The sequence below is a fragment of the Zingiber officinale genome, chromosome 9A (genome assembly GCF_018446385.1).
Source record: "Zingiber officinale cultivar Zhangliang chromosome 9A, Zo_v1.1, whole genome shotgun sequence".
Lineage (NCBI taxonomy): Eukaryota > Viridiplantae > Streptophyta > Magnoliopsida > Zingiberales > Zingiberaceae > Zingiber > Zingiber officinale.
Window position 1 is genome coordinate 18,454,402 of NC_056002.1, and position 72,089 is coordinate 18,526,490.

General features: G+C 39.0%; 1 protein-coding gene and 1 long non-coding RNA gene across 2 annotated transcripts; one reads left to right on the forward strand and one right to left on the reverse strand.

Annotated features, from left to right (window-relative positions):
* Positions 1–8,520: 8,520 nt before the first annotated feature.
* On the reverse strand, positions 8,521–44,051 carry LOC122020626 (7-hydroxymethyl chlorophyll a reductase, chloroplastic-like). The gene is made up of 19 exons (XM_042578631.1): positions 43,832–44,051; positions 43,650–43,758; positions 43,460–43,544; positions 42,391–42,499; positions 41,634–41,718; positions 41,486–41,527; positions 41,264–41,342; positions 40,771–40,822; positions 40,609–40,671; positions 40,302–40,399; positions 40,090–40,125; positions 39,958–40,019; positions 23,652–23,679; positions 9,746–9,825; positions 9,475–9,544; positions 9,316–9,373; positions 9,112–9,173; positions 8,939–9,033; positions 8,521–8,858 (listed from the first exon to the last, which is right to left on the reverse strand). Exons 1-19 carry the CDS (start codon positions 43,914–43,916, stop codon positions 8,768–8,770), a joined length of 1,389 nt encoding a protein of 462 aa, XP_042434565.1. The 5' UTR covers positions 43,917–44,051; the 3' UTR covers positions 8,521–8,767.
* On the forward strand, positions 12,880–13,922 carry LOC122020627. The gene is made up of 3 exons (XR_006122266.1): positions 12,880–13,466; positions 13,589–13,708; positions 13,864–13,922. It is a non-coding gene; the product is annotated as an uncharacterized LOC122020627 (long non-coding RNA).
* Positions 44,052–72,089: the final 28,038 nt, after the last annotated feature.

Here is a 72,089-nt window from a genome sequence, read left to right on the forward strand (position 1 = left end):
ATATCGTTGGTCCATTTCCTATGGCGACCGGATAGCGGAAATTTCTACTAGTGGCGGTCGATTATTTTTCCAAGTGGGTGGAGGCCGAGCCGCTAGCCAGGATCACCGAGCAGATGATTAAAAAGTTCATATGGCAGCACATCATCTGTCGGTTCGGCATCCCTCGCCGACTGATATCCGACAACGGGCTGCAATTCACAGGGAAGTTGCTCGAAGATTGGTGCAAAAGCTATGGCATCGAGCAACACTTCACGTCCGTAGCTTATCCCCAAAGTAACGGTCAGGCCGAAGTAGCCAATCGGGGAATTCTTCACATTCTGCGCGCTCGGCTCGACCATTTGGGAGGAAGTTGGGTGGATGAAGTACCGGGCGTCTTATGGGCCATCCGAACGACTCCAAAGGAAGGGACGGGCGTCACGCCTTTCCACTTGGTGTATGGCGGCGAAGCGGTCATTCCTGTTGAAGTCGGCGTCGAGTCCGCTCGGATCCAAAATTACGATGAGGACAACGCCGAGCGGAGGAACATGGAGCTGGATTTGGTCGAAGAAGAAAGAGCCAAGGCGTCCGTTCGGCTGATGGCGTACCGGCAGCGGATGAAGCAAAACTACAACCACCGCGTAATCCCCAGATCATTCCAGGTCGGCGATCTTGTCTGGAAGAAAGTCAAGCCGGTCGGCGACGTTGGCAAGCTAGAAGCACCGTGGGCGGGCCCCTTCAAGGTTATTGAAAAGCAACGCTCGGGCGCTTATTATTTGGAGGACGAAGACGGACGTCAATTGGACCGGCCGTGGAGCGCGAATCACCTCCAGCCTTATCGGGCTGGGTGAAAGGTGCACTAATGTAACTTATTCTTGCATATATTTTGGTCGCCCGTACCCTTGTAATGCAGGAAGCAAAATTAATTCAAAGGATGGCCAATGGGTTTGCCGAGCGGCTGTATTGAAGTTAGCCTTAAAAAAGGTCGTCGAGCTCCGACGTTAAAAATCGAGAGACGAGCCGGCGTCTATAAACCTCCGAGCGGAAGACCGTCGAGCTCCGACGTTAAATATCGAGAGATGAGCCGGTGTCTATAAACCTCCGAGCGGAAGACCGTCGAGCTCCGACGTTAAAAATCGAGAGACGAGCCGGCGTCTATAAACCTCCGAGCGGAAGACCGTCGAGCTCCGACGTTAAATATCGAGAGACGAGGCGTCTATAAACCTCCGGCGGAAGACCGCCGAGCTCGACATTAAAATCGAGACGAGCCGGGCCTATAAACCTCCGAAGGAAGACCGCCGAGCTCCGACGTTAAAAATCGAGACGAGCCGGCGTCTATAAATCTCCGAGCGGAAGACCGTCGAGCTCCGACGTTAAATATCGAGAGACGAGCCGGCGTCTATAAACCTCCGAGCGGAAGACCGTCGAGCTCCGACGTTAAAAATCGAGAGACGAGCCGGCGTCTATAAACCTCCGAGCGGAAGACCGTCGAGCTCCGACGTTAAATATCGAGAGACGAGCCGGCGTCTATAAACCTCCGAGTGGAAGACCGTCGAGCTCTGACGTTAAAAATTGAGAGACGAGCCAGCGTCTATAAACCTCCGAGCGGAAGACCGTCGAGCTCCGACGTTAAATATCGAGAGACGAGCCGGCGTCTATAAACCTCCGAGCGGAAGACCGTTGAGCTCCGACGTTAAAAATCGAGAGACGAGCCGGCGTCTATAAACCTCCGAGCGAAAAACCGTCGAGCTCCGACGTTAAAAATCGAGAGACGAGCCGGTGTCTATAAACCTCCGAGCGGAAGACCGTTGAGCTCCGAGGTTAAAAATCGAGAGACGAGCCGGCGTCTATAAACCTCCGAGCGGAAGACCGTCGAGCTCCGACGTTAAAAATCGAGAGATGAGCCGGCGTCTATAAACCTCCGAGCGGAAGACCGTCGAGCTCCGACGTTAAAAATCAAGAGACGAGCTGGCGTCTATAAACCCTCCGAGCGGAAGGCCGTCGAGCTCTGACGTTAAATATCGAGAGACGAGCCGGCGTCTATAAACGTCCGATCAGATTATAGCAATAAAAACTACGGCAAGTGTCCCGAGGCACACGATTTCGATACCGTTCAACCGTCTCTACGCTCCGATTGGCCCAGTATCCAAAGGTACTTAAGCATCTTGTAAGCGAGCTCTAACATTTTGAAAGAGGGACATGGTATATTTCGCCGAGCGGGAGCACGAGAAGTAATAATGGGCGAGCGGATAAACACACATTTTGGTCATGTAAAGAGGCAGCAAATACAAGGAAAACATTGCATTAAAGTTAAAACTTTAGGCCGAGCGACCTAATTACAAAAAGGGATGACATCCAGTCGAATGGCCGAATTACAGGAATTATTCAATATAATCATAAAGGGTCTTTGGGATGTTATCCAGGAGCGTCACCTGATCGTCGCCCGGGATAGTAGTAGACTCCGGAAGAAGACCCTTCGACTTCAGATAGGTCATGGTGGCAGTCATGGCCAAGTCGAAGGCTATGTATATCCGCTCGCAGATTTTTTCCGAGAATTCGGGCGAGCGGATGTAGCCCTGTCTTAGAGCGGCAACCCGATTCGGCTCAGCCTCTTGGTACTCTTTGAAGGCCGATTGAGCTGCAGCGAGGGATTCTTGCAAAGTGGTTAGCTCGTCCTTATGCTTGGTGGCGTCGGCCGAGCGGCTCACTTTCTCTTGGTCAAGCTGCTCCATCAATTCCTTGACCTTCAGCTCCAGACCCCGAGCCTCCACATTCTTCTTCTCCAAGTCAGAAATGGCCGTGTTCTTCCGGGTGGTGACCAGGGTAAATTTTTGGTCGAGCGACTTGACTTGCCGCTCAAGCTCGGCCAAATGATGAGCCTGGTCGGCTGTTTTCTTCTGTTCGGCCGCCATCATATCTTGAGCCTTCTTCAGCTCCTTCTGCAGCTCGGAGTAAGACGGTCCTTGAGGGCCGGATGGACCAACCGCTGCCTTCAGTTGTCGTAGCTCTTCATCCACCAAGGCCAAGCGGTTGGAAACCGCGATTTCCTCTACCCATCTCTGACGAGAGGAATTAGAAGCTGTTATTGGCCGATCGGGAGGAATGAAGACAAAACTTGGTAGATTACAAACTTACCCCTGTGGCCTCCCGCATGTGGCTATTGGCCAAGTTTCGGAGAGGGATCAACGCTGTGCGTGCCCGAGCATCGGCCCACATCTCAGCTAGGGGACCTTTCAAGGTAATGGTGTGCTCGGGGCGCAGATGGTCGGTCGGCCTCTGGCAGCAGCTCTTCAGTCGGGAGATGAAGAGTGACCCGAATCGTGTGGCCATGACCGGGGGTCGTCCGACCGGCAGTCGGAAGGGGATCAGAAGCCGGCGCAGAAAATTGGGAATGAATGGTCGAGCGCTGGACTGAGTGACGAGCAGGCGGAAGGGTGCTGATCGGTGTTGCCTCAACTGGAGCAGCTGGCTCGTCCCAGTCAGAAGGCGTCCGGTCGGACGAAATGGTTTCGGCCTCAGGTAGCCGACTGAAGGGGAGTCTCCACTCGGCGTCTCTTTTGTAGAGGCTGCTCCTCCTCCCGAGCGGAACCTTCCTCGAGGGCAGTTGGTTCTCCAGGGGGGGTGGCTCCGCTGGCCACGTTTTGCTGAGAAGCTTGAGCGGCCGACTCAGCTTGAGTCCCGCTCTCTCCTTCGTGGGATCCGACCGGCTGGATACCCAATGCCTCCATTTCTCTAGCCGCCGCGGCTTCTAGCGCCGCCGCCTTTCTCTTCAAAACGCTGGCCATCACCGAATCCATGACGATATCCGCTGTAAGGGAAAGAAAAGAAATCAGTTAGCAATTAAAGCAAATGCCCAAGCAAAGTTCTTACCGAAGCCGGTCGGAAGAGGAGTCCGTATGGGACTCAGGCCGAAGATGTACATCACTCCTTCGTGAAGAAGCTTGTTGATGTCAAGTCGCAGACTGGCTAGTATATTTGCAGCGTGGAGATAGTCTGGTCGGGTCTTGAACTTCTTCACCTCGGGAGTGGGGGGTAGACTGACCTGCCACTGGGTCGGGAAGTTGGCCCGATCGGGCATACGGATGTAGAAAAAATAATCCTTCCAATGTTTATTGGAAGTAGGTAGCTTGTTGAAGAAGACTAAGCCGGGTCGAGCTTGGAACATGAAGGTGCCCGGCTCGGCTTGCTTAGGTAGTAGAAATAAAAGAAGACCTCCGGTCGGAGGGGGATGTTGTGAATCTTGAACAAAACAACAACACCGCAAAGGAGACGAAAGGTGTTGGGTACTAGACTGCCGAGCGGCACACCGAAATAATTACAAACATCTAGGATGAAAGGATGTACAGGGAACCGCAGACCGGCGGTAAATTGGTCGCGGAAGACACAGAAGGCTCCGCGCGGCGGCCTGTGCGGCCGAGCGGAAGGACCGGCCAAAAGAAGTTCAAAATCTTCAAGGATTTCGAAATTGTCTGTCAGGATATCAAAATCACGCTGGTCGAATCGGGACTGCATGGTGGTGTACCATGGGCCGAGGGACTGGTCTTCAGGGTGCGAAGAACTGGCCATTGGCCGAGCGAAGGAGACCAGGAAAGAGGACAGAAACAAGAAGAGATCGCCGGAACAGTATCCGGGAGCAAAAACGGGAGAAAGAAATGTAAAGAAAGCACCGGAAACAAGAAAGGCAGGGGGAGAACCTTACGAAAAAGAAGGAAGATCGAGGGGAGACACCGTAGATCGCCGGAAGAAGGAGAACGCAATCGTCGGAGCTCTAAAGCGCTGGGGGCAAGGGTCGAAATCGCAGAGACAAATGCGAGAGAGAAGGAAACGAAGAATTTATAGGGTGGAGGCCGGGCGGCCTCCACCGTCGGATCCAGGTCACGAGAATCAAAGCGTGCATCAAGCCGTCCATTTCGAATCGCTTCGATCACATCAAAGCACCATGCCACCGCCGCCGTACGATGATGGCATTACGCCACGTGGCATTCGACCATTCGAGGCATTTAATGAGTGCATGCTCAGCCTTAATGTCGAAGATTGGCGCAGAACACGAGGGGATCCAGCGAATGCCATTGAATCAAGGCCATATCTGCGACAGGCCGATCGGAGGATATTAGCACGACTGAGCCGCCCGGCCAGACTCGTAGTCCAGTCAGTCGGACTAATCGCCTCCTTCGACTAGACTTGAAGGGGAGGCAAGTGATCCGGCGGTAAGAACAGGGGACCAGGTCAACGCCACGTGGAAGTCAAAGAGCCGGGCGGTTCATCGAAGAAGGTCGGACCAACTAGGCCGACCGGAGAAAGTGGTCTGACCGACCGGGCGGCCGGTCGGTGTTTAGCCGATGGCAAAAGGCACCCCTATGGAAGTTGGGGTTCCGGCGCTCATTAAGCAAGATCATGGGGCCGAGCGGACGGCAGGCTCGGCCGAAGGCATGAAGCATATTGCTAACAGTCGCCACAAAACACATTACCGATAATTTCCCAAGTGGACCATCATATACGACCGGTCGGACGGAAGGCGGCCGTGGGCCGGTCGGATGCCCGACATATGTTCGGGGAAAAAGACAAGGAACATCTTCTGACAGCTGGCATGCTTCGTGATATGGTTATACTCCAAATCACGCGACAGGGGGTTCCGTTGTCCCATCGAGAACATGCCTGGACTGTAGCAGTATGGCGTCAGGTAAGCTTTCTGACAGACACATATCGAGGTATGGGTTGCGGACACGTATGCGTCTCGAAGAACATGCAGGAGCTCTTTCACCGCTCTATATAAAGAGTCTCATACTTCGCCGGAGGTACGCGTTCTAATATTTCGGGAGCCACTTCTTTCATTGCTTGCTTGCCTGACTTGAGCGTCGGAGGGTCGCCACCGGGAACCCCTTCCCGGCCCGACTTCTGTGCAGGTTCGCCGGAGCTTCGTACGACTAGCCGGAGGCCCACGTCATCGACTAGGAGAGCGCCACGTGTCCAGCGTCCGTTGAGTCAGCGTTCGGACAGGATCAGTAATGTTTGACGATAACCTTCTTTTTGTTCTTCTCAACAATATAGAAACTACAACTCTCTTCTTTCTTAAATACCCTTATCTTGAGGAAGTATGAATTTATAGGAGAAGATAAGAATATTGATAGTCATTTCATTAGGAGAGTTACTAACATTCACTTATATTAGTGAAGTCATTTATGTTAATAGAGTCATGAAATGGATTACTAACATTCACTTATGTTAGTGGAGTCATGAGATGGAGTTACTAACATTCACTTCTATTAGTAGAGTCATTTATATTAGTGGAGTTATGAGATAATCTCATTATCCCATTTGAATGCCCCATAGTGGGCATACGTTACTAACACCATATGAATATCCCATAGTGAACATAAGTCACTGACAGTTCCATACTCTCTGGAAGATATAAATTACAAGAGGTATTTGTCCTAGCGTAGCGACTTTTTACATGGAGGAGGTTAGACACCCAACAAACCTATCTTAGAACTATATAAGATGTTACTATGTATAATTATTTCTACCTTAGTCATTGCAACGTTGTTGCATTCACCTCTTGGGACTGGCCATGAGACATATATACTATAAAATTTTTGAATTAGCCCCACGAGTTGGAGCAATTGGTTCATACAAGGGTGTTATTGCCAATAGACCTGAAATAAATTCCCAATAGATGCAGAATACCTCATTGATTGCCTTAATCCCTCCTTACATGTGCTACTGTTGTTGGGCGAAGCTTCTATATGATTTATCTCCCTTCTAGACAGTAGAGGCCACCCTAAAGGGGCCACCAACGATTTCACCTTTTGTTGTTAATTTCTACCTTAGTCATCCACCTCCTAATTAGATGATGTTATTAGTCATAGCCCAATCAACTCTCGACAATGTCCTATATAAGATTGTTGTCAATTGTATCTTATCCATTATAACATGGGGGTAAGTGAAGGTAGCATATGGTTTTACTTTTGATATTTTAGCGCATTACCATTTTATCACCCTAACCCATTGGAAAATCATGCTCTTGGCATATTGGCATATTGATGTCCATTAAACCTTTATTTGAAAACTATGACTAAATAGGACTTAAGCAACTATATTTAATTAAACTTTACTGTGATATTAGGCACTTCATAATTGCTTCAAATTAGGATCACTAGACTTTTATAAGTCTTCTAAGTGTAATTATACCTTAAACATAGATTGCATAACCTAATTAGAGTGCTATAAGTTTATGAAATTAGCACAATTTTAAAATATTTTATCATGAGCTCATTAAAGGACTTATGTTTGTTATACTCATTCACCAATACTATCAAAGAATTTTTAGGACTTCCCTGGTTTAGATCATGTTAAAATTTTAAAATTCTAATAGCATAGGACCAACAACAAATTTTAACTCAAACTAAATAATGACCTTAAATACCTTAGAACACTTCAAAGTATACTAACTAATTGTACTCGTCTCATCCTGAGTGCAATCATGTCCTCATGGATAGATTGAGATATTAAAATTGGAATATTAAATTTATGAACTAATACATTAAAATCAATTGACTGATAATCCATATTTGTGGCCGCTCAAAGAAATTAACGGTGAGTGACACAGTCATATCTATAAATTAAGCATAATAAATTTAGAAATCAACTAGTGCGATCACCTATCTTGTAAGAGTCAACTAATAGTAAATAAACAATCCGTTGCTAATAAAGGACCATAATAAAACAAATTATGTATTTTGACAAATATAAAAATTGAGTATATATTTTGGATATTATGTGATTGAGTAAATTGTCAATCAAACTAAGATACAAGCGAAAAAGAGAAATAGGAGTCCTTTCAAGACGGTATGATAGTTGAGACATAAAATGTTATCATATAAAATCTCATGATCGAAACTTGGCATGTCCAAGTATACCCTTCCTCATGCCTTAGTCACTTATATTAATAGTCAATAATCATCCGTAATTTACCTCCTCCATATTGACCTAATAATGGATTGACTTAACTATTTGTCCCCTCGGGGCGGTGTGATGGTTAAAGCATGGGGTGTTGCCACATGAGATCTTGGGGTCGAAACTTGGCGTGACCGAGTATGACCTCCCCCATGTCTTGACCATTTGCACTAATGGCTAGTAGCCACCCATGATTTACCTCCTCCGTGTTGACCTAGAGACGGATTGACGGGGGCACTGGGGGCGAGCGAATCACCTTTTTTTTTTGCCACATAATAATGGATTGATAGGAATGCTATGAGTACCTTTTGCCATAAAAAAAAAAAATGATAGACGGAGAGATAGCAAAAGGAGAAGAGTTTAGGATGCTAAGAGTTAGAGAACATAAAAAAAAAGTTTCATCTGCATTAATTTCTTCAACTTACTCTTCATCCCATACTGGGATAATAGATTTACTGCTGAAATCACCAATAATGGCAATCCTTATTTGTCCTTTAAAACTGTCAATTTGATTTTAGATGAATCAATTTTGGGTGGAAAAGAAAAGTCAACCAATGCCTTCTTGAAATTTCTTCCAACTGCTCAATAACAGGTTCTCTCCCCTCTCCGTCCCTTTCATTTGGATAACTTTCCTCCAAAAAAACAGCACCATCAATGTAACTATGATCTAGGGATAGACTTTTCAAATGAACAAACAAAAACTCAACTAGACATTAATCCATAAATATTATCAGCCTCTCAGAAATAAAATTTAAAAAAAACCTGTACAGGATCTTCATTATGCTTTAAAACCTAATCACTATGGGCAACAACAGGTGATCATAACTCCAAACACAGGTCAATCCCCAGAAAGCATAAGATCAATACTTGCATCTTCATTATAGTTTTCTACAATTTTCTTTGCATACGAGGGGATGTGCCTTTCAGCTCTGCAAGAATTGAAGTAATGGTATATCAAGGATTTCCTTATCATTACATTCTATCAAATGATAGTCATGAGGGTTCTTACCTTTGTTTCCCCCATAGTCGATACACATACAAGTAATTCCTTATTGTGTGGTAATCCAACGAATAGCGAGCAAACTCCAAACCTTTGGGGCCGATCTGAATTACAACAAATGCATGTATCATCTTCATCTTGAACATAATAGGGCCAGCATGTGTAAAGTATGGTATACTCACCAGATTAAGCAGGAAAGCAATGATATTCCCGACAAACTTAGGAGCTGGTTGAGGACCCTTGCCTGAAAGTGTCAAAATTGAGATGGATGGTAAGTCTCTCAATCAGGTTCTACTATACATCTGAAATATGGATGCAAGTGACATTACATAGTTCATAGTTAAGCACAAGGCATGATGCACAACACACATGGACCAATAACTTACCATTTTTTGCTTTATCATCAGCCTTCACAGTCTCCATGACAAATGGTTTTCGATAACCCTGAAAATAGTTATTCATGAATGATAAAGAACTATCAGCATGAATTTTTATGGATGCGTGGGATAATTATCCTTATATTCGGAAAGAGCCATCTGACATACACTCGTGGTAGTTGGAGTGATCTCTAAAAGCTTCTCAACGAGTTCTAGCATCTCCCTCCCTTTCTCATTCCTGACACACGGAAACACCAACCAGCTGGTAAGAGATATTTGTCTAGGAACTACTTAACATAAAGCTTGTTCTGAAACTTTCAGCTTCTATTAGCAGACGACTCCAAAAGGAATTACAAGAGAAAATAAGTTAATTATATGTGCATTTTAAGGATTAAGAATGCTGCAATTCATGTAATGTGCACGGGAATTTTCACATTACCTAACAGTGATATATTGTGGATGCTCAGTCATGCTTACCCCAGAGTATTTTGGAACACCCATATAGCCCACAACTAAGTCCTGCAGTGTTCAACAAATTGTGAGAAATGGTAAATTTAATGTCCCAGTTTTCTTGGCAATAGCTGAAAGATATATCAGATCACTGCATCTTACTGGTACTTGCATAAAACGCAAGTGCACAGAAATAATTCCTCTTAGGAAAACTTAAGTCATTACAACAACATCAACAACAACAACTAAGCCTTATCCCACTAGGTGGGATCGGCTATATGAATCATTTTATGTGATTGAGCTTTGTTTCCTACTATATCATCATCTATACTTAAATAAATTTTATCTTATTTTATTGTTGCTAACCAAGTTTTTTTTTATCTTCCTCTTCCTCGTTTGATATGTGTGTTTGTCTCTCACATCGTCTAACTGGAGTATTTATTGATCGTCTAAGTACATGGTCGTACCATCTTAAACGTACTTCTTGAAGTTTTCCCTCAATTTATACAACTCCGACTTTCTCTCTAATTCTCTTATTTTTTATTATATCCATCCTTGTATGTCCATACATCCACCTTAATATCCTCATCTCTGTAACTCTCATCTTCTGCTCATGTGCTCGAGTCATAACCCAACATTACGGTCACATAAAACACTCGATGCTCTCCTCTATTTTAATCATCCTACTTGTACTCTATTTAAAACATCTCTTTTAATCCCTCCATCGTTTTGCAAAAATGATCCTAAATATTTACAGCTCTCAATTTCGGGCAACTGGTCATCTCCTATCTTAACAATTGTCTCATTATATTTAATATTGCTAAACTTAAATTTCATATATTTTATCTTTATTCTAAAGTCTAAAACCTTTCCCTTTTATTATTTTCCGTTAAAATGCTAATTTAGCATTACTTCTTCACGTGTTTCATCTACCAAAATAATATCATCTATAAACAAAATGTACCAAGGTTCTGTGTCTTGAATGTGTGTACTGAGTTCGTTCATAATTAGTGTAAAAATATAGGGACTCAGAGCTGATCCTTGATGTAACCCTATCTTTATTGGAAATGCTTCAGTTACTCCACTTGAAGTCTTTACTCTGGTTGTTATATCCTCGTATATATCCTTAATTAGTTCAATATATGTTACGCTGACACCTCTCATTTTTAGAATTCTCTATATAATTTCTTTTGGGACTCTATTATAAGTTTTTTTTAAGTCATTGAATATCATGTGTAGATCTTGTTTTTACTCCCAATATTTTCCAATTAATTGTCCAAGAAAATGTTTAGCTTCTATTGTCGACCTTCCAGGTATGAACCATAATTAATTTTCAGTCACCGCGTGATCTCTTTAATTTTTTTTATTATTTTTTCCCAAAGTTTCATGATATGACTCATTAGTTTAATATCCTATAGTTTGTACAATTTTGTACGTCTCCCTTATTTTTATATAAGAGAACTAGAGTACTTACCTTCCATTGATCAAATATTTTTTTTTTTCATTTTTTTCATTTTCTTTGATAAAAAAAGGATAGCCTGGTGCACGAAGCTCCCGCTATGCGGGGTCCCGGGGAAGGGTCTATTTGCATAGCCTTACCCTGCTTTTTACAAGAGGTTGTTTCTAGGATTCTAACCCGTGACCTTTTGGTCACAAAGCAACAATTTTATCGTTGCGCCAAGGCTCCCCTTCAGATTATATTTTGATGCCATATCAAAATTGGAAATTATATTAACTAAAAGAAATATCAAATACATGGGATGCTAACTCCTTTTATCTTCAGAAAACCCTGGAAATTCTAGTAGATTTTTTCTAAACTTCTAAACAGACTTATAAAACAAAATAAATTCTATGCAAACTATCTTACTATCACCTCTCATAATATATAGAATATTTCTGCTTATGCATAACTTATCTCTAAAAGTTATAACCAAATTTTAAAAGAGCTGATCTATCTTTAAAAACTATGATAAACTTTTAACAACTCTTAAAAACTAAAAGTATATAAAATTAAATTCTATTTTAAAAGAAATTCTAACGATTCCTAATGTTTAACCTGCAGCACTTAATCAAGTCGAGCAATTATAATATTAGCTAGTCAAAGAAATTGAGACTAAACATTTGAAGGAACCTTGAACAACCATTCATTGAGTTAAGCTCCAAATGACTTGAACCTACATTAGCCAACACTAGCGTGAAATATTCTACATGGTTATTGTTGGAAGCAGTCCGAAGATGGAACTTTGTTTTGAGCGTGAATCATTTTCCTTAAGGAAATTTTGCCCCCACTATGTTGCTACCGGGTTTTAGCGACAAATTCCCTTCAGGATACTCAAAACAATGTAGAATCTATAGACATCAATTCTATAGATTCTCCCAAGACAATTTAGAGAATGAAAAGTGATTACAGAGAAGATGTTAAAAGGATGTATATATAGTGAACAATGCAACTTTTGGGAAAGGTTGTGGAGACACCTATTCATGAATGGGCACGTTAATTGTCACATCTGTTCACCAAGAAAAATTCAAAATTAAATTAATTCCGAATTTTATATTTGTGCCCACGTGCCTAAGTGCCCATCTTTGACATATATATAAATATGCTCCACTTGGTTACCAAGGTCACCAATTAAATACAACATACTTGATGTACATCCTTTAATAAGCCTATCAAACATCTTCATTCTTTTCAATGTGGGACTAAACATATATCACTAACTATTTCAACAATCCCCCACTTAGTAATATTTGTAATCAACTGCAAAGTTATATGTATCTAGCATGTGTTTTTCAACTTAAACTTGCTATTAGTATAAATATTTCAAAATCTCATCGAAATATATGGTAGTTAATGAACTTAAACCATAATTTCTATATGATAAGATTAGAAATATCATACACATAGAACTTTTGATTTCTCTAATATGTCCACCGTGAGCTTTAACACCATATTATGGCCTTGTGCTACCCTGGATTCACAAACACTTACAAAAGTTTTTGTAAAATACCGAAAAATGGCGAATAAGAATAAGGGAATTTTTTGGAATTTTTGGAAATTTTTCGGGAATTTTTCGGAGCTCGTACGGACGAGTTAACGGGGATAAAAACGGGGCCCGGGAAAGCCTGTTTAGGCTACCTATTTAAGCGAGGAAAAGTTGAATTTGTTTATTCATTTTATTTTTCCTTTTCCTTATTTTTTTTCTTTTCCCCGTTTTCTTTTTCCCTCCTGTGAGCTATGTCGTGCCCTAAACCCTTCGACGCCGTCTCCTCCTCCTAACCGGCGCCCGACGACTTGCCCTAACCGCCACAAGCGGCGGTTTTCTCCTTCCCTTCTATTTCTCTTCTTCCTGCCCGAGCCCCTCTTCTCTTCTGGTGCCGATCAGTGTGTGTGTGCCCTAGCGTCGCGCCGGTACCGGCCGCCTCCTCCTCTTCGCCGAGACCCCCTTCTCTTCCTCCTCGCCGGGCGACGACGCCGACGCCGATCACAGCCAACGTCGCTGCCGCCACTTGAGGCCGCACCACTGTGAGTCAATCGTTGTTGTGCCCTAGATCTGCAACGCGCCGCCGTCTCTTTGCCTTAGCCGAATCCCTTCCACCGCCGGTAGCCCGAGTTCCTCCCACCAGCCGCCGAACTTGCGTGCCCTAGGTTCCTCTCCTTTGTTTCGGCCGGAATCCCCTCTGCCCTAGTTCCTTACTGCCGAGCCAACAAGGTGAGTTGGTTGTGACACTTGATTTCACTCTTGATTTCCCTTCTGACCTGGTCCGCAGGTGTAGGGTTTAGTGGATCACTGATTTTGAAGGTAATCTTGTGTTGTTGTTTGTTCTTGGGTAGTGACGGCAACAAAACTAAGACAGCAGTAACTCCGGCCACAGTTTCCAACAGTTGCCTCTATTCCGGCAGCCCTCATTCCAGCAATAAACGATCAGCAATAATCAATGGCTGTGATTTGAGGTAAAGTGTAGGATCGTGATACATTTTGTAGTGAATTTGGATTATATGGTTAGTGGGTTGGTTTAGGGTTTTCCTCTAAATAGTTCTTAAGAATTTATTTAGCTATTTATGTAAATTGTAGCTAAATAAAATATATTTATTTGTTTGTGACTTAGGGTTTTGATGCGAGACGAGTATCTCGATTACCGGATTGGACCATTTTATTGGAGGCGGGTACTTTGACTTTATGTCATTTGATATGCATAGTAATGTTTACAACACATGCAATGATTGTGTTTTGTTATCTGTTTCGGTTGATCACTACCTGACCTGTTATATGCTTGCTTGTTTATTTGTTTTGCACATCATGCTAGTGTTTACCTGATTATGCCTATTTATAGAGGTAGTGACACAACCATGCTATTTATCATGTTCAGGACCTAGGGTTTTTGATACTTTATCTGGTCTGTGTACTTTGATTGATTCACTTTCTGATGGTACACATTTTACATGTATCTGGATTATTGCTATGCTGCTCAGTAATTTTGCCATGCTTAGTGTCATGCACCATTCGCATGATTGTATGCTGTGCGATTGTCGGCTCCATTATTGTTGAGCACATCGCCAGTTACATGTATCTGCACACACGACCACTCATGGGTTAGTGGTATATTCAGGCAGGGTGTGTTGCAGCAGATGCTCTGTCAAGGGCTCCGTTGGTCCACTCATGGGTTAGTGTGACGCAACGTTGTAGCAGGACAGGGATCTCTCCCCTTCATCGTGTACCGGGAGATGAGAGCATTGAGCTCCCCCATTTATGATTTGGGGTAGGAGGATAGGTGTACTCCGACAGCATCCCGTCCACTCGGTCACTCATCAGGAGTAGTGATGACAGAGTGCACGGTTGTCACTGTTGGTTGCTACTCGGAAAACCTAATGGTTCTACTGTACAAAAATTTTGTACAAAGGTCTGAACCTTTTTCCTAGCTACCATGTGTTCTTTTAAATTAAACTTGGATCGCCGACGGAACTTAACACGTTTGATCCAAAGTTTAATTTATTTGTTCTTTTAGGTTTAGACTTGGATCTCCTGCAGAACTTAACACTTTCGATCCAAATCACCTAGGTTATTAATTCTATTAAATATTAATTTCCAAAATTGGCTTCCAGTACTGACGTGGCGAGGCATATGGCCTTCTTGGATATGAGAGCAACCACCACCGACTAGACAAAGCCTTTTAAGGAAAACTAATATTTAATTTCCTTAAATAACTTTAGGTCAACCGAAAAGAACAATCAAATCACAAGGAAAAAAAAACAAAAGAACACAACATCGAAAATAAATTCGAAATACTAGAATCGCATGCCTCTTGTATTTGGTATTATTTCTAAAAATAACTAGTATGATGCGGAAAGGAAAAATACTAGTTATACCTTTTAGAAAGACCTCTTGATCTTCTACCGTATTCTTCTTCTAACCTCGGACGTTGTGTGGGCAACGATCTTCCGAGATGAGAACCACCTTTTCACCTTCCTTCTTTCTTCTAGATTTCGGCCACAATAGATTTCTTCAAGGATGAAGAATTTCGGCCACCACCAATGCTCCAAGGGATGCTAGAGACGAGGCTTGCTTTCTCTTCTTCTTCTCCTTCCTTGATCAGGCCACAAACAAGAGCTCCACCAAGAAGATAGGTTTCGGCCAACAAGAGGAGAGGAGAGAAATAGGGCCGGCCACCAAAACCAAGGAAGAGAGGGAGGAAAAGAATAGAGGTTGTTCACCCATGAAGGCTCCTCTACCTCCTCTTTTATAATCCTTGGTCTTGGCAAATAAGGAAATTTTAATAAAAACTTCCTTAATTCCTTTACCATGAAAAAGAAAAATTTATTTAATTAAAAATAATTTTTCTTCTCATTATTATAATGGCCGGCCACACCAAATCTCCAAGCAAATAAAAATTTTAAACACAAATTAAAACTTCCTTATTTGCTTCCGAAATTTTATAAAAAAAATTTCTCCAATAATTTTTATCCCTTCATGATTGGTTAAAAGGAAATTTTATAAATTAAATCTTTCTTTAAACATGTGGATAATTTCCGGAAAGTTATCTCAAAAATTAAAATCTCCTTTCAATCTATAAATAAGGAAAGATATCAAATCTTTTCTTAATCTTTTGTAGAAACTAATAAAAGAGAATTATTAATTTTTAAACTTTCTTTTAAATCATCAACATGGTTAAAAGGAAAATTTTTACCAAAATTAAAATCAACCTTTTAATCTACAAATAAGGAAAGAGATTTAGCTCTTCTCTTAATCTTTTGTAGAATCTTATAAAAGGAAAGATTTAAATTTTTAAACTCTCTTTTAAATCATGTTATCCACATAAGAAAAATTTAAAAAAAAAATAAAAATCCTTTTATTTTAATTTGGGCCAACCACACCAAGCTTGAACCCAAGCTAGGGCCGGCCACCTTGAAGCACCCATGAACCAAACTTTGGCCGGCCCTAGCTTAGTCTCCAAGCTAGCTTGGTCGGCCCCTATGGATGGGTAAGAAGGTAGGTATAGTACTCTATAATTAAGAGGCTACGATAGGGATCGAGAGGAGGAATTAGTTTTGGTCTCCTGATAAAATTAAGCATCCCGTGTTCGCCCCGAACACACAACTTAATTTTATCAATAATAATTCATTCCACTAGAGAACTATTATTGAACTACCGCACCAATCCCAAATTACATTTTGGGCTCCTTCTTATTATGAGTGTGTTAGTCTCCCTGTGTTTAAGATAACAAATGTCCACTAATTAAGTAAGTTACTGACAACTCACTTAATTAATATCTAGCTCCAAGAGTAGTATCACTCAACTTCATCGTCATGTCGGACTAAGTCCACCTACAGGGTTTAACATGACAATCCTTATGAGCTCCTCTTGGGGACATTCTCAACCTAGATCACTAGACACGTTTCCTTCTATAATCAACACACACTATAAGTGATATCATTTCCCAACTTATCGGGCTTATTGATTTATCGAACTAAATCTCACCCATTGATAAATTAAAGAAATAAATATCAAATATATGTGCTTGTTATTATATTAGGATTAAGAGCACACACTTCCATAATAACTGAGGTCTTTGTTCCTTTATAAAGTCAGTATAAAAGAAACGACCTCAAATGGTCATACTCAATACACTCTGAGTGTACTAGTGTAATTATATAGTTAAGATAAACTAATACCTAATTACACTACGACCTTCCAATGGTTTGTTCCTTTCCATCTTGGTCGTGAGCTACTGTTTATAATTTATAAGGAACTGATAACATGATCTTCTGTATGTGACACCACACACCATGTTATCTACAATATAAATTAATTGAACAATTACATTTATCATAAATGTAGACATTTGACCAATGTGATTCTTATTTCTAGATAAATGTTTATACCAAAAGCTAGGCTTTTAGTATACATCCTAACAGTCACAGCCCTACCCACTCGGTCTCACCATCATATATGAGACGGCTGATTGGAGAGTAGGGGTGACCACGACATGTCATAGGCATCATACGCATTGATGCATTTATTTCTTGTGATTGTGTTTGCTGCATTTATTGCTGCATATTGGTTGGATGCCCATGCTTGACATGCATACAGGATTTCTATACCTCTCGGACTGTTTATCCTTGTACCAGGTCCTGGTTAGTACAATATTCTCCTGTTTATTTCAGTTTGCATTTACCTTTATTACGTCAGGAGACTGTACGCATGATTAGTGCTAGATGTTATTTCCTTACTATGTATATCAGTTGTTACCCGCTGAGGAGTTGACTCACCTCGTGGATATTTACTATTTTCAGGTTAATGCTGTCAGGAGAGTTCCAGTCGCTAGTCCCCTGCAGTCCACGAGGACGTCGTGTTGAACTTTTAGTCTTTCTTGTTTTAGACTATGTTTGGACTTGTTTGTGTTGATACATTTGGATCTTGTATGGATTCTTATTGCCTATGAGTTTTATTGGATTTGTTTTATTACACGCCTGCCTAGACGGCAGAAGAGGTAAGTTGATTTTATCGTCAGTTTTGTACTTTATGGGTGTAGTTGAGTAGGGCTGTTTTTGATTCATATTATCACCGTTACAGTTTGTTAAATTATTAACTACGTGGGTGATTGTTTATATTATTGTTATTGTTCCGGCCGTGTTGGCCGAGGTATATGTGGCCCAGAGGGCGATGTAGAAAGTTTCAGATTGTCCGTCGTACAGGGGAGATGTTGCCGAAATTTCTTCGGATAAAGACTCCTCCGGGGCATGACAGCCACTCACTTGGCTACCAGGATTCATAAACTCTAGTATTTAACCTGGAGATCTAGAGTTCAAATCCTGGGGAAGGCAAAAATCCACTAGCTAGGGGTGGGAAGTCCTTGTGAGTAACGGTACGACCCACGACATAAGGGGTCGCTAGTTGGGCCACCATTGTGGCCGCCCAAGGGACTATCAGGGGCCGCTAGTGTGGCCGCCCAAGGGGCCGTGACGTTACAGTTTTATTCTCAAACCTTTGATAGAAGTAGCACCACTTCTTGTGTTTGCATAGGTGAAGACCTTTAAATCTCGTTTGAGATTTCTTGTTTATGACCAACATACATCTTCATTAAGAATACTTTATATTCAGCCTCTTTTCCATAAGTACTTCATTGATTCTAATACTTGCTACATGTCACTAATAATTTGTTGTTACCTGTTAAACCTTTAAGATTGCCGTGCAATAAGAAAGGTAAGGTTCCCATTATTACTGGCAAATCAGAATGGTTTTAGACCCATTGCACTTGTAGTGCTTTTTATCATATCTCTCGAGAGTCCTTTTATTAATGGGTCGGCTAGGTTCTTACTAGACCTAACATAGACAACTGTTATAATACCATCAGAAATTAGTTGTCTAATATATTCATGTCTCAGGGCAATATGTCTTGATTTACCATTGTAAATCTTGCTAAATGCTCTAGAAATAGTTGCTTAACTATCACAGTGCAAAGAAATCGCTGGCATCGGTTGTGGCCACAACTCTATGTCTGTTAACATGTTTCTCAGCCATTCAACTTCTTTGCCTGCGGCTGCCAAAGAAATGAATTCTGATTCCATTGTAGAATGAGTAATGCACGTCTGTTTCTTGGAAGCCCATGAAATAGCTCCTCCACCCAAAGTGAAAATCCAACTAGACGTCGATTTATTATCAGTGATACTAGTATCTGTATAACCTTCTAGCATCGATGGGAACTTATTATAAAACAAGGAATGAGATTTGGTTTTCTTCAAATATCCAAGAACTCTTCCAATTGCTCTCCAATGTTCGGTGCTAGGATTATGTGTATACCTTGCAAGCTTGCAACTGGAAAAGGCAATGTCGGGTCTTGTACAATGCATGACATACATTAAACTGCCAATAGCATTTGCATAGTCTAATTGACTAATTGATCTACCCGAATTATCTACCAATTTATTCGAAACATCAAATGGGGTGTTGGCGTCTTTTATTCCTAGATGAGTGAACTTAGAAAGAACTTTATCAATATAGTGAGATTGACTCAGAGCAAAACCCCCACTATGTTTCATCACTTTTATTCCTAAAATTGTATCAACTTCTCCTAAATCTTTCATCTTAGACTGAGAAGATAAATAAGATTTAGTTTCATTTACTCCTTGCATATTTGTTCCTATAATTAGCATATCATCAACATAAAGACATATAATTATACCAGCAATTTTTGTGAACTTAGAATAGATACATTTGTCTGTTCCATTATGTCTAAAGCCATGTGATAAAATCACTTTGTCGAATTTTTCATGCCACTGTTTAGGGGCTTGCTTCAGTCCATACAAGGATTTAACCAATTTGTAGACTTTCTTTTCATGACCAGGAAGTTCAAAACCTTCTGGTTGTTCTATGTAAATTTCTTCATCAAGTTCACCATTTAAAAATGCTGTCTTTACGTCCATTTGATGAATATATAAATTGTAGATTGATGCTAAAGCAAACAAAACTCTTATCGAAGTAATTCTTGCTACCGGAGCATATGTGTCAAAGTAATCAACACCTTCCTTTTGCTTAAAGCCTTTGGCTGTAAGCCTTGCCTTGAAGGTTTGTAGAGAACCATCAGTGTTGTATTTTCTCCTAAACACCCATTTACAACCAATAGGTTTTAATTTAGAAGGTGGATCAACTAACACCTATGTTCCATTTGCTAGAAGAGAATCCATTTCATCGTTTAGTGCTTCCTTCTAGAAACTGGAATCTCTTGAAGTCATTGCTTCCCTATATGTTTTTGGATCATCTTCTAAATGCAAAACAATAGGTATTTTACCCAACACCTCATCTCTACTTCCTTCGACCAAAAACATTAATGATTGTGAATTTATAAAATCAGTACCAAAATATTTTTCTTTTCTTGCTCTCTGACTCCTCCTTGGTTCATTAGGAGGTTCTACTGATTTTTGTTTCTTAGTTGAACCAGAATTCATAGTAGTGCTTTGTGTTGTATTTTCAGGGATTTCTTCATTTGATTGTGGATCACCTTTTGAATCTTTTAGAAAACTTGTTTCTAAAAATTCAACATCTCTAGATTCTATAATAGTATTAGAATCTGCATCCAACAACCTGTACGCTTTTGAATTTTCAGCATATCCCACAAAAATACTCTTAAGAGCTCTAGGTCCTAACTTGGTCCTCTTAGGATCAGGAACTCTATAATAAGCTATACACCCCCACACTTTCAAATAACTTAGATTTGGCTTCCTTCCTTTCCATACTTCATATGGAGAAGTTTTAATTTTCTTTGATGGAATTCGATTGTGTACATAACAGGCTGTTAGTAATGCCTCTCCCCATAGATTTGTTGGTAGTTTAGCATGCATAAGCATAACATTGATCATATCTACCAGTGTTCTATTTTTTTTTTCAGCCAAACCATTCTGTTGTGGGGTGTAGGGTGCACTAGTTTGGTGGATTATGCCATTATCTTCACAAAAATTTGAAAATTCAATTGGAAAATATTCACCAACTCGATCACTTCACAGGATCTTAATTTTCTTTTCCAATTGATTCTCAACCAAAACCTTATAGTTCTTAAACATATCAAATGCTTGATCTTTTGTTGTCATTAAATAAACTTGCGTGAATCTAGAATGATCATCTATAAAAGTAATAAAATATCTTTTTCCACCTCTAGTTAAGTGACCATTTAATTCACATATATCAAAATGTATTAGTTCAAGCAATTCGGTTGTCCTTTCATTTTTTGGAAAATATTTTCTAGTCATTTTCACTTGTATGCAAATCTCACATTTTTCAGATTTTTCATTTGGACATGAAATTAAACCATGCTTTGACATAAATTTAATCGAACTAAAATTAACATGAGATAAGCGAGCATGCCATAAATTAAATTGAGACACAATCATATAAGCAGAATTATTATCTTTATTGATACTTAATTTAAACATTCCATCACAAGAATATCCTTGTCCTACAAATACACCATTCTTAGAAATTATAAGTTTCTTTGCTTCTATAACAGCCTTCAGTCCCCTCTTGCATAACAAACTTGCAGAAATCAGATTCTTCCTTACATCAGGAACGTGCAATACATTCATTAAGATCATCTTCTTTCCAGAAGTAAATTGCATCTCAATGGTTTCTTTTCCAAGCACTATGGCTGTATCATGATTTCCCATCAAGACTTTTTCCTCCTTTGCTGCAAGTTCATAATTTTTGAATAAATTTCTTTCATTGCAAACATGAACTGAAGCGTCGGAGTCATACCACCAATCAGCAGATTTTTCATTTGTTGCCATGTTGCATTCAGTTATCATGCCGATTTTAAGATCAACAATCATAGCAACGATATCAGGACTTGGTGGACGTTAAAAAACACTCACAATTTTTTTGTCCAACATTTCCCTCCACCTCTAGTCTCTTGAAAAATCTGCATTCATTTTTGTAGTGGCCTACAAAAGTAACAAGTCTTGGTTTTCTTTTTGTTAGCAAAGGTTTCAGTCGAAGTTTCAGCAAACTTTCTTTTCTTTCCAAAATATTTTGTTTTCTTAGACTCAATGTTATTAACCTTAGAACCAGACTCATAAGCAAATTTATTTTCACGAATTCGAGTTTCTTCCTCAATTCGAATATGCTTTATGAGTTGGTCTATGGTGAAATCCTCAAAAGTGTGTAACAATTTCTTTCTGTAGTCATTCAAGTGGTTGGCAATTTTGCAATTACAGCAGCCACTTGCAATGGATCAGACACTTCTATTTTCAGATCCTTGAGTCTAGAAACTAGGACAAGTAGTTCATCGACTTGATCCATGACAAACTTATTATCAATCATACGAAATTCAAAAAACTTCATGCTTAGAAATCTGTCTGTACCTTGTTTTTCAGATGTGTATTTGTTCTCTAAGGCATTCCAGATTTCTTATGGAGATTTGATTGAACGGAAGAGATCATATAATCTATCAGTTAAGGCATTCAGGATGTATCCTCTGCACCGAACTTCATCCTCTTCCCGTTTCTTTCGAGTTGTTTTGATCTCATTAGTATCCTTATCAGTTGGTGCAGGAATCGTAGGCAGATCATGCAACAATAGATATGCGACGCCCAATTCAGTGAGGAGGAAGAACAATTTGTCCTTCCAGCGAGTGAAGTTCGTCCCATCGAAACGGTCCAATTTGAGTGCATTGAAAACAAACTTTGAACCAGTGGCTTCCATTGTAAAAATGGATCGAAAATTTCCTTAAGAATGTTGGAAGCAATCTGAAGATGGAACTTTGTTTTGAGCGTGAATCACTTTCCTTAAGGAAATTTTGCCCCCACTATGTTGCTGCCGGGTTTTAGCGACAAATTCCCTCCAGGATACTCAAAACAATGTAGAATCTAGAGACAACAATTCTATAGATTCCCTCAAGACAATTTAGATAATGAAAAGTGATTACAGAGATGTTAAAAGGATGTATATATAGTGAATAATGCAACATTTGGGAAAGGTTGTGGAGACACCTATTCATGAATGAGCACGTTAACTCATCTGTTCACCAAGAAAAATTCAAAATTAAATTAATTCCAAATTTTATATCTGTGCCCATGTGCCCAAGTGTCCATCTTTGACATATATATAAATATGCTCCACTTGGTTACCAAGGTCACCAATTAAATACAACATACTTGATGCACACTTTAATAAGCCTATCAAACATCTTCATTCTTTTCAATGTGGGACTAAACATATATCACTAACTATTTCAACAGTTATTTCTATTTTTATATATGTGATTAATAAGTATGTCAAGTGTCAACTCGAAGTGTGGATGTTGGAGTGTTGGTGTCTGAGTATTGTTATAATTATGAAGAGTGCCAGTATCAAAGGCTTGGACTGATTAACCCATTTGTATCTATGCTTGATCTGAACCAACACCTATGATACAACAATGGTTATAGAAAATACAATAAACAAGTATGCAACAGCAACTTTTTCTAGCATACATAGAAGAATCTTTGCACAAGGATTAACTAATGAGGTGCCTCTCAACAAAGATGGGAATCTAGGAAGCAGGCTAAATGAGTACCCTTATAATATTAATGCTTGACTATTCCTAATAAGGTTGTATGAAATGACACAAGAGCAATTAGCTAGTATCAATGGAGCCTGAAGCAATTTATAAATAAAGCCCTGAAAGGAAGCTGATGACATAGTCATTCCATGCAGCACCCAAACAGCAAGAGTCACAGAACAATTACAGATAAAAAACACCTTCCAATGATTTTGTTGCCATCCTCATAACAGATAAGGATATGATTAAGCAGTCAAATTAACACACTAACAAAATTGTTTCTGAGTTTTCACATGAACAGCCATTTTAGCAATTCAAATTCAAAAATCAACAATAAAAAGACATTTCCAATCCAGAAATACAAGACTTACTGCTAATGCGTTCGTGTAATCAAAGCAGCTGCAAGGCAAACAAACCAACAATTAGAATACTATTTATACCAAACCCTTACAATCAAAATGTAGGTTATGGATTGTTATGTGCTTTGAGCGACAAGCCTCAAAATGAAATCATTCATCAATAGCTTACATGGTCAAGCAAATCACGCATAGGAGATAGCCAACTACTTGGAGCCTTAGAAGAATAAAGAATTCTTGATTAAGAATACATAATTGAGGACATGACAAGAATTTCAATGGAAATTGTTATCTAGACGGACTGTACTACTGTTCTCACTTACACGATCATGAAAGCTGGTTTTGAGTAGTATTTGCTTTTACATAAAAACCAACCTTCTAGTGCAAAAGGTGATTCGCTTGCCCCTAGTGCTTCCGCCAGCCCGTCCCCAGGTCAACGTGAAAGAGGTAAATCATGGATGGCTAATAGCTTTCGGCAGTTGAATAGTGCATGGGGGAGGGTAGACACCCGACTACTAGTCGGGATTTGACCCTAGACCTCATGGTGGTAACACCACCATGCGCTAGCCAATTGTCTGTCCCGAGGGGACAAACTTTCATTGTCAAGAATGGAAACCAACCTTCTAATAAGATAAAGCAAAGGGTAGTTAGAGCTGAAGAACATAATTAGACCATATGTTAATTTCAAAATTTTTTTTGAGATCTATGAGTTTCACATACCCGAGTTTAATGATGAAAATGAAGCAATTATAGTGCAATTATTATTTTTCAAATATTGATTTCTTTTCTCTTATCTTTCTTTATTAAAACACGATAAATCATTATTAAGTTTTTATTTATAGCAAAAAAACTATATAACTCTTTTTAATTTTGTGAATCCATCATGTATCATATATTATGTTTACATGGATGAATGAATTAATTTTATTAATAAGTTCCATTATATGAGTTTTTCTTTTTTGGTTTATGTTTTTAAATTTTTTAGGTTATTTATTTAGTCACCAAAAGGTAACTATTTAACATTCTTCCAATTGACCTAAAAATTGGATAAAACTAACACTTAAGATGTAATTATGATGCATCATAAACTGAAATGTCAAAAATTCATACTCCTAAAACATTATAATTAGTCCAATATGACAAACGTTAAATGTTGGTAATATTCATCGTTCCATATACCACAAGCACTAGTGTCTTATCATATTATACCCTATAAATGACACAATTTTATAATGGTTCTTCTAAGCAATTCATGTTATAATACATTAATGTTTACATCATATCTACAAACTAAAAATGGCACATAAAAAAGACAAGTGATTTCAAAGTGTAAACTTTATTGGTGCAATTATGCCAATATGTGATTGACATGTGGTTTTGATTTTGATGTTTAGACACTTTAAGTTTGAAAGATAATTATTGATCTCGTGTGTATGCCAAGTATGGAGGTGCAGGAAACTTAACTTGTGTAGTGGGTGCAACAAATGGAAGCCCAAGTAGATCAACAAAGATCAAATACTTGGCACGTGAAAAATGTTAGTACCTAAAGGTAGTTTTGATGTGATCAACCAAGTCAGGTTAGGTTCTGTTGGTATTTAACCTCTGTGTCTAAGTGTGCAGGAACTTATTGTTAGTGCGGTTAGCACTAACGGTCTAACTCGGGTTTTGATGAATGACAAATCAGGTTAAGTTAGGTTTGTCGTTGTCTAACACTCTGATTGAGTGTGCAGGCGAAGTCCAGACAGGTCGACGGGCTGACCGGCTAGGTCGACGGGCCGACCGGATAGCTGGCACGAAGTCCAAATGGGTCGAAGGGCTGACCGGACATTTGACACGAAGTCCAGCTAGGTTGACGGGCTGACCGGATAGCTGGCACGAAGTCCAGATGGGTCGAAGGGCTGACCGGACGTCTGGCAGGTAAGTAAAGGTAAGTCACTGGAAGGGAGTGACTGTGAGGACACGTTCCCGGGAAGGGAACTTAGGCACCGATCCGACTTAAAACCATTTCGGAACTCTAAGTCGAGATCGTGACTAGATTCCGGTCTTGGAAAAATGGAATCTAAGTCATACTCTTTTCTGTCAAATTATAAACTGTGCTAATACTTTGTTTTGCAGGATATACATTATATATTTGCCTTGGACTAATCTTGTCTTGCAGGAGAAGATGTTTTCTGGAGAAAGGTGGTCCAGGCGCCCGGAGAGAATCCGAGCGCCCGGAGGCAAGTTTTATCCTGATCGCGGCGTTGACACGTGGAGCTCACTGGTTGGGTCAGCCACGTCATGATCAAGGCGCCCTGAAGGTTCCAGGCGCCCCGAACCCTCCTATATAAGGAGGGTCAAGGCTGAAGCTTCAATACAACTCAGAACTCTCAGACTGCTCTCTTGTACTCTTGCGACGCCGCAAGGCTACTCTGACAAAGCGCTGTCTTCAGTTTATTTCCTTTCATTTTGTCGGTATTTATTTTCTTATTAGCATTCATGTAATTCATTATTGTAACATTCTTCGAATTGCTAGTGGATTGCCCAACGAAAGCACCCTTGTGTGCGGGCCTTGGAGTAGGAGTCGCCAAAGGCTCCGAACCAAGTAAAATTGGTTTATGTTAGCTTTGTCTCATTTTCATACTTTCCGCTGCATACTCGTTCGAAATTTTAGATCGATATTCACCCCCCCCTCTATCGAAATTCATGATCCAACACTTAGGAGCACAGGAAGTCGAGCGAAAGACACAACTAGCAAAAAGGATGGCACGAGAGAGAGCCGATGGGTTCAATGCGTCCGAGGGATGAGGTGTTGCGGAAGAGTACGTTGGCGGACGAGAAGGAGGCGCGCGGTATTTCCGAGGGACGAGAAGCCAGAGCGGAAGATTGCTCGAAGGGTGGAAAATTGGTTCGGGTGAGCCCTATTCCGGATGGTCGAAATCACCCAAGTAAGTGGAACCTGAGCGGAAGACCCGGACCAATGCGAGCGGAACCAGAGCGGAAGTCCGTTACAGAAAATCAACAGGAAGTTGACTTCCTTGGTCTAGGCGCCTGGACCAGGAATTTCATCCAAACGCGACGTGGTGCCTTTCGTTGCGACAAGGATAAAAGTTTATCCCCTCTAGGCACCTGGAACCCTTCCAGGCCCCCCGACAGGGCTATAAATACAACCCTAGTCCCAGTAGCTCAGAATAACACTTGTAATTGATTCCAATTGATTTTAGCTTTGTAGTTGTGAGATTTGACTACTGTAAGAGGCTTCTTCGCCCAGAGGAGATTTTAGTGAGCTTTCAACTTCCTTGGATTAACAATTCCCTGATTGCAAACCAAATAACTCTTATTGTGCCTCATCTTTCTTTAATTAACTTTTTAATCCTTTTATGCAAGTGTGAGTTTAATCAAGTCTATAAAGTTCGAGAAAGATTCAATTTTTTATTGTGCAGACTATTCACCCCCTCTAGCCAAGGGACCTACAATTGGTATAAGAACCCAACAGCTTCAAGAGGACTAACCGCCGAACAAAGTACAAGAAATGGTCGGACCGAGCATTAACCCACCAAAGTTCGAGGGGGAATTTACGAACTGGAAGAAAAAGATGGTGGAATTTTGATCTACTATTAATCATGAAATTTGATTTTGTAGCACCAGAGGGCAAAGAATAATACTAATGGACAAAGGAGCAAGCCATCTTCATGGCAAACGGCAAAGTAGAATTCTATCTGCTTAGCGTCTTACCACCTCAAGAAGTCAACCGGATTAGAGCCTACGAGTCAACAAAGGAGCTATAGAAGAAATTCCTGGAACTACACGAAGGGACCTCGAAGGCAAAACTCGTGAAACGAGATCTGATCAGGAACTAGATCAGCAACATCAAATTAGAGGAAGGTGAAACCGTTGCACACCTTCACTCAAGAATAAAGGAACTCATCACCGGACTCACGAATCTTGAAAAAAAGGTAACCAACCGAGATTTTCTAAAGTATGCGCTTAACGTATTTCCTAGGACTACTGAATGTGTATCATTAGTAGATGTTTATTATATCTCTAAGGATCTAAAAGTAAGTACTTTAGAAGAGTTATTTTCAACTTTTGAAGTTTATGAAACAAGATGCGTAAATTTGAAGAAGGCACATAAGCACAACATTGCCTTAAAGGTAAAAATGGACGAATCAAATTCTGGATCTTCTCTCGATGATGACGAAACGGCATTCATGGTAAGAAAATTTTAAAAATTATTTAAAACTAATAAATTTAATCAAGTGCAGGATAATAGAAGGAAAAGAAAGATAAGATGCTACCACTGCAATGAGGAAGGGCACGTGAAAGACAACTACCCTAAATTGAAAAGCAAGGATAAGAACAAGGACAAGGAGAAGAATAAGAAGCCAGCTCAAACCAAGTATAATCTAAAGGTGACGTGAGACGAAACGTTGTCTGAGTCAGAAATCGAGGTCATCGCTAGACTTGCGTTAGTGACAAGTCACCAGGAAGATGAAGATGAAGCAAGCTCATCCTCAATAAGCATCAACAAGGTAAGTCAGGGGGAGTTTCAGATCACAGGATCGACAAAGTAAGTTAGGTACGGTCCCTACCTTCTGATAAGTTATTTTCTCTTTATAAAAATGCTATAAAAAAGTTTCTGGCAAATTAGAAATAGAAAATAAAAAATTATTAAAAGTGTTAAGAGAAAACCGTGTATTAGACACCACGGAGTTATTGACTTATATAGAGAAGGATATACAACATAATTACAATAATACCCCTAGTTATTATGTTACAATATTCTAACACTCCCCTTAAACTGGAGAATATAGATCATATGCACCCAGCTTGTTACATATGTAGTCAATTCGGGAACCTCTCAGTGACTTAGTGAATATATCTGCTAGTTGATCATGTGAGTTGACAAAACTAGTAGATATTTCTCCTGATATGACTTTCTCTCTAACAAAGTGACAGTCAACTTCAATATGCTTTGCCCTCTCATGAAAAACTGGGTTCGAGGTAATATGCATGGCAGCCTGGTTGTCACATATAAGTGACATTTGTGTAACCTCCCCAAACCTGAGTTCCTGAAGCAACCGTTTTAGCCATATAAGCTCTTGACTAGTTATGGTCACAGCCCGATACTCTGCCTCTGCACTAGATCTTGCCACAACATTCTGCTTTTTGTTTTTCCAAGAAACAAGGTTACCTCCGACAAATATACAAAACCCAGAAATAGACCTTCTATCAGTGGGAGATCCTGCCCAATCTGCATCAGAGTACCCTATAACTCGAGTATGTCCTTTGTCTGCATACAAAAGACTCTTTCCTGGTGCACCTCTGATATATCGAATAATGCGAGTTATAGCATCCCAATGTTCTTTGCATGGAGAGTTGAGAAACTGACTTACTACACTTACCGCAAACGAGATATCCGGACGAGTAACAATAAGGTAACTTAGTTTCCCTACTAAGCGCCTGTACCGTTCAGGATCTGGAAGAGGCTCTCCGTGATTTAGTAGGAGCTTGATATTAGGATCCATAGAGCCGTCGACTGTCTTTGAGTTTAAAATTTTTGTTTCTTCCAGAATACCCATTGCATACTTCCTTTGGGATATGACGATCCCCTATTTAGACTATGCTACTTCTATCGCCAAGAAATATTTGAGTTTGTCGAGATCCTTGTTGAACCCCGTGGTTGTTTTGATGTGATCAACCAAGTTGGTTAGGTCCTGCTTTGTGTTTGATCCTTGTGTCTGAGTGTGCAGGAGCTTAGGAGCGCAGGAAGTCGAGCGGAAAATACAGCTAACGAGAAGGACGGCATGGGAAGGGAGTCGACGGACTCGGTGCGTCCGAAGGACGAGAGAGCTGCGGAAGAGTACACCGGTGGGCGAGAAGAACGTGCGTGGCGTTCGAGGGACGTTAAACCGGGGAGGAAGGCTGCTCGAGGAGAAGGCCGAAAATTGGATTCGGATGAGCCCTATTTCGGTTGGCCGCAATCACCCAAGTTTATCGGAGCTTTGGAAGCTGAAACAAAGTCAAAAGGAGCTAAAGAGCTAGCTGTAAGCGCCTTAAAGGAAGTGATGGAGGCGCCTGCGCAGTCCTCCATCTTGGAGGCGCCTTCAACAAGTGTTGAAGGCGCCTTCAACAATGGAGGCGCCTTCAACACTGTTGGAGGTGCCTCCAAGCTGGCCAAAATGACCGTTCGAGCACCGGATAGAATTCTATCCACTCACCGAGTCGGAGGCGCCTTGAACTTTATTGGAGGCGCCTTGGACCCTCGGGATAGACTTTCCAGGAGCTATATAAAGGCTCCTGGAGCTAGGAATTAAATATGAACTCTGTATTCAACTCTGTAATCAATTCCTAGCAACTAGTGAGCATTCTAAGTGTGTAAAAAGGATTCTTCGCCTACAGTGAAGGAGACTTTGCTAGTGCGATCTTCGACTGCTTTGGATTAACAACCGTCTTGGTTGTAACCAAATTAAACTTCGGTCTTCTCTTTTATTTATGTTTTAATTTTATTATTGTTGCTGTATTTTTGAGTTGAAAGCTTTGAGGAGGGTATAGTTTAATTTTGCAGGCAATTCACCCCCCTCTTGCCGACCTCCGCTGCACCAACAATCCTTTGTTTGGAAATGTTTAAAAAGATGTTATTTCACCTGTGAAATCCCAAGATGATCACTACCTGTGATGACAATATCATCAACATAAACCACTACATAGATGCAACCAGTAGATGAGTGGCGGTAAAAAATAGAATGGTCAACCTCGCTCTGAGTCATGTCAAACTGTTGAATTACCGCACTGTGGCAGCAACAGTTGTTGCTCGCGGCTGACTGGCGTGAAAGAGGGCAGCAGCCTGACTCTTTGACGACGTCGAAGCTCCCTGGCGACAACCCATAGCAGCCACTGTAGCCCCTCCGGGATGGGGAGGGATAGCAGAGGGCGGCGCAGCATCGACGGCGTTAGGAAGAGGAAGGCGTAGCGTCAACGGAGACAGGCATGACGTCGGGCGGGCTGAATCGTAAGGGGGAGAAGAGAGAGGCGGCGGAAACTAGGGCAATAGGAAGTTAGGGTTTTCTTTTAACTTGACTCTGATACTATGTTAAGAGAAAATCGTGTATTAGACACCACGGAGTTATTGACTTATATAGAAAAGGATATACAACATAATTACAATAATACCCCTAGTTATTGTGTTATAATATTCTAACAAAAAGAAAATAATGAGTTAAAAGGAACTGTAGTAACGGTTTGTCGATTAGAGGATTTTGACAAACTAAAATTAGAAAATGAAAATTTAAAGGAACAAATACAAAATTTGAAAAATTTTGTATGTTCCACTTACATTTCTTCAAAATTTAGAAATAATTCAGGACTTAAGTGACATCTTAAATATCACATGGGCCAAATTTAAAAAATATCATAGAAATATATCCCTAAGAAATTTTTAATTAACCCAATAGATAGGAACTTATATTGGGTTCCAAAAACATGTTTAGATTAAATTGTTATGTTTTAAAGTTAGACCTAGGATTTTCAGAAAGACAATTAAATGCTTATTTCTTTAAAAGGCTTTGTCTAGTAGTGGTTGTTGTTCCAATAACCAAGAAGATCTAGTGCCTCGCCACAGCCTGAAGCCAATTACTGAAATGAATATTTAATTGACTAACTGTTAAGCATGTAATTACAAATGATCTAATGCTTTCAAACAAATTGTTTGTCAAAATTTCTGTTAGAAATTATTTATAAGTTAATTTTTTAGCTCAACAAAAATTTTACAATATTTTCTATTAATTTTTTTTTGCAGAGTTGTTTTCAAATTTTATTTTTCTATGAAAAATTATCATCTTTCTGGATATTTTTTAAAAATTTTATATCTATTCAACCCTTAGTAAAAATTTTTTAAAATTCATTATAAGATTCTAGATTTTTCAAAATTTTTTTAATTTTCTGAAAATAGTGTTTCCCTTAAACTTTGTTTTAGACTTATTTTTTAAAGGATTTACAAGTACTCCATTTTTAATGTGATCAAAAGGGGAGAAGTGAAGATTAAGTCTAGGAAGAGGGTATCATTAATTTTTGCACATTATTATTTACAAAATTTACCTTGTTATTATTGGTTTATGTTTTTTTTTTCCTAACTTGGGTTGTTCACATCAAAAAGGGGGAGATTATTAGTACCCCAAGGTATTTTTGATGTGATCAACCACATTAGGTTAGACCCTGTTGGTATTTAACCTCCGTGTCTAAGTGCGTAGGAACTTAGGAGCACAGGAACTTGAGCGAAAGACACAGCTAGCGAGAAGGACGACACGGGAGAGAGCCGACGGGCTCAGTGCGTCTGAGGGACGAGGCGTTGCGGAAGAGTACGCTGACGGACGAGAAGGAGGCGCGTGATGTTTCCAAGAGATGAGAAGCCGGAGTGGAAGACTGCTCAAAGGCTGGAAAATGGGTTCAGGTGATCTCTATTCCGCATGGTCGAAATCACCCAAGCAAATGGAACCGGAACGGAAGACCCGGACCAATGCAAACGGAACCAGTGCGGAAGATCGGGATCAAAAGTCAACAGGAAGTTGACTTTCTCGTTTCGGGAGCCGGGAACCCTTCCAGGCGCCTGAACTAGGAACTTCATCCAAACGCGACGTGGCACGTTCCATTGCGACGACGATAAAAGTTTATCCCCTTCCAAGCGCCTGAAACCCTTCTACGCGCTCCGACCAGGGCTATAAATACAACCCCGGTCCTAGTAGCTCATAACAACACTTGTAATTGATTCCAATTGATTTGAGCTTTATAGTTGTGAGATTTGACTATTGTAAGAGATTTTAGTGAGCTTTCAACTTCCTTGGATTAGCAATCCCCTGATTGCAAACCAAGTAACTCTTATTGTGCCTCATCTTTCTTTAATTAGGTTTTTAATCCTTTTATGTAAGTGCTAGTTTAATCAAGTCTGTAAAGTTCGAGAAATGTTCGATTTTTTATTGTGCAGACTATTCACCCCTCTCTAGCCGGCCACCAAGGGACCTACAGAAAACACTTGGCATACAGAAAGCGCAAGTCAAAGACAAGATTAAGTTACAGTTAGTCAAGGAGACCAGATGCTAGGCATATGAAGTCTAGGCAGATGAAGTCCTGGAAGCAAGGTGTTTCTAGGCATGAAAGATGAATCAACTTTTTGGCATGATAAAGTCCTGAGGGCATAGAGAATCTCTTGTCATGAATATAAACTCCATGAGGAAGAGTTTTAGTATACATGTGATTCAGGACGAAAGGAATTAGAGTTAGGTGCAAATTCAATCTTAGAAGTGACTAGAGTCAAACTACCAATTGACAAATTTGAGAAAACAATCAATTGGTATGTCAGTCTACTTAGGACTAAAAAAAACTCCTAAGATATTTTTGTTTGACTAGAAAGTTGACCGGTCAATCAACTGCTAAGCCATTAGTTGACAGATTACAGAACTAGTTGATTGATGGTGTAACAAGCCAAAAGCAAGATGATGGTCAAGATACTTGCACCTACAAGCTAAGTAGTTGATTAATGGACACAATTAGTCAACTGATGTGACTATTGGCTATCAAATCAACTAATCAACCAACTAATGATGAAAAAGTAGTCTGTTGATTAACAAAAAATGTTTTTTTTTAAAATAGAATTCAAACTTAAAGTTGTGGCTATATATATATATATATATATATATATATATATATATATATATAGATGGACTTAAGAAGGAAAGGACCTAATCATGTATACCATGTATCATAAGGTTTAAATTGTAATTTTACCTCGATAATAATAAACATCATGATACATTCTTTTTTGATGAAATATACAATTTAGACTTTATAGTTGGATAACAAAATCCTCTCAGGTTCACAAATATAACTCAATTAAGGAAACACAGTTTGAAAATCTTATAAATCAAATTTACTCAATTTAGGGTTGGTTTATAACTTATGCTCCATAAATGCACATTAATGTTAAGCAATTAGGAGCCTAAATGTAGAGCAATGTGTTGCTGCGGGAAACATCCAACGATCGAACCTGGATTTTGATTATGTTAAAGGGTCCAAAATTAAGTTGTCTTGTGGTCTAACGAGTTTGAATAAGATTGCAGGAAAAGTCCTAAGTGTTCTTAGGCAAAAGTCCTAGCTGCGGTTAGGCAGGTGGAAAATCCTAGGGGATGGTAACCCTAGATCCTAAGGGATGGTAACCCTAAGCGAAAAGTCTTGGCGAGACAAAGACTTCGGGCAAAAATCCTAGAGTCGGGGACTCTAGGTTGAAATCCTGGTGTCACGAACCGGATGGAAGTTTGAGCGGGTCGTGGAGCGGACGTCCAGCATGAAGACTGGAAGCTTCGGACGCTGAGCAAAATTCCAGTTGGTCTGGAGGATCAATTTGGCAGCAGGTAACTTCTCCTGAGAGGAGTAGGTGAGGACGCGTTCCTCGAAGAGAGAACAGTAGACGTCCATTCGACCTAGAGTTTCGACGAAACTCAAAGTTAGAACCAGACAGTTAGAGGCTATCAAACTTCAGTTTATATATATATTGTTTTATGCCTGGACTAACTTTATTTTGCAAAAAATAAGGGGCTGGAAAAAGCTAGTCCGGGCGCCCCGAGCTAGTCCGAGCACCCGGAGTCGGTCCAGCGCTCAGAACTCAAAAGTTATCGCCAAGCTGATGTAGCGCACGCGGAGTGGCCGAGCCAAGTGGTCCAGGTGCCCGGAGGGGTTCCGGGCACCCGGAATAGCCTATAAAAGCAGCTTCAACCAGGAGCTTCAAAAAAACACAACGAACGACTTTCGCTTCTTCGAGCTGCTCAGAAAATGCTTCCATGACGTCCGAAAGCTCCGACGACGATTCTTCTAGAGATTTCCTCATACAAAGTTGTCGGTATTGTTTATTTAAAAGTTACTTGTACTACAACTGTAATAATTTTGTATTGTTTCTGATTGATTAGTGATTGTCCATCGAAAGTACTCTTATGTGCGAGCCTTGAGTAGGAGTCGCCACAGGTTCCGAACCAAGTAAAATCTTGGACTTGTTAGCATTGCTGTGTTTTCTTTTTTTTCGTTATTCCGCTGTGTATTTACTCGAAACGAACGAATTAGCCACGAGCGCTATTCACCCCCCCTTCTAGCGCTTTTTCGATCCTACAATTGGTATCAAAGCGGGGTCGCTCTGAATCAGTACAACTATAGTTCGAGCATTCTTATTCATTGTTTTTTCGTCCGTTTTTTTGTTAAAACCTTACGTCTTTCGTTTTTTCCCTCCAAAACTATTTTGAAAAATTTATTTTTATCTTTTCACTATTGGTCGGTATTAGCGAAATATCATATTTTCAAAAATTTATAATAACATTTTTAAAAATATTTTTATTAATATTTTATTATTTTTTCGAAATTAGTAAATTACTATTTTTATTTTTCTCCCGCACTACTAATCCAAGATCAAGTCTTGGAACATTTGTTATTGTATTGTTTGTGTGCGAGGTTCTTAATCAATGGCCTACCAAGAAGGCTACAACACAGCTTGTTCGCCTCTTTTCTCCAGTGAAAACTTCGGCTACTGGAAGGGCAGAATGGAGTACTACCTGAAGACAGAGGTAGAGATGTGGATCATCATTCAAACAGGCTTCTCCCTACCAGTCAACAACACCGGAGCACTTGCCCCTTCCGACAAATGGGATGCACCAACTCGCAAGAAAATTGAAGCCAATGCAAAAGCAACACAAACTCTTCAATGCGGTCTAACTAACGAAGAGCTAAACCAGATTGGTCCCTTCAACAGTGCAAAGGAGTTGTGGGAAAAATTGATTGAGCTGCACAAGGGCACCTCCGATACTAAGGTAAGTAAAAGGGATTTAATTTTAAATAAATTATATAATGTAAAAATGCAGGAAGGTGAGTCAGCGAGCCAACTACATCCTCGCATACAAGACCTTCTCAACGGCCTCCACGCAATAGGTCAAAATGTGGAGAACCGTGACGTCATAAGGTATACACTGAACGCTTTTCCAAGGAATCCATTGTGGGCATCAATGGTAGATGTTTACAAGGTATCTAAGGATCTCTCGACAATTAGGTTAGACGAATTGTTTTTAGAATTTGAATTGCACGAACAAACTAATGCACGTCCGGCCGAAAAAGGTATATCTCTAATTGCAGGAACAAGCAGAACGCGGGAACCAAAAATAAAGAGCAGAATTGAACCCGAGTCCGAAGATGAATAAGACTCAGAAGATGACGAGATTATCGCCGAGCTCGAAAAATTGGTACGAAAAATATGCAAAAAGAAGAAGGTCACTCAATCGAATACGAAGGCCAAGTCTGGGGTTACTTGCTACAGCTGCAACCAGAAGGAACACTATAAGCCTAACTGTCCAAATCAGAAGCAAGGAAAAAGGAAGTCGTTAAAGGCAATGTGGGACGAGCCATCGGAAGAGTCAGACGAAAAAGAACACAAGCAAGCAAGCTACCTTGCTCTACCGGTCCAAGCGTACGTTGCCGAAACCGAGTCCGAGTCTGATATCGAGAGCGAATCGGAAACTGAGTCCGAGAGAAGCCACGGATCCGTATCCATTTCCGAAGGGTCTAATCACATAGTAAGGTCTTTAATTTCTAGTTCTAACGTAGATGATTTACAAAATTTAATTTCATATTTATTAAAGAAATTGGTCAAATCCAAAGTCCAGGTCAAGTCACTCCAAAAGGAGGTAACAATCCTTAAGGAGGAGACTAACCTAAGTTCTTTGACTGAGCAAGTTCAGGAAGAAAATTCCAATTTGAAAACTCAAGTCAAAGAACTCAAGGACTCATTGGAACGGTTCACTTTGGGTTCCAAGAATCTTGATCTGATTCTTGGAAAACAAAGGGCCGTATACAACTGAACTGGGCTTGGATACAAGGTCAAACAAAGATTTAGATCCTACTTATCATTAGTAAATCGATCAAATAGAAACTTAGTCTAAGCATGAGACCCCAAGTCTAACTTGATTAATCAAGTTGCACTTGGTCAATATTGGATCCCAAAGGACCAGATTCATTACTTTGATAGACCTTATCAAGGCTATAATTCAGGGGGAGCTAATAAAAAGATCATTTTTATCATAAAATAGATTTGTTTGATGCTTGCTTTACTGCTTTTATTATACATGCTTAGACTAGGCTAGATAAGAACCTATGCGTGATTCACACTTGACTAGTTAGACCTAGGATTTTCAGAAAGGAAATTAAATATCCAATTTCTTTGAAAGACTTTGTCTAAAAGTGATGGATGGTTCCATACCTAAGAAGGCCTAGTGTCTCGCCACAGCCTTGAAGCCAATCATTGAAATAAATATTTAATTGATTAACTGTAAAACCTTAGTCTAACTCAATTGTAAATCAATCCTTAGATTGGGGAATTTAAATTGAAGATTAAATTAACCATCTCATAAAACTATTAAGGTCCCCTGTTTGAAAATCTAGAAAAAGGGTGAGATGGATCTAGGTTTAAAATATAAAGTAGTTAACCAAACCCAAATTAATTAAAATTAATTCAATTAAGTTAACTTAATTAATTTCAAAATCTTAATTAATCTTAATTGCAATTTCTAATTAATTTCAAAATCTTAATCTTAATTTCAAAATATTGTTTAATTAATTTTAAAATCTTATTTAAAATCATAATGAATTTCAAAAATCTTGATTATTTGATTACTATAATTTTAATTATTTTCATATCATAATTAATCTTAAAAGGATAATCAATTTCAATTAATTCTTAATCAAAGTAAATTATATTCAAATCAAAATTATTTTTAAATATTGTCTTAAAAAGTTTTAAAATTTAAAATTTAATTACCCAAATATAAATGTTTTCAAATTCAAACCTAATTTTGAAACTTAAATATTTTTTCAACATTTTGAAATCCTCAAATTCAAACTTAATAATTTTTAAAATCCAAATTTAACTTAAATTATTTTTGAAATATACTTCAATATCATAAATATTTTTTAAAGTTAAATCAACTTAACTCCGTGTCACACACACTTATATGTTGAACATGTTTAATAACATAGAATGAGTGAGATGGAAAATCAGGAATATAAATAATAATCTTTATGTTTTTGATTTACATACTTGGACTCTAGGATTCCCAAACCAAAATTACTTAATTAAATTTTTTTAGCATTAATTAAGGGGGAGTGAAAGAGGAAGTGAAATTTTAAAACTATTTTTGAAAAGAAAAACAAAATTTTTTTTTTTGAAGACAAAAGATAAGAATATGATAAAGTATTTTAAAAAAAAATAAAAAATCTTTTATTAGCTATGTTTTAAATATTTTTAAAAGCTAAATGTTTATCAAAATCTTTTTAAAGCTAAGCTTTTATGAAATTTTTTTTTAGCTAAGTACTTAACTAAGCTTTTATGAAAATCCTTTTTAAGCTAAGTTTTTTAAGTTTTTATCACAATATTTTTAAAAGCTAGAGTATTTTTATCAAAAGCTTTTTAAGCTATGTACTTAACTAAGTTTTTATCAAATTTTGTTATAAAAGGTTAAGTTTAGCTAAGTCTTTAATTGAAAAGAAAAAAAAAGGCTAAGTACTTAACTTAGATTTTATCAAATTTTTAAACTAAGCTTTAATCAATTATTTTTTTAAGCCGAGTACTTTTAACTAAGCCTTGTTCAAAACCTTTATTCTTATCAACTTCTTTTGAAGCATTTCTAAATTAACTAAATGTGTTTCAAAGCACTTATTTTCAAAAGCTAAGTTTTTTTAAGACTCACTTTCAAATACTTAAAAATTAGCTAAGTGTTTAAATGCTACCTTTTCCAGGGGGAGTTTAGAGTTAAATAGAATATATATTTTCTATCTTTACATGTAAAACAACCTTCTCTCTAATTAGTATTATTTTTTATTTATGTCAAAGGGGAGAGAAAAGTCAAAGTTACGAATTTAAACATAAAGTTAAGAATTTAAACATAACTTTTATGAATGGGGAACATAAGAGAGTTTTTTACAAATTATTGTATTTATGCTCATGCTTTCCTTTATTTATTGTTATGTTTTACTTAACTTTGAACCGTGTTGTCATAATCAAAAAGAGGGAGATTATTGGTGCGGGAAGCATCCGACGATCGAACCTGGATTTTGATTATGTTAAAGGGTCCAAAGTTAAGTTGTCTTGTGGTCTAACGAGTTTAAATAAGATTGCAGGAAAAGTCCTAAGTGTTCTTAGGCAAAAGTCCTAGCTGCGGTTAGGCAGGTGAAAAATCCTAGGGGATGGTAACCCTAGGTCCTAAGGGGTGGTAACCCTAAGCGAAAAGTCTTGGCGAGACAAAGACTTCGGGCAAAAATCCTAGAGTTGGGGACTCTAGGTTGAAATCTTGATGTCGCAAATCGGATGGAAGTTTGGGCAGGTCATGGAGCGGACGTCCAGCATGAAGATGGGAAGCATCGGACGTTGAGCAAAAGTCCAGTTGGTCTAGAGGATCAATCTGGCAACAAGTAACTTCTCCTGAGAGGAGTAGGTGAGGATGCGTTCCCCGAAGTGGGAACAGTAAGCATCGGTTCGACCTAGAGTTTCGACGAAACTCAAAGTCAGAACCGGACAGTCAGAGGCTGCCAAACTTCAGTTTATATATATATTGTTTTATGCCTGGACTAACTTTATTTTGCAGAAAATAAGGGGCTGGAAAAAACTGGTCCGGGCGTCCGGAAGGGGTCCGAGCGGCCCAAGCTGGTCCGGGGGCTTGGAGTTGGTCCAGGCACCCGAAACTCAAAAGTAATCGCCAAGCTGATGTGGCGCGCGCGGAGTGGCCGAGCCACGTGGTCTAGGCGCTCAGAGGGGTTCCGGGCGTCCGGAACAGCCTATAAAAGCAGCTTCAAACAGGAGCTTTAGAAAAACACAACGAACGACTTTCGCTTCTTCGAGCTACTCAAAAAACGCTTCCACGATGCTTGAAAGCTTCGACGACGATTCTTCTAGAGATTTCCTCATACGAAGTTGTCGGTATTATTTTATTTAAAAGTTACTTGTACTACAACTATAATCATTTTGTATTGTTTCGGATTGATTAGTGATTGCCCATTGAAAATACTCTTACATGCGGGTCTTGGAGTAGGAGTCGTCAGCCTCCGAACTAAATAAAATCTTGGAATTGTTAGCATTGTTGTGTTTTCTTTACTTTCGTTATTCCGCTGTGTATTTACTCGAAACGAACGAATTAGTCACGAGCGCTATTCAACCCCTCCCCCCTAGCGCTTTTTCAAAACTCAAATCCTAGCAAAATACAAGGATAATAGCTGATCAAACAGAAGAGTAGCATTGCTGATGCCTAAATGGAAAGAAATGAAATACCTGTAGCAGGATGGTGCAATAACATCAACTAGTTCATTTGCTGGCAGGGAGAAGTAAGGAACCTGTTTTCAAGGGGAAAACAGTCAGTGATCTATATAATAAAGGAAGGTTTATCACCCAAGAGAAATTTACCTCCTCAATGTGGCCATCTATATGCTTTAGATGAACCTGTAAGAATACTTGGTTATTTAATACACAATGGTGTAATCTAATATTCAAAGCTTTGTCTGTTCATAATTGACAAAAGAATTAATCTAATGCAAGAAAGATGAGTCTTTTCCTATTATTACATAAAACAATGAAGTGAAGTTTATATATGATTGCTGTGAATAACAAAACAAAACCTTGTAATCTTGCATGAATTCATAATGCAAGACTGTATCCGGGTCACTGCTAGCTGCCTTCAAGAACTTCTCTAGGCCATCCCGAGTTCCATTGTCAACTATAATCAAAAGGTCAAGAAAATCATTATTTTACATTGCACATACTTTTACAAATTTTTTCTTTCCCCCCAAATATAACTGATTTTTTATCTGGAAAAAGATAGGTCAGTCTCTAGTAATTCAGAAGCATTTGTTCAATATTTTAACTAAAATTTCACACAACATGAAATAAAAATAGAACCCGAAACTGTATGAAATTGACAAATACCACAATTGGTGCCGAGAACATAAAGCTTGTCCAGGTTAAGATATTTCTCAACAGATCTTAATGCTGCATTAAGAAATCAATCTGCATCTCAATAGTGATCAGTTATCACAAAGCACAGATTATAAGGACTACACAATGACTGATCAGGAACAAGTTATATACCTTGCACTTGGCAACCAACTCCACAGAAAAGAAGGCGTTTCACTCCTGCAGCCTGATAAAAGAGAAGTACAAAACTTGGTAAAACTAGTTTATCAAATGTTATCAATAGTATCTGCTAGATTATACATTATTATAAGTTCCCAGGTCTGAAACCAAACATGTATTGTGCATCAAAGAAGAATCAACAGATATTTGCTAAGAAGATACATAATATTTGAAAGTAAGATGATTTTAAAGATAGGTAGTATATGAAATTTCAGTAATGATGACAGAAAAACATCATCAATCATTTATGTAGTATAATAAAAATTATTGTGTTTCAAAGGGAAATTGATTTTTACTGTGCTAGTGAAAATCCTACAAGGGCTCATTCTGAACTATTGGTTTATTGTATTTAGCAAAATGTATCCGAAATCAGTGAGGCTAATTAAGAAAGGATGAAATGTAAGATAATTAAATAGAACATATTTAAAGAAAGAGAAAATCATAATACCTCTACAAGGGCAAGGGTGTTGAGGTTAGGAGATAATGTCGGCTTTACACCTTTTGCTGCATAAACTTCTTCTGGGGTCCTAACCAAAACAAGATCCACTAATCAGGAACAACAGTTATCTCTTGAAGATTGCACATCAGTTGAACATCTTTAACCATGCAAATGATCATACAAATAAATGTGAACCATGGGAGATTTGACTGCATGTGATAAAACTCAGACCTAGCTAAAATTGGCCTTGGAGAAAGCCTGTCGTCTGGATCACTGCAGAATTTGAAGCAGGTTTATTTGTCAGTAATTAGAAACATCTTAATGAATGGTTGAACAAGCTAACAATTTGTCTCGAGTAAAGAGTAATTTGACATACAACCTTTGCACACATATTACAGCATCTACCATATTTGCTTTAAGCATTTCTACAGCAATTGTTGTTACAATCCCAGTCCATTGCGCTCCTAGAGATAAAACATGGTACAGATGAACACTAGGGATTTCATTAAATTAATACAAGGATAGTAATATCCTCTATTGCGAAGGAAATAGAGTAAGTAAAATAACATCTTCAAAACAGTGAATCATTCATCAGAAGCAAATATAATTGTATTTGCATATAATGAGTTACCCAGATAATGTATCAGATAATGTATTGTTCATATTACTTGCATGCAACCCCTAATAATAATCTCAGAAACCAATTACATTTGGAAAAAAATCTGAAAGGCTCCCTAAACTCCTACTAAAGATAATAAGGAAATGTGTCACCTGAAGCAGAGGGAAGACTAATACAATCCAGTTGGGAAATAATCAGAAATTCAACTGAGAACAGCCTTTCGCCGTTAGTAAAAATAGAAGTCATTAGACATCTTCTAAGGCATCTCCGTGCTTGGACTGAAACTATAATGGTGGTTTTAGGATACACGAAGCTACAATATATTTCCATGCAGGGTTTAAAATTTCGAACGTGCCAAAATTTCAGTTTATGACTGCAATAATAGGATTTCGATACTGTATCATGATGTGTTGATATGGTTTTAGTATTTTTTTAAAATATAAATATATTAATTTTTTTTAATTATTATTTGAGTTCTCTTTACCTTCAAATAGAAATTATGAAGATAGATCAGTACCTTCTACAGGTTTTATCTTCTTAGCATACAGCAGTTGCTGATGAACCCCAAAATACATATCATCCGATTCTGTGGTTCTCCCTCTTCCATGTACTATTGGTTCTAGAACCTGGAGAAGAAATATTTTTGTTGTATATTAAGAACATTATCACTAAAATCATGAATATTTGGTCATCTGTTCAAGTTACTCACTGATATACATTGAAATATTTTTTCAAACATTCTCATGATTTCAATATATTGAGATATCAAGCTTTAAAAAAGTAACATGACACTGTTGTTATAAGTCAAGGATATCAATAACAACAACAACAACAATAACAAAAACAAAAAAAATCTGTGCTTCATTTGAAGAATAGAATATCAACAAAAATCCAACATTAGGAATCAAGTATTAAATAACATGACGCTACTGTTACAAGACAAGGATAGAAAAATAAATTAAAAAATAAAAAGAAGAAAGAAGGAAAAGCTATGCTCCAATTGAAGATTAATATATCAGCTGGAATCCATCATTTTCAAGGTTACAACTCCATTAGCCCATTCTAAAGCCAAAACCACATATCAACTTACTGAAACAGTGTTATTTTCGTTGTCTGAAATGCACTCAAAACTCAGAAGAACAGTAGAAATAAGTAACGCACGGGATGACCAAATGTAGTGAACAAACCATAGAATCCAGAGGAATCCACAGAAAATAACCATAGAATCCAGAGAAATCCACAGAAAATACCTCACTAACAATTAACGCCGACAAGTTATCGAAAAGGGTAAACACAGAAAGTAGCAAGCCAAAATATGAAATGGTACCAACAAACGCAGAAGCAAAAGAAATTGAAACTAGTTACAACACCTGGCAAGACTGGCACAGATTGTTCATTTGTGCGTTATCTCAGTAAACATATAAAATTCAAAATCTTATGCTAAAATTAGAAGATGAAAAGGTCGTAAGTGATTATATTAATTTTTAAAAAAAAACGTAACTGGCTATTCCCGACTAGCTATGCCCCGTAGTGAATTTAGAACAAATAAACAAAAACACATTCGACGGAAAATCTGGGAGGATCACCTCGATCCGGGACATGCCATCGCCTAAGAAAGCGCAGGCATCCTTCACGTGGGCAATGTAGTAGGTATCGCAGAGCCCGCAACGACTGTCCAAACCGACATCAATGGCGTGCATAAACCGATCAATGAAGGATAACAAAGAAGGAGATAAAAAAAGGGAAATGAAGAAAAAAACTAGAGGGATGCATTACCTGCAGTGATCCTTTGCGGGGTATACGCCGCCAGGACGGATGGGCTTGGATCGCTTCCGCCAGTCGTCCTTCGACTTCGAGGAAGGATTAGACTTGGAGGTTTCCTTATCTGAACCGAAGATTGATCAGAAAAAGAATCGTGGTAAAGAATTGAAAAAAGGAAAAGAAAGAAGGGATGCTACCTGCCGGTGAGGAAGAGGAGCAAGTGATGGGGAAAGGAAGGGCGAAGGAGGAAGAGCAAAAAGACGCCATGGACAAAGCGGCCATAGATGATGGCGTCAGCGAGGGAGGGGAGGAGGAGGAGACAAACAGAAAGGCAGCTCTACCCGTCTGCTACGGCGTTATCTTGTCCGGTGAGTGAACGAGCTGCTGGAGCGTGTGGCTGGAAAAGAGTCGGCGACAAACAACATTTTGTTTTATATATATAGAAAACAAGCTGCTTGCGTGTGTCACCACGCTTACTTATGCACGCTCACTGCGATTAAGTGAAAATTAAAATATAAAAAAAATTATCCAAAACTTAGGGAGGGAAAGAGAGAAGCCAACGCCATCACACTTGGTATAAAATCGTAAATGAGTATTCGTTATAAACTTGTGGCACGATAGTGGTTGATCATCAAATTGAGAAATAATTAACGGTAATTTATCAAACAGCGTATTTAAATTTTAAATTTATTAAAAAACATATATTACTTTATTATTTACTAAAAGATATTTTTTTCAAATATAATTCTTATTTTACCCTCTTGATAATCTAATTTTTTTTATAATTTTTCTCTTCTCTACTATTTTTCTCTCTCTTACATACACGTAGAACATATGAATAACATTACATAAGATTTAATTAATTTTTAATAACATTTTAATACATTTGAAAAAGTTAAAATAAACAATGGATAACATATTTAAACTCCTTGCAATATCAGAAATCTACTGAACCTGAAATGAGCGGAATTAGAGGTTTCTAGGTCCATTAGTGGGTTTCGGTCAAAACCCACTGATGGATCTAGAGAATTTCGATTGCACCCATTTCAATTTCAATGAATTCAAATATGGTATCCATTAGTTATTTCAGCTTATCAGAGTTGTTAAAATGTAACAAGGAAAAATCATTAAAAAGTCCCACATTAGGTCTGATATGGAATCATATCAAGCTCAACGTGGACCTGAATCAGGCCCATGTTGGGCCTGATATGATTCCATATCAGGCCCAATATGAGTTTTTTTGACGATTCTTCCATTTTACATATTAACATCTATGAAAAGCTGAAATAAATAATGGATATCATATTTGAACTCCTTGCAATCTTAAAAATGTAGGATCGAAAAAGCGCTAGAGGGAGGGGGGAGGGTGAATAGTACTGGTGACTAATTCGTTCGTTTTAGAAAACTTTAAGTAAATACGTAGCGAAAAAGTAAAGACACGGAAGCAATGCTAACACTTTTGGTTACTTGGTTCGGAGCTTGTGTCGACTCTTACTCCAAGGCCCACAATCGTTGATCGCTTTAAGTGGGCAATCACTATAAGCTCGAGAATCTTTACAAGATTAATTACAAGTATATAATTTAGGTGCAGAAAACATATACCAACAACTCAGAGTGAGAAAATTCGGACTTCAAGTTGTATGAGTTCTTCTTTGGCATCTACTTGGACAAGCCTTATATAGGCCATTGAGGGCGCCTCCAACCTCCATAGGAGGCGCCTTCAACCCAAGGATTATCCCCTTTTTCGCAGTGCTGATAAGCTCTGTTGTCTGCGCTGCTTATCTATATGAAGGCACCTCCAAGCTCTATGGAGGGTGCTCTCCATCCAGCGTTCAAGGCGCCTTCTGTAACGTCCGAAAATTCTCAAAATAAATTTTAAAAATATTCTATTATTTTTTTTTGGAATTTTAGAATATTTTTATGGAATTTTTGGAGTAGCAGAATTAACAAAATTAAATAAAAACGTAAAATAGCCTAAACGGGAATTGAACCCGAGACCTATTAGACCCTACGATTTATAGATGACCTTAGTAACTAGGGGGCCCCAGCAGGGGTGTGCTGAAAGAAGAGGAGAGAAATTATATTTATGATCGAGTTGGGTTGTATTAATCACTTAATATAAATAGGGAATTTAAGTGGGAGTTTATTATTTCGGATCGACAACTCTCCCTCAAACCCTCACCCGACGCCGCCCTCTCTCTTCCTCACCCTCTCGGCGCACAAGCCCCTAGAGATCTAGGGTTCCATCCCTAGGGTCGTAGGAGCACCTTCCGGCGACGTCTCCGATACGAGGACGCTCCTCTCCGCGAGAAGAACGCGTAGATGCAAGAAGACCGCCGAAGAGATCTTCTTCTTCGGAAATCTAGCGATCAGAATTGTAAGAAACCTAGCGCAGGAATTAAGTAACCCCTCACCTGTAGTATAAGTAGCTATTCGTATATTTCTATATTCTTAGTTCAGCCATATGCAGAGTTAGAGCACACCAAGTGCTCGATGAAATGACTAGTACAGTTATATGCTACAGTGGGCATTTTAATAGCTCAGTTAAATGCCATAGAAGCATTTTAAATAGCATACTTAGTCTTGCTTCAGTTTATATGGGACTACGGTCCAATGGGTGGGCTCCCATAGTCGCCTCTAGGTTCAGATAACCTAACTCTAGGTTCAGATAACCTAGTAGAGCAAGATAAGATAAATTAGCTTATGAATCAGTATTTTACTTTATCAGTGGCACTATGCTGGACTCTTAGTTGTCCTTGGGTTGGGCTCACATAGTCGTCCCTAGGTTTAGATAACCTAGTAAACCCTACTAGATTCGGGACTAGCTACCTCGGGTCTAGTTAGGGATGCGCGCATAGCAAGTACAGTTGTCGGGCCCATCAGCAGCATGATTATTATTTTTATCTATTATAAAAATAGTTTTCAAAACTTCACAAATAAGTTATGTGAATACAGTACAGTTTCAGCATTAACCTAACATAAATTTTAGCTTAGCTTATGTATCAGTTTAGTTTTCTTGTTGATACAACAAATAGTTTATGTTTAGTAGTTGATTGCCATGACTTATATGTCAATATGCCATGTTTTAGTATTTTAGTATGATTCTCATCATGTATATCAGCATAGCATCTTTTAAAAGCATGATTTTATCGAATGCATGTTTTGTGAGGTAGATGGTTCTTACTAAGCTCCTAAGCTTATAGTTTCCTTTTCCTTATACTGCAGATAAAGGTAAAGGGAAGATGGATTAGCGGAGGCTGGAGGGCAATGCATCAAGATGTGTGTGAGAAGGAACTTGGAATAAAGACTCTTGGGGAGTAGCCCATCTAAAGACTTAGTATTTCTGTTTTTGGTTACTTTTATGCACTTTTAGGGTGTTTAAGTATCATGAATTGTGAAGGTATACACTACGCCATGCTTAGACTCCTCGTTGTCTTGATAATAGATAGTAAAATGTGAGTAATGTCATGCCTAGTAGTAATGTTTATGCTTTTAGTGGTTTTTTGAAAGTTCTGTATGAGTTCGGGTGGAATTTTCCCAAAATCAGAAACCCAATCGATCAACCGATCGATTGAGGAGTCCTCAATCGATCAGCCGATCGATTGGAAGAAATCCCCGCGTACAGAACACTACTGAATTGATCAGCCGATCGATTGAGGAGTCCTCAATTGATCAGCCGATCGATCGGGAGTAACACCCCGCTAACAGAAGGTTGCTGAATTGATCAGCTGATCGATTGAGGAGTCCTCGATTGATCAGCCGATCGATTGAGTCGCGACCTGCGCGTACAGAGAGCTGCTGAATCGATCAGCTGATCGATCGGTCAGACTGGATCGATCAGCCAATCGATACAGATGGTTCTTCCGTGCACAGAAGCACGTTGAATCAATCCGTGGATCGATTGACATGTTTCAATCGATTGAGCCTCGACCTCAATCGATTGGGGAAGCCTGATTTCGGCTGGAAACCTCTTATTTCAGTTCCTTGACCATATGGAGAGTTTAGATTCCATTCTTTAGTATATGTACAACAATGAAAAGGTATTTTGAACATAAGTTACAGATTTTAATAGTCATTAGCAGAGTGAGATTTTAATTAGTTCAGTTTTCCGCACACTGTAACGACTACCCTTCTTACTATACTATACTACTCTCTAAGGATGACCGTTACTTAACTACTAACTCTACTTACTAGTGTTACTTATGCTATTATTAGCAACACTTAAATTTATCACGACCCCAGAGAAGTTCCTACCGAAAAATTTTGGCAGAGTCTCCCCTGTACCGGTGACAATAATCATCAATACATGCAACATAAACCATCAGCCACATGCGGCTGGTATATATATTTCACAACCACGCAGTAATAAGACACAATAACTTAAAAAAAAATTATTCTAGCAATAGAAAATGAATAAAGCTCCAACAGTGGAAACAACCAAACTAACAATGCGGAATAGACTCAATTAGCAATATAAGAAAAAGGAAACAACTCTTTAACAGTCTCAACTTCTCTAATAACATTAAAGAAAGACTCTAAACAACTTCTTAGTCAAGTCCCAAGGCTTCCATAGTTCAACATCACACACATCCATCACGCATCCTCCTTGTCGTCTTCCTTCTTTATACTTTAGCTTTTTCTTTATCTGCGGTAGGAGGAAAAATAAATCTATAAGCGAAACGCTTAGTAAGTACTAAACTATCTCACAAAAACTCAAAAGTGCATAAGATACAAGGATGCTAAAACTGAAATGTTAAAAAGAAAAGCTACACATGCTCATCTAATAGCAAAACACTAAAATAATCTGCATACTCATCATATACAAGAATAAATCTGCATGCTGGAAATAAAGCTAATCAAGCTCAATAAACTCATAAGGAAGGCAAATGAAAACTAATACTGTATGCTTAGAATTATAAGAGCTAAACTTTGCTAGTTCTAAACATAGGTGATACTTATTTCATTTACTTATAGCCTTATACTTGAAATTAATATTGTAACGACCACCCTTCTTACTATACTATACTACTCTCTAAGGATGACCGTTACTTATCTACTAACTCTACTTAACCGGTGTGATCGAAACCACGAGGAATCCCTACCGAAAAATTTCGGCAGAGTCTCCCCTGTACGGGTGACCATAAACATCAATACATACACAGTATATACAGCCACAGGCGGCTGGAACATATATCAAACACTCATGTAGTTTAATAAGTGTCAAAACACTAAAATAACTACTTATTACACAAAGACTCATCACAGCATGCAAACTAAAACACGAATAAACTCAATAGGAACATAGAATATAAAATACAGTCTCAATGACATCAACCATAAGGTACAACTCAATTACTTCTTATCCACTAAACACGAAAACGCAAAACTTCCAAGTTCTCCCCCACAGTCCTGGCATCACACATCATTCGCACCACCTTGTCGTCTTCCTTCTGACTATAGCTTCCCTTTACCTTTATCTGCAGTAGGAGGAAAATAAATCTATAAGCGAAACGCTTAGTAAGTACTAAACTATCTCACAAAAACTCGAAGTGCATAAGATGCAAAGGATAGTAAAACTGAAATGCTAAAAAGAAAAGCTACACATGCTCATCTATAGCCAAGCACTAAAATAATCTGTATACTCATGATATAAGAATAAATCTGCATTCTCATGATATAAGAATAAATCTGCATGCTAAAAGTAAAGCTAATCATGCTCAATAAACTCATAAGGAAAGCAAATGAAAACTAATACTGAGTGTTTAGAATTAAAAGAGCTACACTTTGCTAGTTCTAAACATAGGTGATACTTGTTTCATTTACTTATGACCTTATACTTGAAATTAAGATTTAACTTTCTTCTTTCTTTTCTTTCTTGGGCCCAGGCTTAGTACCATCTTATGCGCGCTCTCTAATAGTGACTGAGGTAGCGAGCCTCCAGTCCTATGAGAATAAAGACCTTGGTCTTACCAGGGCCAAGACCTCAGAATTGGTCACCTGGATTTGTTTAACGACAACCTCGGAAGTCGGGTACTAGCCTCTTACTTTAAATTACTTGTTATCTTTTCTAACTAGACCTTGGTCTTTTTCTTACTTATAGTTACCCATAATCCTCAAAAGGTTTAATAGAGCACATAATCATTCCACTAAAATACATGACTATTCATCTTATTAAAATAGCAAAAACAACTAACTATATGCTTTAGATTAAAGAGCTATTAAAAGCTAACTAACACATATATGCATATGTATCAAAACAAGAAACTAAAAACTGAATTATAATTCAATACTGCTCATGCTATTCTAATACTGCAAGTGTATCTAACAAGTAGAGAATTGCAACTAACTGAGCATGCTATAAAAAATAAAGCAAGCAAATCAAACTACAAGATAAGCTTAATAGCTGTTCATGTTCAAGAAAATCAAGAAACTAACACTACATACTTTAAATGAAGGTTGTTCTTGCCTTTCTGAGTAGCAAGGAAAATGCTAACCCATTCTAACTAAATAAAGGGCTGTTCTTGCCCTTTGAGTAGCAAGGAAAATGCTAAACTCATTCTAACTAAATAAAAGGAAATCAAGTCTGAACTCTCTAAGCATGCTGCAATAAACATAAATCAAGAAAAGCAAATCTGAACTCTGCATACTAATTAATGAGGTTGTTTACACACTTTGATTTGAAATCTGGATAATGCATAAAACTAAAATCTTTAAACATGCTATATCAGAACTCTACACTAATTTCTTGTGGAAAATGCACTGTTCGGAAATCCAAATGAATTCACAAGGAATCTGACTTCAATCCATAAACCTAACTACCCATGCCATGTCCAACAGGAGAAGGGCTCAACACCTACAATGAAAAGTTCAAGCCACCTTACTATCCTTTCAAATTCCTGAAACCCAGCATGAATCGTGCATTCCCTTCTAAAACAGATCCGATGTCCAGCAACAGCAACAGAAAACAAGCTAAAATGACTTCAATACTTATACTTTTATAGAGCAACATGATCTTAAATTTTTGTTACAACAGAACATAAGAGGAAATAACCAAGAACGCATGCTACCTTTAAACTTCCGGCTATCCCAATTCTATACACTATAATCCGAAAGCAGAGAAAACAAATCGAAGCTCGGAGCAACTCCTACCACAGGTGAGTAGTACTTACATCGCTGTTCTTGGACTTACAACCGAAGGGAGCTTCTAGGGTTTCGACTAACTCGCGATCTTGGCGTTCCCTTCGTGTCCGCGCGTCCTCCTTGACGAGACGAGCTCGAATCCGAGAAGAGCTCGCCGATTCACCCCTTGGTCAGCCGCCGGAGACAAAGCCTTAGCCTTGTCTTCGTTTTTCGCTCGAGAGGAAATCGCCGTCGCGTGAAGGAGGAAGAAGGAAAATTAGGTTTCGGCTAAAACCTAAGTTCTCCTTTTAATACCTAAAATTTCTGTCACCATCTACTACTTAAATATATTCTCTTCCCTTCTTAATCACAAAACAACCGCGGTACAGTTGGTTGGCTGGGTTCGGTTAAGGTTCGGTTCAGGTCCGAGGTCCACGGTTCGAATCTTGGCTTTGAGAATTTTTTGTCAAAACTTCCTTCGTTTAGTAAAAATACCAAACGACCTCCAAAAATTGCATAAAAATACTCTAAAAATTTCTAAAAATCTCTAGAATATTTTAAAAGCATTTCCAAATATTTTTAAGGACATTTAGAACTCAAAATAGGGAAAGTTGGGTCATTACAATCCCCCATACCTTATAAAAAGTTCGTCCTCGAACTTAGAATAGTTCTGGATATTTCTGTCTCATACTGTCCTCACACTCCCAAGTGACTTCCTCGTGCTTCTGGTTCTGCCAGATGACCTTCACTAGTGTCACTTCTTTGTTTCTTAGTCTCTTGACTGCTCTGTCCACTATCTGTGTAGGTCTGCTCTCATAGCTAAGATCCTCCTGAATCTGTACTGACTGAGGCTCAATCACTTGGCTAGGGTCGTGGATGCACTTCTTTAGCATGGAGACATGAAATACGTTATATATTGCCGACATGTCCTGTGGTAAGTCCAGCTTGTATACTACTTTCCCCATCCTTTCTGTGATCAGGTAGGGTCATACATAGCGAGGACTTAACTTGTCCTTCTTGCCAAATCTCATCACTCTTTTCATATGAGCGACCTTGAGAAAAACTGAGTCCCCTACTTGAAACTCAAGTGGCCTACGACGTGTGTCAGCATAACTCTTCTGTCTACTCTGGGCAGTCTTAATTTCTTTGTCTGATCTTCTGAATAGCCTGAGTAGTCTCATCTATCAGCTCTGTATGAATGCCCAGTTCCACTTCCATTTCTTTTCTTTCACCTGCTTCTTGCCAGCAAATGGGTGATCTGCACTTCCTGCCATACAACGCCTCATATGGTGCCATCTTGATGGTGGCTTGATAGCTATTGTTGTAGGCAAACTCAGCTAAGCATAGATACTTGCACCAACTTCCCTTGAAATCTAGCGCACAAGCTCTGAGTATATCTTCCAAAATCTGATTTACTTGCTCTGTCTGTCCATCAGTCTGAGGATGGAAGGCTGTGCTGAACTTGAGTTTAGTGCCTAGTGCAGTCTGAACACATTCCCAAAAGTGAGAGGTGAAGCGCCCATCTCTATCAGACACAATAGATTTAGGAACTCCGTGAAGTCTGATCACTTCCTTGATGTACAGTTGTGCTAACTGCTCTATAGAGTTGATGGCTAGAAAATAAGCAGACTTAGTCAATCTGTCCACTACTACCCATATAGCGTCATATCCATTTGTAGTTCTTGGAAGACCTGTTATGAAGTCCATGGATATGTCTTCCCAGTTCCACTCTGGTATAGGAAGAGGCTGTAGAACTCCTCCTGGTCTCTGGTGTTCTGCTTTGACCCTTTAACATGTCAGGCAGGTATTGACATATTTAGCAACATCTCTTTTGAGTCCAGACCACCAGAACCTCTGTTTCACGTCTTGGTACATCTTGGTAGAACCAGGATGCATGGAGTAAGGTGTACTATGAGTTTCTTCTAAAATTTTCTTTCTCAGTTCGTCATCATTAAGGACACAAAGGCGGCTCCCCTGATAAAGAATTCCACTGTCTGATACTCGAAACTCTGTATCTTCTTCTTTTTGTATCCCTTGCTTGATTTTCTGGATATCTGGATCTTCGCTTTGCTTTCTCTGTATATCCTCAAGCAAGGTAGACTCTAAGGTCAATGCAGAGAGTTTCCCATAAATAATTTCAATTCCAAAGTCTGACAACTCTTTCTGCAGTGGTAGGGCTAATGATGACAAAGACATCAGGGATGCACTGGATTTTCTGCTTAGTGCATCTGCTACTTTGTTAGCTTTGCCTGGGTGGTAGAGGATTTCACAGTCATAATCTTTGACCAACTCTAGCCACCTACGCTGTCTCATGTTTAAGTCCTTCTGAGTGAAGAAGTACTTAAGACTCTGATGGTCTGTGAAGATTCTGCACTGAACTCCATACAAGTAGTGTCGCCAGAGTTTCAGCGCAAAGACCACAGCTGCCAGCTCAAGATCATGAGTGGGGTAGTTCTTCTCTTAGTCTTTGAGTTGCCTGGAAGCATAAGCTATAACTTTTCCTTCTTGCATGAGAACAGCTCCGAGACCCATCTTAGAAGCATCACTGTAGATGTCAAAACTCTTGTCACTTTCTGGAACTGTCAGGATAGGAGCACTGGTCAGTCTCTTCTTTAGCTCTTGGAAACTCTGCTCACATTTGTTTGACCACTCAAACTTCTTGTTCTTCCTGGTTAAGGCCGTTAGTGGAGAAGCTATCCTAGAAAAGTCCTCCACGAATTTCCTGTAGTACCTAGCTAAACCAAGGAAACTCATGATCTCCCTGGCGTTCTTGGGTCTCTTCCAGTTGTTGACCGCTTCTATTTTGGCTCGATCTACTTGAATACCTTCTTTAGAAATTATGTGACCTAGAAACGCCACCTGATCTAACCAGAACTTGCACTTTGAGAATTTAGCATATAGCTGCTTCTGCTGTAGGGTCTGCAATACTATTCTCAAGTGCGTGTCATGCTCCTCTGGGGTCCTTGAATAAACTAGAATGTCGTCGATGAATACGATGACAAATTTGTCAAGGTATTCTCTGAACACTCTATTCATTAAGTCCATGAAGACCGCTGGTGCATTAGTCACACCAAAAGGCATGACTACAAACTCATAGTGTCCGTATCTGGTCCTAAAAGCCGTTTTGGGTATATCCCTTTCTTTCACTTTCAGCTGATGGTACCCAGAGCGCAGGTCTATCTTTGAGAACACTGTCGCCCCTCTCAACTGATCAAATAGGTCGTCGATTCTGGGAAGGGGTACTTGTTCTTGATTGTCACTTGATTCAGAGCTCTATAATCTATGCACATCCGTATAGATCCGTCCTTCTTCTTGACAAACAACACTGGAGCTCCCCAAGGTGAGTAACTAGGGCGGATGAAGCCTTTGTCAAGTAGCTCCTGAAGTTTCTCTTGTAACTCTTTCAGCTCTGCTGGAGACATGTGGTATGGAGCAGTTGCTCTTGTAACTCTTTCAGCTCTGCTGGAGACATGCGATATGGAGCTTTTGAAATTGGACCGGTACCAGGAACCAATTCAATCTCAAACTCCACTTCTCTGCTGGGAGGCAGTCCAGGTAGCTCTTCTGGAAATACTTCTGGATACTCGCATACTACCCGAACATCCTCCTGCTTGGGTCCTTTCTGTTCTTCTGCATTTACTATGTATGCAAGAAAACTAGCACACCCTTTAGCTAACATCTGGTGAGCTGCTAGAGAAGAGAAAAGTTTCTGGGTCTTCTTCCTTGACACTCCCGTGAATTCAAAAGGTGGTTCACCCTCTGGACTGAAGATTACTTTCCTTCTGCGGCAATCTACTGAAGCACTATACTTGCTGAGGAAATCCATACCCAAAATGATATCGAAATCCTGCATGGCGAGGACTACTAGGCTGACATATAGTTCTCGGTCTGCGATTCTGACCGGTACAGCTCAAAGCCACTGATTGGACTCCATGACTTCCCCAGAAGGTAGGGCCGTCAAGAACTTGGAGTTCATACTCTCTGTAGGCACCTGTAATTTATTGGCAAAGGGTGTAACGACCACCCTTCTTACAACTACTACTACTCTCTAAGAGTGACCGTTACTTATCTACTAACTCTACTTAACCGGTTTATTAAAAATCACATGGAAAACCCTACCGAAAAATTTCGGCAGAATCTCCCCTGTACCGGTGACCAAATCAACAATACAAACAGTGTATACTCAGCCACAGGCGGCTGGAACATATAATCACTCAACCACGCAATATAATAACTCAATAAGAAGAATGAAACTACTCTAGCAATAGTAAACAGATAATACTCCAACAATAAAACATAACAAAGTGCGGAATAGACTCAATTACAATCTCAACTTCATCATAGCATTAAGGAGAAAAGAAAAGGAAACTCTAATCAGGTAAGTTTTAACACTCCATAGCAAACTCATGATCTCTCCATAGTCCAGCCATCACACACCTTCATCACCACCACCTTGTCGCCTTCCTTTCATACCTTAGCTTTTCCTTTATCTACAGTAGGAGGAAATGCAGTCTATAAGCATAAAGCTTAGTGAGCGCTATCTACTCACAAAAACTCGATATGCATGTATACAAATAAAAACATGCTAAAACTGAATGCAAACATGTAAAGCTACTCATGCTCATAAATAGCAAAGAAATCAACTAACAGAAAAGCTAACATATAAAACTAAACATGCTCATCAACTAGCAAATAAATAACATGTAAGAAACTAAACATGTAAAAGCTGCTAGCATAAAAGAAAGCTAATCTTGCTGATCTTTAAAACAAAGTGAAACTTACTTCATTTACTCTAAATTTATTCTTTTATTTCACTTGTTTAAAATTTATACTTTAATACTTGAAAATAATAATCAACTTCTCTTGGGCCCGGTATTGTACCACTTTGCGCGCATTCTTAATAAGAATCGAGGTAGCTAATCCCGAAACTACTAAGATACTTCTAGGCCTTGTGCCTAGGGGCAACTTGGAGCCCATCCCTTTGACCTTGTGTCCGGTACATGCCCTTTAAAAGTAAAATACTTATAATTTTAATTACTTCTTCTTTAAATGCCTTGGCATTTTAATAGACACCTTGTGTGCAAAAATCCCTAAAGTCTGGACTTTGGAATTTACTTAAGGCCTTGGCCTTTCTCTTTCTTTTCTTTTTTTCTTTCTTTTACTTGTTAATACTTCTAAAAGTATTTAATAGGATTCTTATTTTTCCACTAGAATACATGGCTGTTCATGCTTATTAAAATAGCAAATGAAAACAACTTTGAGCTTACTAATCATGCTATAAAATAGAGCAAAAGAAAGCAACTTTGAACTTACTAATCATGCTATAAAATAGAGCAAAAGAAAGCAACTTGGACTTTCTAAACATGCTGTAAAATAGAGCAAAAGAAAGCTAACTTAGACTTTCTAAACATGCTGTAAAATAGAGCAAAAGAAAGCTAACTTGGACTTACTAAACATGCTGTAAGATAGAGCAAAAGAATGCAACTTTGAGCTTCCTATACATGCTGTAAAACAAACAAAAAGAAAGCACATCTAATCTTACTAATCATGTCACAAAATACACTTTATATATAGCTGTTCGTGCCTTGTTTTGGCCAGGAAAACTGCTGGTTCTGTGCTTGCTAATAGGAAAGGCAACTAAATTCAATCCAGCAATACCAATAGCAAGTGAAACCTATAATTTCTCTAGCGATTAAAAGAAAGACTTCTATTAAACTCTTAACAACCTTACTATCCTTCCAAATTCCTGAAACCCAGCAGGAATCGTGATTCCCTTCTAAAACAGATCTGATGTCCAGCAACAGCAACAGAAAACAAGCTAAAAATGACTACAATTCTTATACTTTTATAGAGCAACATGATCCTAATTTTTTTTCTACAACAGATCTTAAGAGGAAAAGCCCAAGAACGCATGCTATGCTTAAACTCCCGGACTAATCCAATTTTGTACTCTATAATCTGAAACACCTTCTTAGCTTAACCCTTATTGTAAAGCGACCTTAAATTTCCAATTATACTTAATCAGATTGGTAAGGAACAATTCAAGGTTTAATTGCTTCATGAAAACCACAGTAGACAGCCAAAAAGGATACCAATGTGTTGCTAATAGGATAAATTGCTACTAGAAACCTAAATTTTGTAACTGTTCATCATGCCTAACCTAAACTAATCCTTCTCTTCTTCCTTTTGGTTTGACGACAGCAAACCCAAAATAGCAGGAACCAAAAGAAAACTAGCCGAACAACAGGAAGGCGCAGAAATACCAAATCAGAGCTCATTCGCAAATCAAAACTCGCGGAACAACTCCTACTGCAGGTGAGAAGCAACTCACCTCTTGTTCTTGCACTTACAACCGACGGAGAGGAAAAACCCTAGGGTTTCGGGTAGAGCTTGAAGGTCTTGGCTCCTCTTCGTGTCCACGGAAGCTCCTCGACGAGACGATCTCAAGGAGGTGGAGAAAACCCCTCGGAGAACCTCCTCGCCCACCGCCGGAGAAGCCCTAGATCCCCTGCTACGGATTCGTCCGAGAAGAACTGGCGCCGTCGCGAGCGAGCAAGGAGAGGTTTCGGGTGAGAAAGATTTAGGTTTCGGGAAAAAAACTTAAACTTTTTTTTTATAACTAAGATGTTTATTAATTACTATACATTAAATATAATCCATTCTTTCCTTAATTAACAAAACTCGCTGGCACAGCTGGTTAACCGAAACAAGAGGTCTCGGCTTCAATCCCTCAGCCGCGCATTTTTTCCAATTAATTCACTAATCATTAACTATGCTATAAATTTAATTCTCACCATATAAGGTTAACAAAAATCGTGTAGCTCAGCTGGTTGGGCCGGTTTTGCTTGGGTCAATCCGACCCGAGGTCGTGGGTTCGAATCTCACCTTCAACGTTTTTTTTTTTAAACTTCTTTCTTTTTGTAACCCTACTAAACGACCTCCAAAAATTACATAAAAATACTCTAAAAATTCCTAAAAATCTCTAGAATATTTTAAAAGTATTTCCAAATATTTTTATGGACTTTTAGAACTTGAAATAGGGAAAATTGGGTCGTTACAATTCCCCATACCTTATAAAAAGTTCGTCCTCGAACTTAGAACAATTCTGGATACTTCTGTCTCATACTGTGCTCACGCTCCCAAGTGACTTCCTCGTGCTTCTGGTTCTGCCAGATAACCTTCACTAGTGGCACTTCTTTATTTCTTAGTCTCTTGACTGCTCTGTCCACTATCTGTGTAGGTCTACTCTCATAACTAAGATCCTCTTGGATCTGCACTGACTGAGGCTCAATCACTTGGCTAGGGTCATGGAGGCACTTCTTTAACATGGAGACATGAAACACATTGTGTATTGCTGACATGTCTTGTGATAAATCCAGCTTGTAAGCTACTTTCCCAATCCTTTCTGTGATCAGGTAAGGTCCTACATAACGAGGACTTAATTTGCCCTTCTTTCCAAATCTCATAACTCCCTTCATAGGAGCGACTTTGAGAAAAACTGAATCCCCTACTTGAAATTCCAGTGGCCTACGGCGTGTATCAGCATAACTTTTCTGTCTACTCTGGGCAGTCTCAATCCTCTGTCTGATCTTCTGGATAGCCTGAGTAGTCTCATCTATCAGTTCTGTCTGAATGCCCAGTTCTACTTCCATTTCTTTTCTTTCTCCTGCTTCTTGCCAGCATATAGGTGATCTGCACTTTCTGCCATACAATGCCTCATATGGTGTCATTTTGATGGTGGCCTGATAGCTATTGTTGTAGGCAAATTCAGCTAAGCACAGATACTTGCACCAACTGCCTTTAAAATCTAGTGCACAAGCCCTGAGCATATCTTCTAGGATCTGATTTACTCGCTTTGTCTGTCCATCGGTCTGAGGATGGAAGGCTGTGCTGAACTTGAGTTTGGTGCCTAGTGCAGTCTGAATACACTCCCAAAAGTGAGAGGTGAAACGTCCATCTCTATCAGAAACAATAGATTTCGGAACTCCATGACGTCTGATCACTTCCTTAACGTATATTTATGTCAACTGCTCTATAGAGTGGGGCACCTTGATGGCTAGAAAATGGCCAGACTTAGTCGATCTGTCCACTACTACCCATATTGCGTCATATCCATTCGTAGTTCTTGGAAGACCTTTTATGAAGTCCATGGATATGTCTTCCCACTTCCACTCTGGTATTGGAAGAGGTTGTAACATTCCTCCTGGTCTCTGGTGCTCTGCTTTGACTCTCGGGCATGTCAGGCAGGCACTGACATATTTTGCAACATCTCTTTTGAGTCCAGACCACTAGAATCTCTGTTTCACGTCTTGATACATCTTGGTAGAACTAGGATGCATGGAATAAGGTGTACTATGAGCTTCTTCTAAAATTTTCTTCCTTAGCTCCTCATCATTGGGAACACAAAGGCGACTCCCCTGATAAAGAATTCCATTGTCTAATACTCGAAATTCGAAATTTTCTTCTTCCTGTATCCCTTACTTAATCTTTTGGATATCTGGATCTTCACTTTGCTTTCTCTGTATATCCTCAAGCAGGGTTGACTCTAGAGTCAATGCAGAGAGTTGCCCATAAATAATTTCAAGTCCGAAATCTGACAACTCCTTCTGTAGTGGCAGGGCTAATGATGACAAGAACATCAGGGATGCACTGGATTTTCTGCTTAGTGCATCTGCCACTTTATTAGCTTTACCTGGATGTATCACTTTCTTTCACTTCCAACTGATGATACCCAGAGCACAGGTCTATTTTAGAGAACACTATTACCCTTTTTAGCTGATCATATAGATCATTTATTCTGGAATGAGGGTACTTGTCCCTAACTGCTACTTTGCTCAGCGCTCTAGAATCTATGCACATTGGCATGGATCCGTCTTTCTTCTTAACGAACAACTCTGGAGTTTCACGGGGTGAATGACTAGGGCGGATGAAACCCTTGTCAAGTAACTCCTGAAATTGTTCTTGTAACTCTTTCAACTCCGCTGGAGACATGCGATACGGAGCTTTTGAAATTGGACCGGTACCAGGAACCAGTTCAATCTCAAACTCCATTTCTCTGTTGGGAGGTAGTCCAGATAGCTCTTCTAGAAATACCTTTAGATACTCACAGACTTCCCGAACATCTTCCTACTTGGGTCTTTCTTGTTATCTTTGTCCTTCCAGTTCTGATTACTTGACTGGGGTCTCTGTTTCCCCACTGTCTTGTCTTCTATCTTGACTGGCTTGTGTTGCATTTGTTGTGCCTTGTTGTCGTTCAGATAGTGCTCACTAATGCCCTGCTAACCAGCTCTTCACCAATCTATGGTCGGTGAGTTTCACTACTCACATTAAGTGTTATTTCTGGTCTCAGCATTAGGAGCATCAGTCTAACTCGTTCTTTCACTGTACTTACTAACTCTAGGCAAAGGTGAGCTAGCCTATTAAATCTTTTAACCACTTCTTCTACTGGTAGATCATCTTGTCTAAATTCCATAAGCTCCTCATACTGTTTATTGGTGATCCGTTGACAGAAGACTTCTTCGTAAAACTTTGTCTCGAAGTCAACCCAGCTCATCTGGTTGACTGCTCTCTTACTCTTAACTCGCTCCCACCACATACCAGCACCTCCAGATAGGCAGAAAGAGGTACACTTACCCTTCTCGACTTCTGGTCAGTCAAGAAGCTCCATGGTGCACTCTAGTGTTTTGAATCAAGCCTGAGCATCCCAGGCTCAATCGTGACTGAGAATCTTTCTGGTTTCAGCTTCAGCCACTGGATGAGGTATGCTTATTATCTTCTAGATGTTGTGGCGACTTCTAGGACAACCGATAGGACTTCAATCACCACTGGGGTCTCCACATTAATGGTTGGGGAAGTGGGAGGAGCTAGCTTCTGATTGGCCATTAAATTGGCAATCACTTGCTGCTGCTCGCTACTTGTCTCTGAAGTTGAGCAACAACTTCAGAGAGAATAGGCCCAGGGGTTCTGGGCTCTTCGTTCTCCTAACTTGGTCCTCAGTACGAACGGTACGGGGATGTTCTCTTCTTGCCATCTAATTATGCAAAGAAAGAAACTTGCTATCTTCTCTATCTTTCCTAAACATACATATATATATATGGATCAAGAAAGTAGAAACAATAACTTCTATCTTACTTAAGTACTCATAAGCAATCACTCTATACTGCAAATAATAATAAGGAAAGCAGAATAAAGAAAGAACTTAAATACTTTCTTACTTGAAGACGGCAAGGATGATGCTGATGTGTGTGTGATGCTGGAGAATGGGAACTGCTCTGATACCAACTGTAACGACCACCCTTCTTACAACTACTACTACTCTCTAAGAGTGACCGTTACTTATCTACTAACTCTACTTAACCGGTTTATTAAAAATCACATGGAAAACCCTACCGAAAAATTTCGACAGAATCTCCCCTGTACCGGTGACCAAATCAACAATACAAACAGTGTATACTCAGCCACAGGCGGCTGGAACATATAATCACTCAACCACGCAGTATAATAACTCAATAAGAAGAATGAAACTACTCTAGCAATAGTAAACAGATAATACTCCAACAATAAAACATAACAAAGTGCAGAATAGACTCAATTACAATCTCAACTTCATCATAGCATTAAGGAGAAAAGAAAAGGAAACTCTAATCAGGTAAGTTTTAACACTCCATAGCAAACTCATGATCTCTCCATAGTCCAGCCATCACACACCTTCATCACCACCACCTTGTCGCATTCCTTTCATACCTTAGCTTTTCCTTTATCTGTAGTAGGAGGAAATGCAGTCTATAAGCATAAAGCTTAGTGAGCGCTATCTACTCACAAAAACTCGATATGCATGTATACAAATAAAAACATGCTAAAACTGAATGCAAACATGTAAAGCTACTCATGCTCATAAATAGCAAAGAAATCAACTAACAGAAAAGCTAACATATAAAACTAAACATGCTCATCAACTAGCAAATAAATAACATGTAAGAAACTAAACATGTAAAAGCTGCTAGCATAAAAGAAAGCTAATCTTGCTGATCTTTAAAACAAAGTGAAACTTACTTCATTTACTCTAAATTTATTCTTTTATTTCACTTGTTTAAAATTTATACTTTAATACTTGAAAATAATAATCAACTTCTCTTGGGCCTTACATTGTACCACTTTGCGCGCATTCTTAATAAGAATCGAGGTAGCTAATCCCGAAACTACTAAGATACTTCTAGGCCTTGTGCCTGGGGGCAACTTGGAGCCCATCCCTTGGACCTTGTGTCCGGTACATGCCCTTTAAAAGTAAAATACTTATAATCTTAATTACTTCTTCTTTAAATGCCTTGGCATTTTAATAGACACCTTGTGTGCAAAAATCCCTAAAGTCTGGACTTTGGAATTTACTTAAGGCCTTGGCCTTTCTCTTTCTTTTCTTTTTTTCTTTCTTTTACTTGTTAATACTTCTAAAAGTATTTAATAGGATTCTTATTTTTCCACTAGAATACATGACTGTTCATGCTTATTAAAATAGCAAATGAAAACAACTTTGAGCTTACTAATCATGCTATAAAATAGAGCAAAAGAAAGCAACTTTGAACTTACTAATCATGCTATAAAATAGAGCAAAAGAAAGCAACTTGGACTTTCTAAACATGCTGTAAAATAGAGCAAAAGAAAGCTAACTTAGACTTTCTAAACATGCTGTAAAATAGAGAAAAAGAAAGCTAACTTGGACTTACTAAACATGCTATAAGATAGAGCAAAAGAATGCAACTTTGAGCTTCCTATACATGCTGTAAAACAAAGAAAAAGAAAGCACATCTAATCTTACTAATCATGTCACAAAATACACTTTATATATAGCTGTTCGTGCCCTGTTTTGGCCAGGAAAACTGCTGGTTCTACGCTTGCTAATAGGAAAGGCAACTAAATTCAATCCAGCAATACCAATAGCAAGTGAAACCTATAATTTCTCTAGCGATTAAAAGAAAGACTTCTATTAAACTCTTAACAACCTTACTATCCTTCCAAATTCCTGAAACACAGCAGGAATCGTGATTCCCTTCTAAAACAGATCTGATGTCCAGCAACAGCAGCAGAAAACAAGCTAAAAATGACTACAATTCTTATACTTTTATAGAGCAACATGATCCTAATTTTTTTTCTACAACAGATCTTAAGAGGAAAAGCCCAAGAACGCATGCTATGCTTAAACTCCCGGACTAATCCAATTTTGTACTCTATAATCTGAAACACCTTCTTAGCTTAACCCTTATTGTAAAGCGACCTTAAATTTCCAATTATACTTAATCAGATTGGTAAGGAACAATTCAAGGTTTAATTGCTTCATGAAAACCACAGTAGACAGCCAAAAAGGATACCAATGTGCTGCTAATAGGATAAATTGCTACTAGAAACCTAAATTTTGTAACTGTTCATCATGCCTAACCTAAACTAATCCTTCTCTTCTTCCTTTTGGTTTCACGGCAGCAAACCCAAAATAGCAGGAACCAAAAGAAAACTAGCCGAACAACAGGAAGGCGCAGAAATACCAAATCAGAGCTCATTCGCAAATCAAAACTCGCGGAACAACTCCTATTGCAGGTGAGAAGAAACTCACCTCTTGTTCTTGCACTTACAACCGACGGAGAGGAAAAACCCTAGGGTTTCGGGTAGAGCTTGAAGGTCTTGGCTCCTCTTCGTGTCCACGGAAGCTCCTCGACGAGACGATCTCAAGGAGGTGGAGAAAACCCCTTGGAGAACCTCCTCGCCCACCGCCGGAGATGCCCTAGATCCCCTGCTGCGGATTCGTCTGAGAAGAACTGGCGCCGTCGCGAGCGAGCAAGGAGAGGTTTCGGGTGAGAAAGATTTAGGTTTCGGGAAAAAACTTAAACTTTTTTTTTATAACTAAGATGTTTATTAATTACTATACATTAAATATAATCCATTCTTTCCTTAATTAACAAAACTCGCTGGCACAGCTGGTTAACCGATTTTTAACCGAAACAAGAGGTCTCGGCTTCAATCCCTCAGCCGCGCATTTTTTCCAATTAATTCACTAATCATTAACTATGCTATAAATTTAATTCTCACCATATAAGGTTAACAAAAACCGTGTAGCTCAGCTGGTTGGGCCGGTTTTGCTTGGGTCAATCCGACCCGAGGTCGTGGGTTCGAATCTCACCTTCAACGTTTTTTTTTTTTTTAAACTTCTTTCTTTTTGTAACCCTACTAAACGACCTCCAAAAATTACGTAAAAATACTCTAAAAATTCCTAAAAATCTCTAGAATATTTTAAAAGTATTTCCAAATATTTTTATGGACTTTTAGAACTTGAAATAGGGAAAATTGGGTCGTTACAAAGGGTACTGATACGAAAGAATGGGTCGCCCCAGTATCAAATAGTACAATAGCTAAATGCTGAAAAATAACTACTTGACCTGTTACGACCGTGGAAGCACTAGCAACTTCCTCTTTGGTGAGGGAGAATACTCTTGCACTATCAAAGACTGGAACTGGTGGAGCTTCCAATCTTCCCTGACTGATATAGGATCCCTCTAATGCTGCTTCCATGTGGTGCAACTGTGCAGGCTTGCCTCCATATTGCACTGGTTGTGACTGAGGTGCTTTGAGCTTATTAGGACATTCCTTAGCCATGTGTCCTTCCTGACCACAGGAATAACATCCAGTCTTACCCAAAAGACAGGCTCCTGGATGTATTCTCCCACATTTGGGACAGGGAGGGAACTTGGTCTGCTTGTTTGCGGGTCCTCCCTTCTGGTTACTTCCTAAGTTCCACTGCTTCCTTTTACTACCCTTGCCTTTCCAGTTCTGTTTACTTGACTGAGATTTCTGGCTCTTCGCTGTCTTGTCCTCTATCTTCACTGGCTTGTGCTGCGCTCGTTGTGCCTTGATGTCGTTCAGGTAGTGCTCAGCAATTAATGCCCTACTGATCAACTCTTCACCAGTCTGGGGTCGGTGAGCTCCACTGCTCACATTCAGTGCTATCTGTGGTCTCAGCATTCTGAGCATCAGTCTGACTCGCTCCTTCTCTGTACCTACTAGCTTTGGGCAGAGACGAGCTAGTCTGTTGAACTTCGTGACTGCTTCTTCCACTGTTAGGTCACCTTGTTTGAACTCTATAAATTCCTCATAGTGCTTGTTGGTGATCTGTAGGTGGAAGTACTCTTCATAAAACTCCGACTGGAAATCAGCCCAGCTCATCTGATTGGCTGCTCTCTTGGTCTTTATCCTCTCCCACCACATACGGGCATCTCCTGACAGGCAGAAAGAGGCGCACTTGACCTTCTCAACTTCTGGCCAGTCAAGAAGCTCCATTGTGCTCTCCAGTGTTTTGAACCAAACTTGGGCATTCCAGGGCTCAGTAGTGCCTGAGAAGCTCTCTGGTTTCAGCTTCAGCCACTGGATGAGGTAAGCTTCTTATCTCTGAGGTGCAGTGACGACTCCCAGGGTAGTTGCTGGAACCTCGGTTACCCCTGGAGTCTCCACAGTTACTGTTGGAGGAGTGGGAGGAACTAGTTGCTGATTTACCATCAAATTGACAATCACTTGTTGCTGCTCTGCTACCTGTTTCTGGAGTTGAGCAACAATTTCAAAGAGATTGGGCTCAGTTGCTTTGGGCACTTCGTTCTCCTGATCTGATTCCTCAGTACGGGGGTGTCCTCTTCTTTCCATCTAATTATGCAAGGAAAAAGGCTTGATATCTTCTCTATCCTTTCTAAACAAACATATGTATGAATAAAGAAAAGATAAACAAAAACTTCTATCTTACTTAAGCACTCATAAGCAAATACTCTGTACTGCAGTTAATAATAAGGAAAACAATAAAAGAAAGAACTTAAATACTTTCTTACTTGAAGACGGCAAGGTTGATGCTAATGTGTGTGTGGTACTGGAGAATGGGGACTGCTCTGATACCAACTGTAACGACCACCCTTCTTACTATACTATACTACTCTCTAAGAATGACCGTTACTTATCTACTAACTCTACTTAACCGGTGTGATCGAAACCACGAGGAATCCCTACCGAAAAATTTCGACAGAGTCTCCCCTGTACTGGTGACCATAAACATCAATACATACATAGTATACATAGCCACAGGCGGCTGGAACATATATCAAACACTCATGTAGTTTAATAAGTGTCAAAACACTAAAATAACTACTTATTACACAAAGACTCATCACAGCATACAAACTAAAACACGAATAAACTCAATAGGAACATAGAATATAAAATACAGTCTCAATGACATCAACCATAAGGTACAACTCAATTACTTCTTATCCACTAAACACGAAAACGCAAAACTTCCAAGTTCTCTCCCACAGTCCTGACATCACACATCATTCGCACCACCTTGTCGTCTTCCTTCTGACTATAGCTTCCCTTTACCTTTATCTGCAGTAGGAGGAAAATAAATCTATAAGCGAAACACTTAGTAAGTACTAAACTATCTCACAAAAACTCGAAGTGCATAAGATGCAAAGGATGCTAAAACTGAAATGCTAAAAAGAAAAGCTACACATGCTCATCTATAGCCAAGCACTAAAATAATCTGCATACTCATGATATAAGAATAAATCTGCATGCTAAAAGTAAAGCTAATCATGCTCAATAAACTCATAAGGAAAGCAAATGAAAACTAATACTGAGTGTTTAGAATTAAAAGAGCTACACTTTGCTAGTTCTAAACATAGGTGATACTTGTTTCATTTACTTATAGCCTTATACTTGAAATTAAGATTTAAATTTCTTCTTTCTTTTCTTTCTTGGGCCCAGGCTTAGTACCATCTTATGCGCGCTCTCTAATAGTGACTGAGGTAGCGAGCCTCCAGTCCTATGAGAATAAAGACCTTGGTCTTACTAGGGCCAAGACCTCGGAATTGGTCACCTGGATTTGTTTAACGACAACCTCGAAAGTCGGGTACTAGCCTCTTACTTTAAATTACTTGTTATCTTTTCTAACTAGACCTTGGTCTTTTTCTTACTTGTAGTTACCCATAATCCTCAAAAGGTTTAATAGAGCACATAATCATTCCACTAAAATACATGTCTATTCATCTTATTAAAATAGCAAAAACAACTAACTATATGCTTTAGATTAAAGAGCTATTAAAAGCTAACTAACACATATATGCATATGTATCAAAATAAGAAACTAAAAACTGAATTATAATTCAATACTGCTCATGCTATTCTAATACTGCAAGTGTATCTAACAAGTAGAGAATTGCAACTAACTGAGCATGCTATAAAAAATAAAGCAAGCAAATCAAACTACAAGATAAGCTTAATAGCTGTTCATGTTCAAGAAAATCAAGAAACTAACACTACATACTTTAAATGAAGGTTGTTCTTGCCTTTCTGAGTAGCAAAGAATATGCTAACCCATTCTAACTAAATAAAGGGCTGTTCTTGCCCTTTGAGTAGCAAGGAAAATGCTATACTCATTCTAACTAAATAAAAGGAAATCAAGTCTGAACTCTCTAAGCATGCTGCAATAAACATAAATCAAGAAAAGCAAATCTAAACTCTACATACTAATTAATGAGGCTGTTTACACACTTTGATTTGAAATTTGGATAATGCATAAAATTGAAATCTTTAAACATGCTATATCAGAACTCTACACTAATTTCTTGTGGAAACATGCACTGTTCGGAAATCCAAATGAATTCACAAGGAATCTGACTTCAATCCATAAACCTAACTACCCATGCCATGTCCAACAGGAGAAGGGCTCAACACCTACAGTGAAAAGTTCAAGCCACCTTACTATCCTTTCAAATTCCCGAAACCCAGCATGAATCGTGCATTCCCTTCTAAAACAGATCCGATGTCCAGCAACAGCAACAGAAAACAAGCTAAAATGACTTCAATACTTATACTTTTATAGAGCAACATGATCTTAAATTTTTGCTACAACAGAACTTAAGAGGAAATAACCAAGAACGCATGCTACCCTTAAACTTCCGGCTATCCCAATTCTGTACACTGTAATCCGAAAGCAGAGAAAACAAATCGAAGCTCGGAGCAACTCCTACCACAGGTGAGTAGTACTTACATCGTTGTTCTTGGACTTACAACCGAAGGGAGCTTCTAGGGTTTCGGCTAACTCACGATCTTGGCGTTCCCTTCGTGTCCGCGCGTCCTCCTTGACGAGACGAGCAAGAATCTGAGAAGAGCTCGCCGATTCACCCCTTGGTCGGCCGCTAGAGACAAAGCCTTAGCCTCGTCTTCGTTTTTCGCCCGAGAGGAAATCGCCGTCGCGTGAAGGAGGAAGAAGGAAAATTAGGTTTCGGCTAAAGCCTAAGTTCTCCTTTTAATACCTAAAATTTTTGTCACCATCTACTACTTAAATATATTCGCTTCCCTTCTTAATCACAAAACAACCGCGGTACAGTTGGTTGGCTGGGTTCAGTTAAGGTTCGGTTCAGGTCCGAGGTCCACGGTTCGAATCTCGGCTTTGATAATTTTTTGTCAAAACTTCCTTCGTTTAGTAAAAATACCAAAACGACCTCCAAAAATTACATAAAAATACTCTAAAAATTTCTAAAAATCTCTAGAATATTTTAAAAGTATTTCCAAATATTTTTAAGGACATTTAGAACTCGAAATAGGGAAAGTTGGGTCGTTACAAATATTTAACTTTCTTCTTCTTTTTCTTGGGCCCAGACTTAGTACCAAATGCGCGCTCTCTAATAGAGACTGAGGTAACGAGCCTCCAGGCCTATGAGGGTAAAGACCTTGGTTTTACCAGGGCCAAGACCTTGGAATTGGTCACCTGAATTTGTTTAACGACAACCTTGGAAGTCGGGTACTACCTCTTACTTTAAATTACTTGTTATCTTTTCTAACTAGACCTTGGTCTTTTTCTCTACTTATTACTTCTCATAATCCCCTAAAAGGTTTAATAGAACACTATATGTACATATAAATTCTAGAGTTGCATAGAACGAGTTCAATTCGTTAAAACTTGCTGTGAAAATAAGGAATTGCATCTAACTGTACATGCTGTCCAATAACAAAGAAATCTAAGATTTGCATACTTTAAAATAAACCATTCAAGCTCAAAATTTATCCCAAACTGTCTTATGTTCATTGCCTACTGCATATACTAAAGGAAACTAGAAGCTTAATGGATAATAAAATTCTGAAATGCTTTATTTGTTGTGATAAACCTTTGACTGCTAAAATGCTACCTCAAAGCTAAATCTGGAATACTCCAAGGTTGTTCAAACAGAACAAAGCTTTATTTATGCCAAACAGAAATAACGCCTATGTGAAGTTTGCTAAACAAACCTATATAACCTATTTCGTTTGTTCAAAACTTGTATTTTCATTGAGCAGTAGAGGTCTTAAAGCATACTACAGTAGAGATGAAAAGAAGAAAACAAATCCCGAAACTACACTTAAGCCTTCAGCAACTCAATTCTGCATGGTATAATTCAAACACTTAAAGGAAATAAAACATGCCCCTAGCAACCACAATTTAAACTGCATGTTTCGATAACAAAAGGAAACCTAAACAATCTCTTTTTTTTTTTCCAGATTCCTTCACTTATGACAGTAACATCAAAACCCCAATCTTATGGCATGCTTCGGATTCAAGAAACTTACGACATAAAACCTTACACAACAATCCCTACAGCAAAAATCTGAGAACAACAGGAGCAACCAAGTCCCGAAACCAATCTAGGGTTCTCAACAAGCTCCTAAAGAAACAAGAAGCTAACAAGAAATCCAAACTACTCCTATCGCAGGTGAGTAGTATTTACACTTGTTCTTGCACTTACAACCGACGGTATGGTTCTAGGGTTTCGGGTGGAGCTTGAAACCTCGATGATTCCTCTGTGTCCGCGTCTCTTCTTGACGAGAGGAGCTCGATGGTGTGATGACCTCTCGGAAAAGAGTGCTCGCCGACCTCCGGAAATGCCCTAGCTCTCTGCCGCGGTTCCGCCTGAGAAGAGAAGCGCCGTCGAACTCGAGAGAAGGGAAAACGGGATTTAGGGTTCGGGAAAAAGAAAACCTAAACCTTTTCTTATAACTAGGGTTTCTATTAATTACTATACCTTAAATATTTGTCGCTCTTTCCTTATTCAGCAACAGCCGCGTGAACACTTGGTTGGCTGCATTCTGCTTAAAGCTCGGCTCGTGGGTTCAAATCCCGGCTGCAACCCTTTTCTGCCTATTATTTCCTATTATTAACTTCTACTACTTATATAGATTTTGTTCTCTATATGTTCACAAAAAGGTCGCGGAACAGTTGGCTGGCTGGATTCGGTTAAGGCTCGGTTCAAGTCCGAGGTCCACAGTTCGAATCTTGGCTTCAACATTTTTTGTCAAAACTTCCTTCGTTTAGTAAAAATACCAAACGACCTCCAAAATAAAAATACTCTAAAAATTCCTAAAAATCTCTAGAATATTTTAAAATCATTTCCAAATATTTTTAAGGACATTTAGAACTCAAAATAGGGAAAATTAGGTCGTTACACACATAATAGTTAGACAATGTAACCCCCGGCCTTACAGATTAGTCAGTAGAAGGCGGGGCGTTACATCTTCCATCTCCTTGGAAGGCGCATTCGCTCCGTGCTGTGAAGCTTTTATCCAAGGCACCCGAGGCGCCTCCAAGCTCCATGGAGGGTGCCTCGGGTATTGTTCATTCGAGGCTTTTTGTGTAACTCCCTTCCTGCAATGCATATTAGTCTACAAACAAAGTATACCCTATAAACCAAAGTTAGCACAATAAAATAAGATAAATACAAGTATTTGACAATCACCGGACTGTCCGATTCTGACTTCGGATTTTTCAAAAATCCTAGGTTGAACCGACACCTACTGTTCCCTCACCGAGGAACGCGTCCTCACCTACTCCTCTCAGGAGAGTTTACCCGTTGCTCAACGTCCGAAACTTCCGATTTTCATACTGGACACCCACTCCACGACCCGACTAGACTTTCACCCGATTCACGACACTAGGATTTCAACCTAGAGTCTCCGACTCTAGGATTTTTGCCCGAAGCCTTCGACCCGACAAGACTTTCTGCCTAGAGTTACCACCCCCTAGGGGTTTCCACCTACCTAACTGTAGCTAGGGCTTTTGTCTAAGAACCCTTAAGACTTTCCTGCAATCTCATTCAAACTTGTTAGACCATAAATAATCTTAACTTTGAACCCTTTATCATTGTCAAAACTTAGGTTCGATCGTCGGATGCTTCCCACACCAACAATCTCCTTCTTTTTGATTATGACAATAAAATTCAAAGTTAAGTAAAACATAGCTTGATTATAAGAACATAAATGCGTACAAGTTAAAAAGATGCAATATTACTATTAAGATTCAAGATCAAGTGAAATTAAAAAGATTCAATATTTAGAAATATTTAAAATATTTAGAACAACTTTGTTGTATCTCCCCCATAATCACTTGTTGTAGTTCTCCCTTAATTACTTAACTTTTACTTTTCTTTCCCCCTTTGCCATATATCAAAAAAAAAAAAAAACTTGAACAGCGAGAAGGATGTAATTTTGAAAATTATTGTTTGGAAAAGCACTTAGAAATGTTTTCGAAAATACTTAGTTTTTTAAAAAAACTTAGATAAGCTTAAGTTTTGAAAATTATTATTTAGAAAAACACTTAGCTAAATTAGAAATGTTTTTGAAAAATACTTAGCTTTTTAAAAAAACTTAGATAAACTTAAGTTTTGAAAATTATTGTTTGGAAAAACACTTAGCTAAATTAGAAATGTTTTTGAAAATACTTAGATTTTTTAAAAAAAAACTTAGACAAACTTAAGTTTTGAAAATTATTATTTAAAAAAAATAAAAATTGATTTTTTTTCAAAAATATTTTTATTTTGAACGTTAAAAAAATATTTTAATTTTCAAAGATATTTATCTTGGCTCCTTTCACTCCCCCTTGATTAATACCAAAATCCTCTTTAAGTTTAAAGTCTTAGAGTCCAAGCATGAGTAACAATATATTTTCAAGCATAAACATCTACTTTTAAATAAATATCTAACCGTTAGCTACTAGTTGTTTACCATGAGGTAATAACTTTCATTTGGTTAGTCAAATTAAGTAAGTATTCTAGTTAGTTTGACTAGGCATGGATAACTTAATTTGATTAATTTGAATTTGGTATTTATTGCCCAAACTTATGTGGATGCACAGACATAAACATTATAAAGTCCAGACAGTACCCTATGTATCTCACACCATTCTAAATATTTTGTATATACAAGCAAGGTAATCCTAGTGTGCTTGTGAGATGCTCTGGCTGAGACCTAGGGGAACATGCTTTCTAGGGGATAAATACCTAGGCT

Bases quoted from the DNA above. Each gene is read 5' to 3' on its own strand.
- LOC122020626 (XM_042578631.1), bottom strand. From the start codon at position 43,916: ATGGCCGCTTTGTCCATGGCGTCTTTTTGCTCTTCCTCCTTCGCCCTT. The intron at 41,719-42,390 runs GTACTGATCTAT...TTTTATCTCTAG, and splicing joins GAAGATAAAACCTGTAGAAG to GAGCGCAATGGACTGGGATT. The intron at 40,126-40,301 runs GTTTTGTTTTGT...GTATTCTTACAG, and splicing joins AATTCATGCAAGATTACAAG to GTTCATCTAAAGCATATAGA.